At 45.5% G+C, this 72,089-nt stretch overlaps 1 protein-coding gene across 1 annotated transcript; it reads right to left on the bottom strand.

Annotated features, from left to right (window-relative positions):
• Positions 1-36,984: 36,984 nt before the first annotated feature.
• Positions 36,985-42,529, bottom strand: neurod2 (neuronal differentiation 2). The gene is given in 2 exon segments (NM_001079018.1): positions 36,985-39,826; positions 42,433-42,529. A coding segment is annotated over 1 exon segment (1,062 nt). The 5' UTR covers positions 39,822-39,826; positions 42,433-42,529; the 3' UTR covers positions 36,985-38,759.
• Between the last annotated feature and the right edge of the window lie 29,560 nt (positions 42,530-72,089).

Genomic DNA, 72,089 nt, shown 5'->3' with positions numbered 1-72,089 from the left:
CTGTGTGCAATTAGTATTTTTCTGGCATTGTGATGCAGACAGAGTGAGAGGAACAGATGCTGAATCCTCACCGTGTTCCGTGTAACCTAGAGACAGCCTGCTGGGCATGCTCCCTCCCTTACCCCTCCCTGAACTAAACCCCCACCCAGCCCCATACCTCGAAGGGAGAAGCCCCCCACACAAACTCAATGAAATATGTTCTCCAGTCTTAGGAACATTAAATAATATGCACAGTAGCGTATGGATATATCTTCCTACACACAGAATAGCCCCAATACTTCTCTCATCTTGTTATTCCCTGTTAATGCTGATTTTACTTCTATATAATCCTTTCCTTGCATTATTATACCCCCTACCCAGAACCCTCTGCTTAGGGTAACCTTTCTCTATAACACTACATGATGCTCCTAATACCTGATATGGCTGGGGGCACTATCATATAGCAAGACTCCACGACAGTCCAGACCCCCCTGTCCCCCAGGACCACAATGGGTCGGCTGTATGGCAGCCACACTGCTATTGCCTATATCTCCTCTTATTGCCCCATATAACCCTCATGCCCATGTATATTATAAAACAATGTGTTATTGTTCCTCATCTCTCTGTCCACCTCCTCTCTGCTCTCTATACCCCCTCTCTCTGCTCTCTATACCCCCTCTCTCTGCTCTCTATACCCCCTCTCCCTGCTCTCTATACCCCCTCTCTCCTCTCTATACACCTCTTTATATCTGTATATATACCTCCTGTCATCTGTCTAATCTGTCTATAGCCCCCTCTCTCTTTTTTCTATCCTCCTCCTTATATCTCTCAATACACCTCCTCTATCTCTCTATACACCTCATCTTATCTCTATATACACCCTATCTCTCTATACACCTCATCTTATCTCTATATACACCCTATCTCTCTATACACCTCATTTTATCTCTATATACACCCTATCTCTCTATACACCTCATCTTATCTCTATATACACCCTATCTCTCTATACACCTCATTTTATCTCTATATACACCCTATCTCTCTATACACCTCATCTTATCTCTATATACACCCTATCTCTCTATACACCTCATTTTATCTCTATATACACCCTATCTCTCTATACACCTCATCTTATCTCTATATACACCCTATCTCTCTATACACCTCATTTTATCTCTATATACACCCTATCTCTCTATACACCTCATCTTATCTCTATATACACCCTATCTCTCTATACACCTCATTTTATCTCTATATACACCCTATCTCTCTATACACCTCATTTTATCTCTATATACACCCTATCTCTCTATACACCTCATCTTATCTCTATATACACCCTATCTCTCTATACACCTCATCTTATCTCTATATACACCCTATCTCTCCATACACCTCATCTTATCTCTATATACACCCTATCTCTCCATACACCTCATCTTATCTCTATATACACCCTATCTCTCCATACACCTCATCTTATCTCTATATACACCCTATCTCTCTATACACCTCCCTTACTTCCTACTTCCTCCACTTCCTTTCATTCCTTTATACATTTGCTCACATTTCTCATACTTAGTACAAACTATAAGCCTCAAGACCATTTTCTTGTCTCTGCATTTCTGAGGGTAATTATACCCTATGATACATTGGTTTTGTGTTCCCATTTCTTACTGGGAATACACAGTTTGTACCAGGCCCAGGTTTATTGTGTACATGGCACCAGAGCTGCTCCCCTCAGTATTGTTGTTGTTCTTTTTCCCCCTGATTCTGTCTCACATTCTCTCTCTTCATAACCTTCTTTGACTTAGTTTTATTGCGTGTGGCACCCCCATGGCACCCAGTCTCTCACTTGCCCCTTTATGTTCCCCCATACCCCTCTATCTGTTTTCTGTCTTTATTCGCGCTCTCTCTCTCAGCAAGTTTTTATGTGATTGCAAGCACTGCATGGTAATTAGTGCTAAACTCATTTGCACAACTACAGTTAATTGGCTACAGCAATTAATTAATGTGTTGAAAATTTGGCACCAGAAGAAAAAAAAAAAAAAGTTCGAAATGAAACAAAGGGAAAGGGCTACTGGGCAATTATTGCAAGTCTGGGGCAGTTGAGCCAAATGGCTGTTTATTACTTGGGGATGCAGGCAAGGGTAACCTAACCCCTGCACTTTATTGTCCAGTGCTGATATATACATGAACCCAAGGGGGGGAATTCATTCTCAGAGACTTGTTTGGCTTTTGTTGCCCATAACAGATATGGTTATACAGCAGGGTGTTTCTTACAGAGAATACAGTGTTCCATGATGCACTCATCTGAATGTAATGCACCTATAGAGCCCATAAAATAAACACAGCATACAAATGAATATAACTGTAAGAGGCTGCCCTGCCCAGAAGAGCTTGCAATCAAGCGTGAACTGTCGCACACTTCTCCTAAGGAAGCTGCCACATGGGGTGTTTCATGCAATTTCCAGCTCGGGGGGCTACATATGCTCTGGATTGCCCTTCCATTCACTTCAATGGTAATCGCCTGGTCCCTGTGTGATGCACTGCACATCCAAGCACATCCAATCCCCAACCAGTGCCTCAGGGGCAACATGTTGCGCCCCAACCCCTTGGGTGTTGCTCTCAGTGCCCCCAAACCAGGGAGTTAGTATGGATTCCTGACTTGGGGGCAAGTTTTGGTTGAATAAAAACAAGATTTCCTACCAAATAAAGTCCCCTGTAAGCTGATAGGGTGCATAGAGGCTACCCAATTGCCAATAGAGGCTATTTAATAGCCAATCTGGCACCTCCATTAACTTTTATGGTGCTTGTGTTACTCTCCAAGTCTTTAACTTTAACTGTCCCTCACAAGTAAGAAAGGTTGGGGACCCCTGCCTTAAAGGGATGCACCAAATTCACTATTTCAGGTTTCAGCCGAACCCCTAATCCTTCTTAAAGCATTCAGCCAAATACCGAACCGAATCCGAATCCTAGTTTACATACGAAACGGGAGGGTTAAAGAGCTTGCACGGTGCGGATTCGGTTCAGCCAGGAGCATGAATTCGGTAGAATCCGAATCCTGCTGAAAAAGCCCGAATCTTGGCCAAATCCGAATCGAATCCTGGATTCAGTGCATCCCTACTGCCTGACCCTCGAGTGCACCATGTGGGTTCACCGTGGAAAACTGAAAGAGATTATGGTGTCATTGTTTTCTATAGGCCATGCCATGCTGACCAAATGGCAACTAAGAGCAACCTACCCCTGATGAGCTGGGCACAGGGGTATCTAGGTGTGTTATACTAAACAAACCACCCTACACTTTTGTCCGGAAAATTCATTATCAGTGTAAAAATGCTCAGCAAAATTTAATTGCAGTGAATGTTCACTATCAGGTTGCACATGGATGTTCACTATCAGGTTGCACATGGATGTTCACTATCAGGTTGCACATGGATGTTCACTCTCAGGTTGCACATGGATGTTCACTCTCAGGTTGCACATGGATGTTCACTCTCAGGTTGCACATGGATGTTCACTCTCAGGTTGCACATGGATGTTCACTATCAGGTTGCACATGGATGTTCACTATCAGGTTGCACATGGATGTTCACTCTCAGGTTGCACATGGATGTTCGCTATCAGGTTGCACATGGATGTTCGCTATCAGGTTGCACATGGATGTTCACTCTCAGGTTGCACATGGATGTTCACTCTCAGGTTGCACATGGGTGTTCACTCTCAGGTTGCACATGGATGTTCATTCTCAGGTTGCACATGGATGTTCGCTATCAGGTTGCACATGGATGTTCGCTATCAGGTTGCACATGGATGTTCACTCTCAGGTTGCACATGGATGTTCACTCTCAGGTTGCACATGGATGTTCACTCTCAGGTTGCACATGGATGTTCACTCTCAGGTTGCACATGGGTGTTCACTATCAGGTTGCACATGGATCTTCACTCTCAGGTTGCTCATGGATGTTCACTCTCAGGTTGCACATGGATGTTCACTCTCAGCTTGCACATGGATGTTCACTATCAGGTTGCACATGGATGTTCACTCTCAGGTTGCACATGGATGTTCACTATCAGGTTGCAAATGGATGTTCACTATCAGGTTGCAAATGGATGTTCACTCTCAGGTTGCACATGGATGTTCACTATCAGGTTGCACATGGATGTTCGCTCTCAGGTTGCACATGGATGTTCACTCTCAGGTTGCACATGGATGTTCGCTATCAGATTGCACATGGATGTTCACTCTCAGGTTGCACATGGATGTTCACTCTCAGGTTGCACATAGATGTTCGCTATCAGATTGCACATAGATGTTCACTCTCAGGTTGCACATAGATGTTCACTCTCAGGTTGCACATGGATGTTCACTCTCAGGTTGCACAAGGATGTTCACTCTCAGGTTGCACATGGATGTTCACTCTCAGGTTGCACGTGGATGTTCACTCTCAGGTTGCACGTGGATGTTCACTATCAGTCACTTCTTTATTTAGTGTTCTGTGGTTACTGTCTAATGAAGGCGGTTCATCCCCAAGCTACAGGATAAGATACTCAGCATTATTATACAGCATGGCGTATTCACAATCAGTGCCTAGATACTCAGCAGTGTTATAGAGTGCGGCATGGCCTATATTGCTAGCAGGGCCCTTGGTGGCTATATATACATATATGGGCAGATACTCCGTAGCACTGCACAGCACGGCCGGTCTAGCGGTTGAAGCATGTTACTAACTCTGCAGAACGCCCTTGGAAGACGAATGCATTTTCAGCAGAATAATTAAGTTAATTAACAAATTCGCATGCATATTCATCGCCTATTAATGTGTTCTCAGCTCAGCTTGACGAACGTTTTGGTTATAACCAGCTCATTAACATACTGAAATCTGCAGCTACCCAAAGAAATACAGAGTGGGGGGGGGGGGCCACGCAGAACACACACACTCACACCGCACATGTATGTTCACGTGTTCGGGGGGGCACCTACACACAATAGGTCCCAATGTTTGACTTTATTAGTCCAAAAATGTCTTTATTATGTGTGAATTGTTACTGTATCTCTCCGTGTCTCCCTCCTTCCCTCCATCTCTCCCATATTGCCCTCTTGGGGAAATGCTTGGAATCCATGCCAACTTTCCTCTCTCGGCAGCTCTTCACTTCTGTCTCTTTCCCCCCTTCCTTTCTCATTCCTGTCATTTCTGCTCTTTTTTATTCTTCCTTAATGTCCATCACTCCCTTTTCTCCCTGTCTAAAAATTTATTTGGTGCATTTTTCTTCTTTTTTTTTTTGTTTATCTATTCATGCCCAACTGTTTCACCCTCCTCCTTCCCCTTCGGTGTCACTTTCTTTTTTTTTTTTTCTCTCACTCAACCTTCTGTCTCATTCCCTCATTCTCCTCTCCCTCCTCTCTTTCTCTCTGCCCTGCCAACCTGCATTCACACAAATATGCCATTTTCAGGGGCTCTCTGAGGAGCGATCTTTAAAGCAGTAAGGTGTGACGGGGCAGCGCCAGGTTGGCACGGCCTGGCTTCAGGGGGGGGGGGAGAGAAGAGAAAGGGGTCCAGGCAGAGAGCACAGTCATGTGGTGCATCAATGAAAGGGGGAGAGGAGCAGAAAGGGGGAGGAGAGAGGGAGAGAGGGAGAGACTTAGCAGATGTCACCCTAATTCCTCTAACTCTCTGTTTGTGGTCATATTAGAAAAACAGATTACGTTCTGGCTGGGTTTTCATTTAATCCTGACACATGGTAATACTCTGTGTCTTCATCCGCAGTACTTTGCGCAGGCAGGTGAGGAGCGGGCAGTCACATTCCTGCGCAGAGAGGGCACTGCCCGCGCCCTGTCAGGGACCCTCAATCGACGACGCGTGCGTGCCCCCCTTATCGGTGCCACTCTTGTAGCTTGCCAAGCCAGGGAGGCCTGACAGTGGGAGGCCTCAATCAGTCAGAATGACTGAAATATTTTAAAGGGAAAATGAATCCTGTTTATATGTGTAGTTATTACTGGGTTTATTTTTGCCCCGAAAAATGTGAATGAAGGGGGAATTCAGGTTTAAGAATCAAAATGTGTTAAAGAGCCCCATACAACTCAGGAACCCCTAATATACCTATCACTGTAATCTTCCAGGGTCGGACTGGGGGGTGCAGGGCCCACCAGGGCTCCCGTCCCAGGGGCCCCATAACCCTTCAAGGGGCCCCTGCCCTGGCCCCCACCCCCTCGGGGCTCCTGCTGCCCCCAAGTGCACCTGCTTTAGTCTTACCTTAGGCATGGCGGAGGAGGGAGATCTTCGGCGGGGGGGGGGCATTACAAGGATCGAGTCTGGGCCTGCAGGGCCCACTGGGTTTTTTCCCGGTGCCCTGCCAGCCCAGTGAGACCCTGGTTACTTTAAACAGTAGGAATAAATACCATTTTTATATGCTGAAATCCAGCTGCAAAACTGTTCTTCTCTTTCTGCATCATTTGTAATCCTGGCAGGGGAGGAGGGACTAAAACACTGATGTTACAGATTGTAACAACTTCCCCACAGCTTACAGACAGCATGCAGGAACTACATAACCCACAATGCATTGCACTGGGATGTTCCTTTCCTTATTGACATCACGTGTGCAGCAGGGAATTGTGGGATTGGGAGGGGACAGGCTGAGGGACAGGCGCTACTGTTACAGTTTATTTGAGTCACAAAGTAGCCAGCCAGATCAGCAGGGGAACAGGGGGCGGGGCTTAGGGAACAGGGGGCGGGGCTTAGGGAACTGCTCCAAACCAGATTATTACATTATCATGAAAAGGCTGCACATTTTTAATTGATGTATATTGCAAAGTTGCTTGAAATTATGTTTACTTTTCAAAAAGCTTAAGTTGTGTCAACTTCCCCTTTAAAACACATGGCTCTGAGTGATTCTGCATGAAGATCCTTATCTATAGGTTTATTCTCATTTAATAATCCATGGGCTAAGGTGCAATGAGATTCCAGCCACAGACACCAATAAAACAGTGCCCTCCAGTGGCCAGATTATTGTACCAAACAGTACAGAATCCATAAGTGATCAGTATTAGGGATAATCTGACCAGCAAAATATAGGGTTTATGTAAAACATACTTGTCTAGTAATCCATAGCAACCAATCAGAAGGTAGAAACTGATTGAACAGCAGCTGTTGTTTGAAAACTAACGTCTGATTGGTTGCTGTGGGTTACTACATGTGGGCAAGCAGATCTTTTTATTAAAGACTAGGTGCAATAGTCTGAAAAGTAAAGCCCTGCTGCTTTACAAGTTAGCGGAATTGATTGTACTTTAATGGAGGAATCCAGTTCCTGGTGCTCAGGGTCAGACTGGGCGGCAGGGCACTGGGAAAAAACCCAGGGGGCCCTGGCCCAGACCCGATCTCCTCCCGACATGAGGTAAAAGTGAAGTATGCATCCTCAGGGGAGAGGGTAGGGTGGGCAGTGTGGGCCCTTGTGGGGTGTTGGGGCCAGTAGGCTTGTGTTTAGCATGTATGTCACCTATTGATTACCACCGAGTAAATAATGTATATAATGCTGCTCTTTATTTGAAAACCTAATGAAGTCTGCACCTGGGGAAAGGTGGGGTTTGTTTATACAGAGGGCTTCTCATTTCATGGAACTTTACTTTCAGTTTTTGGATTCGTACTCTTTAGTGTAGGAAATAACAAAATCCATAAGCTGGTTCTTAAGTTATGTTCAGAACCAGCTTTCTTTGTTGCACTCATGCTAATGGGGGGGGGGGTATATTGGCCCCTTGAAACATAACAGTGATTGGTTGCATTATTTCAGGGGCAGCAAAAGGATGAATGAACCTCTTTGATTTGTAGCCATGTGAGGCAGAGCTGTGTATCTCAGGCCCCCTTTTAAGGTATTGGCATAATACCTACATGGGTAAATCATTGGGGGTAGAATGTAAAGTGTAAAAAAGCAAACCATTATGGTTTTTGCACCCTACTCCACTGTCAGTACCTGAGGGCTGGAGTGTGAGGACCTGGATGAATACAGTACTGTCTGCATTTGGCAGTACTATATATATATATATATATACAGAAATGTATAGAAGCTGCACACCATAAAGGTGATAATACCTGGGTGCCTGTGCAGAAAAAACGATTAAACAGGCATAGGGGTGACGGCGCACGCAGGATTTACTCACAGAGTTGAAGAATTTTGCAAAGTAATAATTAGAGGTTTATTTTGACCAAAAATAAAGCTCTAATTATTACTTTGCAAAATTCACCCCTATGCCTGCCTATATATATATATATATATATTAGGGTCAGGCTGGGGGGAGGCATGTAGGCACCTACCCTACCCCCCCCCCTTAATTTGTGCAAGTTGGGGAGCACAGACAGAAAGAAGGACACTCGGCACAAGCTTCTAGATGTCTATCAGGGAGGCCATGGATTTGGCCCCATAAAGTTGGCTGTCAGTGTCTGCCCATTCCCTTGAAAAGCAATGAGCTGTAGTTACAATAATTTCTCTAGTGTTGCCAACCCATTGCCCAGACAGGGTGCAGCCAACATTAGCCGGCATTGGTACCTACCCCTTCCAGGTTGGACGATGGCCTCCCCTCCTGATTGGGGATATGGATTATCGATTATCCATATGTGATTACTGACTGCTGTCTGATAACATAACTGTAGAGTGTAAGCTCTTTTGTGCAGGACTTGTATCGGTTATTGGTTGCTTTATATGTTACTCTGTATGTCCAATGTATGTAACCCACTTATTGTACAGCGCTGCGGGATATGTTGGCGCTTTATAAATAAATGTTAATAATGAAAATAATAATAACAGTCTGTCAAAGCTTCTGCCAGAGGGGCCCCTGCGGGTTAATAGCACCTATTGGTACAAGTGGTACAAAGCTGCTGCTACGCATATGGGTGTCAGTGGGGAGGTACCTTGGGGGCAATGGGGTTCCTATCTCTTGTTGTTATCACCAGCTGCGCCAGAAGTTACCCATGAACGCAAGGGGTCTTTGTGATTACCACCAGCTTTATAAGGACTGATGTATAGGGCCACAGCTGATAAACATATCACTATACATATGTACTTGTGCCAGTACATTTATAGACAGTCACACACACACATATATAGATACAGACAGGAGACGGATGAACCTAACTACAAGAACCCAAGTGGCTCATAAGCAAATTTGCCTTTGGTCTTCATTTTTTATTATTTGCAGTTTTTGAATTCTTTAGCTTTTCGTTCAGCAGCTCTCCAGTTTGGAACTTCAGCTGCCAACAGGTTGCTAAGGTCCAAGAAACATGTTTCTCCAGCAGAATCCTGCAAAAGCACAAACAGATTTTTCTATATTTAATTTTGAAATGTCACATGGGGCTAGCTCTATTCTTCATTTCTCAGGGTGCCACAGCCATGTGACCTGTGCTCTTTAGTCACACTTTACTGCTGTGCTGCAAGTTGGAGTGATATCCCCCCCTCCCCCCCAGCAGCCGATCAGCAGAACAATGGGAAGGGAGCAAGATAGCAGCTCCCAGTAGGTATCAGAATAGCACTCAATAGTAAGAAATCCAAGTCTGGCTTGGGACTCCTCCAGTTACATGGGAGTAGGAGAAACAATAGGTTAGCTGAAAGCAGTTCTAATGTGTAGCGCTGGCTGAAAGCTCAGACTCAGGCACAATGCACTGAGATGGCACCTACACACCAATATTACAGCTACAAATACATTTGTTGGTTCAAGAATAAAAGTTTAAATGGCAGAGGGAATTATTTGCTTTGTAAACAGTGTAATTTAGAAATAACCTAAATGAAAAGATAAGTAATATTAAGTAAAAATAACAATACAATTGTAGCCTCACAGAGCAATAGTTTATTTAGTTGCTGGGGTCAGTGACCCCTCATTTGAAAGATGAAAAGATTCTAAGAGGAAGGCAAATAATTCAAAAACTGTACAAAATAAAAAATGAAGACCAATTGAAGAGTTGCTAAGATTAGGCCATTCTATGAGATAATACAATAACCATACTGTAAAATGAGGGATCTGCCATCTCTGCAGGTTGCTTCTGCCAAGAGTTATCCCAGATGAAAGGTGCTAGTGGGCCCCCTATCCTGGTGGGCCCTGGGCAAATGCCCCTTTTGCCCATTTATTAAAACGGCCCTGGGTAGGGAAGGTCAACACTTAGGTTGTAACAGGTTGTAGTGGGATGAAAAGAAAGAAATGTTGGGGTACAGGCCAGTCTATGGAGAGGAAAGATTTTAGGGAGCAAACCTATGAGAAGAGGTACAGATTATGGGCTTCAGCAAGGCTGCTGAGAAGAAGGAATTTCTGGGGTGCAGGCTAGGTTGAAGAGCACAAAAAGCTACTGGGTGCAGGTTGGGGAGAAGAGAGATTCTGGAGTGCAGGGTCAGGCTGTGAGTGGAGAATGATTTTGGGGTGCAGGGAAGGCTCAGAAGAACAGAAAGTACCGGCATACAGACTAGATGGGAAAGAGAGAAAGGCTAGAGGGCAGGACCAGTTGGTAAGAAGGGGGAGATTTTGGCTCAGTAATGAAATGAGAGATTCTTTAGTACAGGAGTTGATGGGGAACAGAAAGTGGTTTTGGGGTGCAGTTAAACTGTGATTATCAGAGAGTTCCTGCGCTGCAGGTTAGCAGAGGTTTGCAGTCTAACCTATGGAGTACTGGGGAGGCAGATTTGGGGCTGCAGGATAGAAAAAATGTAAAATAGATATTTTGGGTACTGGCTAACCTGTGGAAATGATGGATATTGGGGTACAGGTAAGGCAGGGTTTATTGGGAGGAATGTGCAAGCCAGGCTGGTCGGCTCGTTTGTATCTTTGCAACATACCTTGGGGAGCTTTTCTTACAAATGTAAATTTGCGCTTTTATTAAACTTGCCAAAAAATTTGTGTTAGCTAATGGCTTCTTAATTCTGTCTGAAGCGAGCGGGGGAAATGATGCTATTTATCTTCTATTGGTTTAAAATCACATCTGACAAGTAATCGATCATGGAAGGAACATTAACTCTTTGGATCAGACCCAAATCTGTCTCGCTCTCCGCTGCGTCCCCCCCAATCCGGTAGCTCCTCTCTCACCACATTTGGCACCTGTCCCACGGCCCCACTCCCCTCTTTCATTGGCTTTTGTTTGCAAATACAGGAGGTGCCGCGTATCCCACGGCTCAGCATTCTCTGCCTGTTTCTCTGCCTGCACTTCAGGGATCTCTGGGTGCATCGCTGTGTGTGTTATTATACACGTGTGTCACTGGGTGTATATGTGTAACCGTTACTATACATATGTATACTAATATATGTGTCTAAGTTTATCATTATACACATGTGTTAGTGATGTACAGATCGAGAAAACTCGGCCCACACCCAACCCTAACCCACCCGCTCCCAACCTGAACCCACCCACACCCAACCTGAACCCACCCACACCCAACCCTAAAGGTGCCCATACACGGGCCCATTCTAACTGCCGATATCAGTCCCTTACACCGATTTGGCAGCTTATTAGCCCGTGTATGGGCACTACCGACGGACCGATATCTGGCCTGAAATCGGCCAGATATCGAATGGCAGGTCAAAAAATCTAATTGGCTCTTTGATGCAGTCCCTGAACCGACTTTGCCTATACCTGTCGTTATAATTCGATCGTTTGGCCCCAGGGCCAAGTGATCAAATTAGCCTGGATTCTCTCGATATCGCCCACCCGTAGGTGGGGGATATTGGGAGAAGATCCACTCGCTTGGCAACATCGTCAAGAGAGCGGATCTGAAGGTGTATGGGCACCTTAACCCACCCGCTCCCAACCTGAACCATACCCGACCTGGCGTCTACTGTCTATGTATAGACTTGCACCCGCCCTGCCGATAACGTCACAAAAGGGGTGGGTGCACCTATAAATTCGGAAGCCGGCAGTGTAAGGTCGTGGGCGGGGAGGGCAGGCGGAAGAGCTCAACCCAAACCCACCTGCGACCCGCACATGGTGCACCAAATAAAATTGTTCAAAACTTTGTGTTGTGCAATATTTGGTGTTGGGCCCAAATAATCGTCCTGATAATTTTTGGATCATGGGGATCGTTCATTTAGTCCAGGGGTGGGCAAACTTTTAGGCTCAGGGGCCACATTGACTTTTAAAATTTGACAGACGGGCCAGGCCAGCGCCATCTCCGCTTGTCAGTCCCCTAGGTTTTGGGTCACTGCGCTTACATGCCAAGTCTCGCGTGATGAGACATGCGGAGTCAGGATTTTCTGAAAGACAGAAGATTGCGGACTGCGGTCTCTGTTAGGAAAAGCAAGACACACCAATCCTTGGAGGGCCGGATTAAAAAGACCAACGGGACGGACGTGGCCCGTGGGCCGTAGGTTGCCCACCCCTGATTTAGTCGGACAGGTTAGAAAATTTTGGTGGGATAAGGATAAAATCATTTATTGTGTATCTGCCGATATCCTTGGGGACCTACAATGGGACTCACTTTCGTACCATTGGTGCTGCCAACTATTTCATGTTCATCCTCCCATTGGTTATTTGTAGGGCTTTATCCTACAGTTTCTGTCTGAATGTGAGTTTCAGATCGTTGCATTTAAACGTACGATCCATATCGGAAAAAGACTAAAATCTGAACATGTATGGCCGGCTTAACAGCGTGTATGTATGCTCATACGTGTGCCTTGGTGTATCATTATACGATAGTTGTATCACTGTATATATATAAGCGCTCTCATATGTGTGTGACTGTATGTATATGTATATTTTCCCAATGGAGAGTACCCATAGGCAGATTACAGTGGGGGGATTAAATTGGCCAGTACGGGCCCAGATCTAATCTTTTGGCAGTTGCCCAAACAACCAGATGCACTTGACTTAATTTATAAGCACCACTGCAGCCATTGGCTTAATGCATTTACCAACCTGTCGAATGCGAACCTTCATGGTCCCAATCATATTGTGACTGGAGATTGGTTTCTGACAATGTCTGCCAGATTAGCAGGGGGGTTGTCTGCCGTCGGGCGAGTGCCCACCGTGCCTTGGTGCCAATTCTCATAGAGACGGATGTAAGGAAGATATAAACCATATAGGTAACCAATGCATAATTACAGGTATGGGACCTATTAATCAGAATGCTTGGGAAATGGTATGGATAACCATAGCTTAAGTCTTCTAAAAAAACAATTAAACATGAAATAAACCCAATAGGATTGTTCTGCCCCCAATATGGGGTAATTATATCTTAGTTGGGATCAAGTACAGGTACTGTTTTATTATTACAGAGAAAAGGGAATCATTTAACCATGAAATAAACCCAATAGGGCTGTTCTGCCCCCAATAAGGGGTAATTATATCTTAGTTGGGATCAAGTACAGGTACTGTTTTATTATTACAGAGAAAAGGGAATCATTTAACCATGAAATAAACCCAATAGGGCTGTTCTGCCCCCAATAAGGGGTAATTATATCTTAGTTGGGATCAAGTACAGGTACTGTTTTATTATTACAGAGAAAAGGGAATCATTTAACCATGAAATAAACCCAATAGGGCTGTTCTGCCCCCAATAAGGGGTAATTATATCTTAGTTGGGATCAAGTACAGGTACTGTTTTATTATTACAGAGAAAAGGGAATCATTTAACCATTAAATAAACCCAATAGGATTGTTCTGCCCCCAATATGGGGTAATTATATCTTAGTTGGGATCAAGTACAGGTACTGTTTTATTATTACAGAGAAAAGGGAATCATTTAACCATGAAATAAACCCAATAGGGCTGTTCTGCCCCCAATAAGGGGTAATTATATCTTAGTTGGGATCAAGTACAGGTACTGTTTTATTATTACAGAGAAAATGGAATCATTTAACCATTAAATAAACCCAATAGGGCTGTTCTGCCCCCAATAAGGGGTAATTATAGTTACATAGTTACATAGGGTTGAAAAAAGACCAGTGTCCAAGTTCAACCCATCCAAGTAAACCCAGCACACCTAACCCACACCTACCAATCTATACACTCACATACATAAACTATAAATACAACCAGTAATACTAACTGTAGATATTAGTATCACAATAGCCTTGGGTATTCTGATTGTTCAAGAACTCATCCAGGCCCCTCTTAAAGGCATTAACAGAATCTGCCATTACCCCATCACTAGGAAGGGCATTCCCCAACCTCACTGCCCTCACCGTGAGGAACCCCCTACGCTGCTTCAAATGGAAGCTCTGTTCCTCTAATCTATAGGGGTGACCTCTGGTGCGTTGATTGTTTTTATGGGAAAAAAGAACATCCCCCAACTGCCTATAATCCCCTCTAATGTACTTGTACAGAGTAATCATGTCCCCTCGCAAGCGCCTCTTTTCTAGAGAAAACAACCTCAACCTCGACAGTCTCACCTCATAGTTTAAATCTTCCATCCCCTTAACCAGTTTAGTTGCACTCTCTGCACTCTCTCCAGCTCATTAATATCCTTCTTAAGTACTGGAGCCCAAAACTGCCCCCCATACTCAGGGTGAGGCCTTACCAGGGACCTATAAAGGGGCAAAATTATGTTCTCATCCCTTGAGTCAATGCCCTTTTTTATACAAGACAGCACTTTATTTGCTTTAGTAGCCACAGAATGACACTGCCTGGAATTAGACAACTTGTTATCAACAAAAACCCCCAGATCCTTCTCCATTAAGGAAACCCCCAACACACTACCATTCAGTAGATTATATCTTAGTTGGGATCAAGTACAGGTACTGTTTTATTATTACAGAGAAAAGGGAATCATTTAACCATGAAATAAACCCAATAGGGCTGTTCTGCCCCCAATAAGGGGTAATTATATCTTAGTTGGGATCAAGTACAGGTACTGTTTTATTATTACAGAGAAAAGGGAATCATTTAACCATGAAATAAACCCAATAGGGCTGTTCTGCCCCAATAAGGGGTAATTATATCTTAGTTGGGATCAAGTACAGATACTGTTTTATTATTACAGAGAAAAGGGAATCATTTAACCATGAAATAAACCCAATAGGGCTGTTCTGCCCCCAATAAGGGGTAATTATATCTTAGTTGGGATCAAGTACAGATACTGTTTTATTATTACAGAGAAAAGGGAATCATTTAACCATGAAATAAACCCAATAGGGCTGTTCTGCCCCCAATAAGGGGTAATTATATCTTAGTTGGGATCAAGTACAGGTACTGTTTTATTATTACAGAGAAAAGGGAATCATTTAACCATGAAATAAAACCCAAAAGGGCTGTTCTGCCCCCAATAAGGGGTAATTATATCTTAGTTGGGATCAAGTACAGGTACTGTTTTATTATTACAGAGAAAAGGGAATCATTTAACCATGAAATAAACCCAAAAGGGCTGTTCTGCCCCCAATAAGGGGTAATTATATCTTAGTTGGGATCAAGTACAGGTACTGTTTTATTATTACAGAGAAAAGGGAATCATTTAACCATGAAATAAACCCAAAAGGGCTGTTCTGCCCCCAATAAGGGGTAATTATATCTTAGTTGGGATCAAGTACAGATACTGTTTTATTATTACAGAGAAAAGGGAATCATTTAACCATGAAATAAACCCAATAGGACTGTTCTGCCCCCAATAAGGGGTAATTATATCTTAGTTGGGATCAAGTACAGGTACTGTTTTATTATTACAGAGAAAAGGGAATCATTTAACCATGAAATAAACCCAAAAGGGCTGTTCTGCCCCCAATAAGGGGTAATTATATCTTAGTTGGGATCAAGTACAGGTACTGTTTTATTATTACAGAGAAAAGGGAATCATTTAACCATGAAATAAACCCAATAGGGCTGTTCTGCCCCCAATAAGGGGTAATTATATCTTAGTTGGGATCAAGTACAGATACTGTTTTATTATTACAGAGAAAAGGGAATCATTTAACCATGAAATAAACCCAAAAGGGCTGTTCTGCCCCCAATAAGGGGTAATTATATCTTAGTTGGGATCAAGTACAGGTACTGTTTTATTATTACAGAGAAAAGGGAATCATTTAACCATGAAATAAACCCAATAGGGCTGTTCTGCCCCCAATAAGGGGTAATTATATCTTAGTTGGGATCAAGTACAGGTACTGTTTTATTATTACAAAGAAAAAGGAAATCATTTTTAAAATGTCAGGAGGAGTTCATTACACTGGGGGTTTATCTAGGAAGAGGATCAAGTGACTCCTTCCTGTACGTACTCTTAGTTGTTGTCTTGTTTAGTACAGGAAATGATGAAAAAAAAACATATTTCTTGACTGAAAAGGGCAAAAAGTGTGTTGGACTGGGGTGGTCCTACTTTAATGTTAACACCCCCCTCTCCCGCACACCGTGCACACACTTGTGGTCATGATGGGGGTGGAAAAGCGTCGGCCCCACATTTGCTGGGGGTGCGGGCCCAGTCCCTGGTGCTAATCAGTGAGCCTATGCACTAGCACTTGTTCCTGGCAACTTCACTTGTTCAATTTTTAGCACCCATGTTTGTAAATCAGTCAGTAGAATTAGCACTGCTAAAGCCGTGCATGGCATCTGCCCATCTGTACTCTCCACACAGCAAGCTGGGAATGTAGGTGACACAACAGTGAGAAGGATTTAGTGTGAGGCTGGCATGGTAGTGAACTCTGCCTGGTACTGATCTCTGCCAGGTACTGTCTTGCTGGTACTATCTCTGCTGGTACTACCTGCCTGTACTGATCTCTGCCTGGTATGGAACTCTGCCTGTACTGATCTCTGCCATGGTACTGATCTCTGCCTGGTACTGATCTCTGCCTGGTACTGATCTCTGCCTGGTACTGATCTCTGCCATGGTACTGATCTCTGCCTGGTACTGATCTCTGCCTGGTACTGATCTCTGCCTGTACTGGATCTTGCCATGGTAACTGAGGATCTCTGCCTGGGTACTGATCTGCCTGCGTACTGATACTCTGCCTGGGTACTGAATCTCTGCCATGGTACTGATCTCTGCCTGGTACTGATCTGATCCTGCCTGGTACTTGATCTCTGCATGGATACTGATCTCTGGCCCTGGTACTGATCTCTGCCTGGTACTGATCTCTGCCATGGTACTGATCTCTGCCTGGTACTGATCTCTGCCTGGTACTGATCTCTGCCTGGTACTGATCTCTGCCTGGTACTGAATCTCTGCCTGTACGATCTCTGCCTGGTACTGCGGATCTCTGCCATGGTACTGATCTCTGCCATGTACTGATCTCTGCCATGGTACTGATCTCTGCCATGGTACTGATCTGTGCCTGGTACTGATCTGTGCCTGGTACTTATCTCTGCCATGGTACTGATCTCTGCCATGGTACTGATCTGTGCCTGGTACTGATCTGTGCCTGGTACTGATCTGTGCCTGGTACTGATCTCTGCCTGGTACTGATCTCTGCCTGGTACTGATCTCTGCCTGGTACTGATCTCTGCCTGGTACTGATCTCTGCCTGGTACTGATCTGTGCCTGGTACTGATCTCTGCCATGGTACTGATCTGTGCCTGGTACTGATCTCTGCCTGGTACTTATCTCTGCCTGGTACTGTGTGTTTATATGCAGGATTTTGTGCTGTTCCAGGCATAGTATCTCTCAGTATATCCGGGCCAAGCACTCATGTAAAGGGCAAATTGCTATCTCTGTAGCTGGGATGCTGTGTGCCAGTATATCTAGGTTATATGCCTGCACCTGGATATCTGGGATGCCCGTTATTTGTAAGGAGGCCCCTGTATGCTTGGAGCCCAAGGGCAAGCTGAGTGTGGGAATGCTGGGGGCAAAGCATCATCTGTGTGCACCTGGGCCCCCCTCCGACTGCATAATGAGTGCACGATTTAGTGCTCATGCGTAACTAGGCCCCCTGTCTCCATGCCCAGGGCACAAGCTAGAATGGGCCTATACCTGGGAATGCCATGCAGCACACCAGGCCTCTGTCGGTGCCCGTCTGAGCGCAGTTAGCAGGATCCCTTCTCATCACTGTCAGAGCTCAATCAAAGCAGATGGTTTACAGCTGTGCACGGCAGCATGGGGAACAGGCCCTCTCCGTGCCACTGGGGAGGGGGGCGCCGGGTAGAGCAGGGGGGAGAGAGCTAGACAGAAGGGATAGCAGGAGGGAGACAGGCAAAGGGGAAAGATGTGCAAGAGATGCAGAGGAGAAAGCCAAGGGTATAGGCGAGGGGGAGATCTTGGGGGGACACAGACAAGAAGAGTGTAAGTTAGGGAACATGGGGGAGCAAGGGAGGCAGGTAGACAGGAGGGTATAGGGAGACAGGGGGAGAGTTGGAGGAATGAGACAGGTTAATGGAAATTCAAGGGAAGGGGGTAGAATGGAAGTGATGGAGCGGGGCCGCAATCAGGCAGTTTAGAGGCAGTCAGGCAGTATAGGGGCAGTATAGAGGCAGTCAGGCAGTATAGGGGCAGTATAGAGGCAGTCAGGCAGTATAGAGGCAGTCGGGCAGTATAGGGGCAGTATAGAGGCAGTCAGGCATATAAGGGGCAGTATAGAGGCAGTCAGGCAGTATAGAGGCAGTCGGTGCAGTATAGGGGCAGTTAGAGGCAGTCGGGCAGTATAGGGCAGTATAGAGGCAGTCGGCAAGTATAGGGGTCAGTAAATAGAGGCAGTCCAGGCAGTATAGAGGCAGTCGGGCAGTATAGGGGTCAGTATAGAGCCGTCAGGCAGTATAAGGGGGCAGCTATAGAGCAGTCAGGCTAGTATAGGGGCGTCGGCAGTATAGGGCAGTATAGGGCAGTCGGGCAAGTATAGAAGGCAGTCGGGCCGTAATAGGGGCAGTATAGAGGGGCGAGTCAGGCAGTAATAGGGGCAGATATAAGAGGCAGAGTCAGAGCAGATATAGGGGCAGTATAGAGGCAGTCAGTGCAGTATAACCGAAGGCAGGTTCAGCGAAGCAGTATAGAGAGGCAGTCAGGCAGTATAGAGGCAGTCAGGCAGTATAGAGGCAGTCAGGCAGTATAGGGGCAGTTCAGAGGCAGTCAGGCAGTATAGAGGCAGCCGGGCAGTATAGAGGCAGCCAGGCAGTATAGAGGCAGCCAGGCAGTATAGGGGCAGTGAAGAGGCAGTCAGGCAGTATAGGGGAGACAAGTATAGAGGCAGTCAGGCAGTATAGAGGCAGCCGGGCAGTATAGACGGCAGCCAGGCAGTATAGAGGCAGTCAGGCAGTATAGGGGGCGTACAGAGGCAGTCAGGCAGTTAGGGCAGTATAGAGGCAGTCAGGCAGTATAGGGGCAGGTATAAAGGCAGCCGGGCGCACAGTATAGAGGCAGTCAGGCAGTATAGGGGCAGTATCAGAGGCAGTCAGGCAGTATAGGGCAGTTTAGAGGCAGCCGGGCAGTAAGAGGCAGCCAGGCAGTATAGGGGCAGTCAGGCAGTATAGGTGGCAGTATAGAGGCAGTCAGGCAGTATAGAGGCAGCCGGGCAGTATAGAGGCAGCCAGGCAGTATAGAGGCAGTCAGGCAGTATAGGGGCAGTACAGAGGCAGTCAGGCAGTATAGGGGCAGTATAGAGGCAGTCAGGCAGTATAGAGGCAGCCGGGCAGTATAGAGGCAGTCAGGCAGTATAGAGGCAGTCAGGCAGTATAGAGGCAGTCAGGAAGTATAGGGGCAGTACAGAGGCAGTCAGGCAGTATAGGGGCAGTATAAGAGGCAGTCAGGCAGTATAGAGGCAGCCGGCAGTATAAGAGCACAGTCAGGCAGTATAGGGCAGTTCAGAGGCAGTCAAGCAGTATAGGGGCAGTACAGAGGCAGTCAGGCAGTATAGGGGCATACAGAGGCAGTCAGGCAGTAAGAGTGGCAGTATAGAGGCAGTCAGGCAGTATAGGTGGGCCAGTACAGAGGCAGTCAGGCAGTATAGGGGCAGTATAGAGGCAGTCAGGCAGTATAGGGGCAGTATAGAAGGCAGTCAGGCAGTATAGGGGCAGTATAGAGGCAGTCAGGCAGTATGGGGCAGTACAGAGGCAGTCGGGCAGTATAGAGGCAGTCAGGCAGTAAAGAGGCAGTCAGGCAGTATAGGGGCAGTATAGAGGCAGTCAGGCAGTATAGGGGCAGTATAGAGGCAGTCAGGCAGTATAGGGGCAGTACAGAGGCAGTCGGGCAGTATAGAGGCAGTCAGGCAGTATAGAGGCAGTCAGGCAGTATAGGGGCAGTACAGAGGCAGTCAGGCAGTATAGAGGCAGTCAGGCAGTATAGGGGCAGTACAGAGGCAGTCAGGCAGTATAGGGGCAGTATAGAGGCAGTCAGGCAGTATAGGGGCAGTACAGAGGCAGTCAGGCAGTATAGGGGCAGTATAGAGGCAGTCAGGCAGTATAGGCGAGGGAGCAGTATAGAGGGCAGTCAGGCAGTATAGGGGCAGTACAGAGGCAGTCGGGCAGTATAGAGGCAGTCAGGCAGTATAGAGGCAGTCAGGCAGTATAGGGGCAGTATAGAGGCAGTCAGGCAGTATAGGGGCAGTATAGAGGCAGTCAGGCAGTATAGGGGCAGTACAGGGGCAGTCAGGCAGTATAGAGGCAGTCGGGCAGTATAGAGGCAGTATAGATGCTGGGGGATGAGCAGGGGTGCAACCTCAGGAGGCAGTTGGATGGGAGGGCATGGGGGGGAGAGGGGATAAGCACAATGTTATGGGGGTCTCTGGCTTTGTGCTGTGTGTATGTGCATTAACATACCTTTTCCATCAGTGTTGTGTGTGTTTGTGGGCATCTATATGATGCATAGAGTTATCCCTTACCTATTGCCCAGGTATGGCGTCAGTTTATGCCGGCTATAGTATGTATATTACTTCTTGCCTATAAAATGAATTGCCCTGATTGTTAAGCATCAATCTTGACTTCAATTGGCCCAGCCGAGACCGCTGTTGTTGCCACCAATCAGTGCATCTGGCCAACTCGTGCCCTTACCTTTGCCCACAGTCACAATGGTTCCTGGAGCACCAGATGGAAGCCTGAAGCACCAAAGGGCACCAGGGGCACCAAGATTGCCACCCACCTGGAGGTTTCTTTAAATCTTTGTGATTTCCTGCTGAACCATCCATATAAGAGACTGGTCATGTAGCATAAATACAAAATACTGCCCCCCCCCCACCACCACAATCTTTATAGCTGCCATTCCCCAAAGCCATTGGAGGAAATCACCTGTGTGGAACTGGACGTCGGTCAGGAACTCACTGGGCCCTTTTGGTTTCTGTTCCCCCAACCTACTAACAGGGCTACTCTGGCATTTGCCTGAACCCACAGATTGCCAGTCCGGGCCTGTATCTATCCTTCTGTGCTTCATAGTGGAGAATTATTATCAAGTCCAGACTGGGATTCAAAATAGGCCCTGGCATTCCCAGTACCCAGAGGCACAAACAGCCCTCCAGCCCAATAAATAGTGACTGTCTGTGGCACCTTACAGCCCCCCTGGCATTCCCAGTACCCAGAGGCACAAACAGCCCCCCCAGCCCAATAAATAGTGACTGTCTGTGGCACCTTACAGCCCCCCTGGCATTCCCAGTACCCAGAGGTACAAACAGCACCCCCCCAGCCCAATAAATAGTGACTGTCTGTGGCACCTTACAGCCCCCCTGGCATTCCCAGTACCCAGAGGCACAAACAGCCCTCCAGCCCAATAAATAGTGACTGTCTGTAGCACCTTACAGCCCCCCTGGCATTCCCAGTACCCAGAGGCACAAACAGCCCCCCCAGCCCAATAAATAGTGACTGTCTGTGGCACCTTACAGCCCCCCTGGCATTCCCAGTACCCAGAGGCACAAACAGCCCCCCAGCCCAATAAATAGTGACTGTCTGTGGCACCTTACAGCCCCCCTGGCATTCCCAGTACCCAAAGGTACAAACAGCCCCCCAGCCCAATAAATAGTGACTGTCTGTGGCACCTTACAGCCCCCCTGGCATTCCCAGTACCCAGAGGCACAAACAGCCCCCCCAGCCCAATAAATAGTGACTGTCTGTGGCACCTTACAGCCCCCCTGGCATTCCCAGTACCCAGAGGCACAAACAGCCCCCCAGCCCAATAAATAGTGACTGTCTATGGCACCTTACAGCCCCCCTGGCATTCCCAGTACCCAGAGGCACAAACAGCCCCCCAGCCCAATAAATAGTGACTGTCTGTGGCACCTTACAGTCCCCCTGGCATTCCCAGTACCCAGAGGCCCAAACAGCCCCCCAGCCCAATAAATAGTGACTGTCTATGGCACCTTACAGCCCCCCTGGCATTCCCAGTACCCAGAGGCCCAAACAGCCCCCCCAGCCCAATAAATAGTGACTGTCTATGGCACCTTACAGCCCCCCTGGCATTCCCAGTACCCAGAGGCACAAACAGCCCCCCAGCCCAATAAATAGTGACTGCCTATGGCACCTTACAGCCCCCCTGGCATTCCCAGTACCCAGAGGCACAAACAGCCCCCCCAGCCCAATAAATAGTGACTGTCTATGGCACCTTACAGCAGCCCCCCTGGCATTAGCCAGAGGCCCACAGATTGCCAGTCCGGGCCTGTTAGAGTTACTCAGTACTTGTTTTCAGAACATTTTAGCCTTCAGTGGGCTCTTATTGTTCTGTAGGCACATAGGAGGCAGTATGGCCCTACTTGCGCCTGCTTTAGCCATATTCCCCCCGTACCATCCCAGGGCCCTTTACAATGGCTCCGGCGCACATCCCATTACTACACAAGCCGGTTTCAGGACCTCGCCGCACTTAAGTTGAATTCCTTTGTGTTCTAAAAGCAAAGCCACTGTCACTATACGGAGCTTCATGTCAACTGTCTCCTCCCACATTAATAAAATATACGGCATCTCTGGCCCCCATCGGCAGCCGAGCTCTCCCTTTCATTGCCCACACTGGCACCATCACTCTTGTCTAAACCTTCCTGAGAGATCCTGCCAAGCGCTGAATGCTTATTCAAGATTTTAGTGGCTTTAACGAGAGCGCTATTTCCTATACACTGAACAGATGTCGTGGAATTTTACATGCACAAAGTGGACTCCTCCTTGCTTTCAGATCTCCCCCCCCCCCCATTCCAGCCCCCACCGCTTCCAGACTGGCACAGGGTACGGTGTGGCAATAAAGTCCCTCTGGATGAAAGCCTCAGATTCTTGGCTGCAGGAGGTGGCAGTTTGGCTGAGAAAATTCACAGGCAGCCAGTGCAAAATTACAGTCAGAATATGTCTCTATATACAGTTAGGGAGGGGGCGAGGGAAGCTTTGGGCGCTTTGCTGGTATCTATGCTGTGTTTGCCCAAATCTACTTATGGGCCCTTACTAACGAGCACCTATATACATATATACCCTTACACTTGTGCTCAGTCATGTAAGCAGAGACATATGCCCATACATACATGCCCATATATACTTATTAACGTAATACTGCATACATATACATACACCGGGGCTGCCCCCCCACCCAAGCTGTGAGCTGCTCTGCAATAAATATATATTTATATGATATATTACATGTGATATATTTTTACAGAGACGTGCAGTGCTCAGGGGAATAATTGTTACTTTAAAACAGTGGCATTGATGTACAAACTGAATGTAGGGCCCCAGACACTGGTAAATTGACTCATTCTACCAATATAGTTTACAATTGCTCATTAATTAGGGCCTTACTGCTCCCCCCCCCCCCACTACTGGGCCCCCTACACTACTGGGCCCCCTACACTACTGCCCCCCTACACTACTGGGCCCCCTACACTACTGGGCCCCCTACACTACTGCCCCCCTACACTACTGGGCCCCCTACACTACTGCCCCCCCCCACTACTGGGCCCCCCTACACTACTGCCCCCCTACACTACTGGGCCCCCTACACTACTGCCCCCCCCCCCACTACTGGGCCCCCTACACTACTGCCCCCCCCCCCCACTACTGGGCCCCCTACACTACTGCCCCCCTACACTACTGGGCCCCCTACACTACTGCCCCCCCCCACTACTGGGCCCCCTACACTACTGCCCCCCTACACTACTGGGCCCCCTACACTACTGCCCCCTACACTACTGCCCCCCTACAATACTGCCCCCCTACAATACTGCCCCCCACTACTGGGCCCCCTACACTACTGCCCCCCTACAATACTGCCCCCCCACTACTGGGCCCCCTATACTACTGCCCCCCCCCACTACTGGGCCCCCTACACTACTGCCCCCCTACACTACTGCCCCCCACCCACTACTGGGCCCCCTACACTACTGCCCCCCCCCCCCTACAACTGCAGGACCTGCTTCCTCTGTAGTTACTCCCCTGACTTAAAGGGGACCTGTCACCCTAACAAATTATTCCAAATCCTTTTGTATCATGTTAGTTGAGCCAAATAAACTTTACTTACACTATAAAAATTATTTAATTTTTGTTCCCCTTCAGCCTTGGAATTTACAGTCACAGCCAGCAGGCCGACGCCATTTTGTGTGCACTGTTATTAAGGCAAAGCTTTGTATCCCCCCAAAATCTTGCATTTGCCATGTAGGTGATGTATAGGAAGTGCTGAATGGAAAGTTAAAGTAATTGTAATTAAAAATCTGAGCTGTCAATTATATATTGCTTGCCCCGCCTCTATGCCTGAGCGGCTTGGCAGGTCATGGGGATGTGAGTGTATAGTGTGGGTGCCCAATAGGGGATGTGAGTGTATAGTGTGGGTGCCCAATAGGGGATGTGAGTGTATAGTGTGGGTGCCCAATAGGGGATGTGAGTGTATAGTGTGGGTGCCCAATAGGGGATGTGAGTGTATAGTGTGGGTGCCCAATAGGGGATGTGAGTGTATAGTGTGGATGCCCAATAGGGGATGTGAGTGTATAGTGTGGGTGCCCAATAGGGGATGTGAGTGTATAGTGTGGGTGCCCAATAGGGGATGTGAGTGTATAGTGTGGGTGCCCAATAGGGGATGTGAGTGTATAGTGTGGATGCCCAATAGGGGATGTGAGTGTATAGTGTGGGTGCCCAATAGGGGATGTGAGTGTATAGTGTGGGTGCCCAATAGGGGATGTGAGTGTATAGTGTGGGTGCCCAATAGGGGATGTGAGTGTATAGTGTGGGTGCCCAATAGGGGATGTGAGTGTATAGTGTGGGTGCCCAATAGGGGATGTGAGTGTATAGTGTGGGTGCCCAATAGGGGATGAGAGTGTATAGTGTGGGTGCCTGTTGGGGGTATCCTGCTGTGTGGGTGCCTTTCTGTGTGTCCTTTTGCCTTAGTGGTCTCACCAGTCACTCACACACATATATTTCCCTTTGTCCCCATCCTTCCGTCTGTCCCTTCCCTGCTCCCTCTGGCTCACTGCCCGGCCCTTACATATTATGGCTGCTTCCCACTTGCCTACATGTTATTGGGCTTCCTCAGCCTCACTTTGTCTGCCTTGTCTTTCTATGGGCAAGGCTCTGCCCGCAGCTCCCATCTACTGGCCGAAAGCTTGGGTGGTGTGGGAAATGTTAGATAGATAGTGTATCTATCTATCTATCTATCTATCTGCAGATAGTCAGTCTGTCTATCTATCTATCTGTAGATTTTGTAGATAACTATTTATCTATCTGTTTATCTACAGAAAGATAGATAGATACACTATCTACTGATAGATAGTTTTCTACAAAATCTACAGATAGATAGATAGATAGATAGATATACTATCGACAGATAGATAGACACGAGACAAATAGATAGATAGTTATCTACAAGATGAACAGATAGATAGATAGATAGATAGATACACTATCTACAGATAGTCAGTCAGTCTATCTATCTATCATCTATCTATCTATCATCTATCTATCTGTCTATCTATCTATCATCTATCTATCATCTATCTATCTGTTGATCTTGTAGATAACTGTCTATCTATTTGTCTCGTGTCTATCTATCTGTTGATAGTGTATCTATCTACCAATCTATTTATCTATATCTTTCGTGTCTATTTTTCCGTAGATAGTGTATCTATCTATTTATCTATCGACAGATAGATGAGACAGATAAATAGATATAATATCTACAGAAAGATAGATAGATAGAATAGATAATAGTAAGGAAAGAGAACCCATGAGTGCCAGACAGAGGTATCACACTCCCGTTCCTATTCTATCCCCTTCGCCCTTTCCATGGGATCTGATGGCCGGCAGTGTGATGCTGTAGGAAAGCGCTGCCAGTCTGGATGTGCAGGGCACCGTGAGTGCCAGGCTACCAGACTCTGTCGGAGAGGGTACCAGGAATGTGTAAACATGAGTGCCAGCTCTTCTGGCAGGCCTCGGCCCTGGTTGTCATTCTGTGCACAGATGTCCCTCCATGTTAACTCCCTTCATATGAGCCTAGTTATCAGGCTGCCCACCCATTGGTGCCCTGATCAGCAGTCTGTACTGTGCAACTCTATGGTTACTGGGGAAGAAGATCTGGTTGCACACATGTATTGGAAATGTGCATCGGTCTTATGTTTTCTCCTATATTCATGGGCTCCCATCAGCCACTGCTTCCGATATTCCCCACAGCACCATAATATACAGTACATTGTCCTAGCTGTGCAGTCATACAGGGGCACCCATGTACATATACACCCAGCCCTACAGCCATACAGGGGCACCCATGTACATATACACCCAGCCCTGCAGTCATACAGGGACACCCATGTACATATACACCCAGCCCTGCAGTCATACAGGGGCACCCATGTACATATACACCCGGCCCTGCAGTCATACAGGGACACCCATGTACATATACACCCAGCCCTGCAGTCATACAGGGGCACCCATGTACATATACACCCGGCCCTGCAGTCATACAGGGACACCCATGTACATATACACCCAGCCCTGCAGTCATACAGGGACACCCATGTACATATACACCCAGCCCTACAGCCATACAGGGGCACCCATGTACATATACACCCGGCCCTGCAGTCATACAGGGACACCCATGTACATATACACCCGGCCCTGCAGCCATACAGGGACACCCATGTACATATACACCCAGCCCTGCAGTCATACAGGGACACCCATGTACATATACACCCGGCCCTGCAGCCATACAGGGACACCCATGTACATATACACCCAGCCCTGCAGTCATACAGGGACACCCATGTACATATACACCCAGCCCTACAGCCATACAGGGGCACCCATGTACATATACACCCAGCCCTGCAGCCATACAGGGACACCCATGTACATATACACCCAGCCCTGCAGTCATACAGGGACACCCATGTACATATACACCCAGCCCTACAGCCATACAGGGGCACCCATGTACATATACACCCAGCCCTGCAGTCATACAGGGACACCCATGTACATATACACCCAGCCCTGCAGTCATACAGGGGCACCCATGTACATATACACCCGGCCCTGCAGTCATACAGGGACACCCATGTACATATACACCCAGCCCTGCAGCCATACAGGGACACCCATGTACATATACACCCGGCCCTGCAGTCATACAGGGACACCCATGTACATATACACCCAGCCCTGCAGCCATACAGGGGCACCCATGTACATATACACCCAGCCCTGCAGTCATACAGGGACACCCATGTACATATACACCCAGCCCTGCAGCCATACAGGGGCACCCATGTACATATACACCCAGCCCTGCAGCCATACAGGGACACCCATGTACATATACACCCAGCCCTGCAGCCATACAGGGGCACCCATGTACATATACACCCAGCCCTGCAGTCATACAGGGACACCCATGTACATATACACCCAGCCCTGCAGCCATACTCATTTGTATCTGTACACAATACACAAAAGCACCACAAAAGTACAGAAATACAGGAGATACAGCCCTATCCGCGGTGCCTGTTGATGTGAATGATTTGAAACCAGTTCTGTATTATAATAAATAACCCCCCCCCCCTTCTTTAAAATATAAGGAGCTCCATTTTATGACCTGTATAAAAGCTCTTCTACTTTTATATGGCAATATAATGGCTCAGTTACTGCTAATAAGCTCATAGGGGGATTCTGTATATAATGCAGGGAGCCCAGGCATGTATGTAATTGAGGCAGGATTCAAACATGTCAGGTTTCTCTGGGCTCCATAACTGTCACAAAGCTGCCATAAAACATGTGCATTCCGGTATATAATGGGCATGGGTGCCAGGGGGCTGTGCCTGTGGGTGGGGGCATCAATACATGTGTGGGACAGTGACAGGTACTAGTGATGAGCGAATTTGTACTGTTTCTCTTCGCCAAAAAATTTGCGAATCTTTCAAAAGATTTGCGAAACGGCAAAAATGTCGCACAGCAAAAAAATTGTCGCCCGCAGCTATTCTTTTGTTGCCCATGGCTATTCTTTTGTCACGTGGCTATTCTTTTGTTGTTTGGCTATTCTTTTGTCACGTGGCTATTCTTTTGTCACCCGCGGCTATTCTTTTGTTGCCCATGGCTATTCTTTTGTCGCGTGGCTATTCTTTTGTTGTTTGGCTATTCTTTTGTCACGTGGCTATTCTTTTGTCACCCGCGGCTATTCTTTTGTTGCCCACGGCTATTCTTTTGTCACGTGGCTATTCACGTGGCTATTCTTTTGTCGCCCGCGGCTATTCTTTTGTCGCCCGCGACTATTCCTTTTTTGCCCGCGGCTATTCTTTTGTCACATGGCTATTCTTTTGTTGCTCACGGCTATTCTTTTGTCACATGGCTATTCTTTTGTCGCCCACGGCTATTCTTTTGTCGCCGCGGCTATTCTTTTGTCGCCTGAGGCTATTCTTTTGTCGCCTGCAGCTATTCTTTTGTCGCATTGCTTTTCTTTTGTCGCGCAGCTATTCTTTTTGGACATGTGGCGAATTTTTCTGTGGCAAATTTTTGCATCCATTTCGCGAAACGCGGAAATTCGCCGCAAATCCATTCCTGTCGAAACATTTTGCCCATCACTAGTCAGGTTTCTCTGGGCTCTATAACTGTCACAAAGCTGCCATAAAACATGTGCATTCCAGTATATAATGGGCATGGGTGCCAGGGGGCTGTGGGTGGGTGGGGGGCATCAATAGGGATTAGTAAAGCAAGGAAACCTATATATAAATGCATAAAACCTTACTTGTAGATTGTAAGCTCTTTTGGGCAGGGCTCTCTTCACCTTTATATGTTGTTTATATGTTACTCTGTATGTCCAGTGTATGTAACCCACTTATTGTACAGCGCTGCGGAATATGTTGGCGCTTTATAAATAAATGTTAATAATAATAATAATAATAATAATGTGTGGGACAGTGACAGGTACCAGACCCCCAGCCCAGAGCTATTCCAGCCAGGACTGTACATGGGTGATGGATCTGCCTGCCGCCTTACAGCCCCAGCCTCATTGTCAGCCTTTTTATGGGATCTGCAATTCTGGCAAAAATCTGTCTTTAATTTAGCTTCCCATATAAAAAATCTCAGTGTGTGATAATGAGCAGATGTCATGGAATTTAAATTGTAATCCCTCTCCTCCCTGATCTGCCCCTCTCAGCTCTAACTGGGCACTGCCATCAAGGTACCATGGCTCTGAGACTGGCATTCGATCTACCGGGCACCCCACTCGGCCAGTCTGCCTGGGCATTTACAAAATAAAAAATAAAATAAAAATAAAAAAATAAAAATGCGTGTTTAAATATAAATATTGGTAATGATATATATGTATGTATATATGTACATACGCACGCAATCACAAGGGCGCAGTATTCCCTCTTCTAACATTCGGATTTCAATAAATATATAATATTGTGATATGTTTCAAAACTCGACAAAATTGTTTTTCCAATTTCGCTTTCAAATCTTTATAAACCGCATTTTATTACAAAAAAAACTGTGTAGAATTAATTTGTTTTTTCTCCATTCGGAGAAAGAGTTTCGGCGCATTGGAAAATATATCGGTAATTAATTAAACGTTTGTATTTGTACATCTAGACCGCAAGGGATGTTTAAAACGACTAATTCGTTTCAGAATATTATTTTTTTTTTAAATAAAAATTACTGTACATATTCAATTCGCTGCACTGTATAATTTTAAATCCCCCCACATGAAAGAATTATATCCGAATATTGTCACTTTAGAACGAATTTTCTTTCCCTGCCGGCTGGCTATGTGTTCGCCCGTTTGCTTTTATTCGTAAATTGCGCCTTTATCCATTAAATATCTTCGATTTCAAGTTACATACATATCATTTAAAATTCGTACACGTATAGAGACAGAGAGAAAAGAAAATGTGTGTTTGTTCGTCTGTTGAAAAAATTAAAAAAAACAAAATCAGCGGTTGCTTATTTATGTTATTATATTAATTTTACGCAATATTTGGTGACAAAAATCTTCCTCTTCATGTAAAGCCTTAATGTCAAACCCTCCAGTGCCCAGTGCTCCCAGTCCCAATTGCTCTGTATATAACAGCTATGGGCACAGATGTCTGCAGTACAGACAGGCCCCTCCTAGCAGTGCCCCTTGGCATGCACTTGGCACCGGGTACAGCCTGGCATCTCCCCCACCCCCGCTGGGAGGCCACTCTGCACAGACACAAGAGCTTAGTACAGCCTCATATGCCCTCACACAGTGCCAGTCGCCATTTAGCTACACCGCATATTCACTACTATATAGAAATATATATACTGTATATTGTACTATTGTAGATATGTATATACATAAATATATAAGTCGGTGCTGATTTGGCTGAGTATACAAAGGAAAGTAACTACACAACTAATCGGGTTCCTGCCCCTGATCCAAAATTTGCGATTGGCATCTGAGACGCAGCGGCAAAGTTGGGCAAAGATGACCCAGACGATTCTTGTTTGCTGAATGAATCCCTGACATAATGAATCTGTGGCCTTTATAATAAATCATTTCCAGGGATATAATGGACTTTAATATGTTTTAATGTATTTGCTGGGGTAATAATTGTGTAATTGTGTCACTGCGATAGAATAGGAATATATGTAAGTGCAGATTATGGAACAAAATTATTTACCGCTACAATTCCTTGTCACTATGCTGTCCTTCTGCCCTCTCTGCCTACACTGTATGTGTCTGTCTGTCTGTACATATATATATATACATGAAAAAGCTAATACATATACAGGTACAAGCACAGACACACAGACATATACACAGACACACGCATATGTAGTCACATAAATGTTTGTTTATACATACCCATACCCAATGCAAGTATACACATATACAGTCGTACACGTACAAGCACAGAAGAACTTTAAATACACACAAACACACACACAACTCAAGGACACACCTAAAAGTATACAAACTAATATATATATATATCTATATGTGCAGGAATATGTGCACACCCATAATACATAATACAGCTATACACACACACACACAGCTATACACACACACACACACACACACAGCTATACATATACACACACACACACACAGCTATACACACACAGCTATACATACACACACACAGCTATACATACACACACACACACACACAGCTATACATATACACACACACACAGCTATACACACACAGCTATACATACACACACACAGCTATACATACACACACACACACACAGCTATACATACACACACACAGCTATACATACACACACACACACACAGCTATACATACACACACACAGCTATACATACACACACACACACACAGCTATACATACACACACACAGCTATACATACACACACACACACACACAGCTATACATACACACACACAGCTATACATACACACACACACACACACACAGTTATACATATACACACACACACACACAGTTATACATATACACACACACACACACACACACAGTTATACATATACATACACACACACACACACACACACAGCTATACATACACACACACACACACACACAGTTATACATATACACACACACACACACACACAGTTATACATATACACACACACACACACACAGTTATACATATACACACACACACACACACACACACACAGTTATACATATACACACACACACACACACACACACATATATACATATACACACACACAGCTATACATACACACACACACACAGTTATACACACACACACACAGCTATACATACACACACACACAGCTATACATATACACACACACACACACACACACACAGCTATACATACACACACACACACACACACACACAGTTATACATATACACACACACACACACACACAGTTATACATATATACACACACACACACACAGTTATACATATATATACACACACACACACACACACAGTTATACATATACACACACACACACACACACACAGTTATACATATACACACACACACACACACAGTTATACATATACACACACACACACACACACACAGTTATACATATACACACACACACACACACACACAGTTATACATATACACACACACACACACACACAGTTATACATATACACACACACACACACACACACAGTTATACATATACACACACACAGCTATACATATACACACACACACAGTTATACATATACACACACACACACACACACAGTGCTGGGTTTCTATGTCAGTGCTCAGCCTATAGAGAGAGAGGAACACACAGCCCCATCTGAATGGGTTAATCCGCCAAGGAAATGGCTGGCACAGAGCCCCTACGGGCAGTCAGAAGTGCCCAACTACAGTCTCCTCTACCCACAGGGGATACATATGTGCCCTCTCTTCCTGCCAACTTCCTGCCCTCAGCTCCCCCGCTGCCCCTGTCACTACCCCCTCCCCCCTGGGCTACACAGTATGCCCCTTACCCACCTCTGCCCAGTGCCACCTAGCCCTGCTTTCCCTTACAACTCATTAGTCCTGGTTAAGTAGCTTAGCCCTCTCCCTAACTAACCAGCTGTGCTGTACCAGTAACCAGGCGCTGCTGGCCTTTGTTTTCCCTCTATAAATCATGTAAGTGGCAGCTCCGGTGATAAACAGGGCGCTAATATCAAAAGTGACATTTATATCCTGCCCCTTACATTGCGCAATCCCTTTCACTTGTACCGAGTTGCTTTATTCACAGCAAATAACAAATGGGGTAAATGCTGCCGCACTGCCCTGCTTAGTCTGGAGCACCTACCTGTAGCAAATCGGGAGTAGGTAACCAGGAGCAGTTGCCTGTTGTAAATAGGATCCCTTTATCCTAGTAGGGCCGCAGGCAGGGAGGGGCTCTGAGTAAATCTGGAGCTGTTGCCTTTAGTATCTCAATAGCATTCAATTACCTGTAGTAAATCAGGAGCTGTTAGCGCTAATAAATCAGGAGCGATTCCCTCCAGCAAATCAGAAGCAGCGACACTTTCAGTAAATACAGTAAGTACTTGTTGGCCTTACTATAGCTGTACAGTGTAGCATCAGTTGCCTGTATAATAAATCAGTAGCTTTTAGTGTATCAGAAGCTGATTTCTAAATCAGGAGTTATTGGTTGGCTCGTCTCTAGTATCTTGAACCTAGCGAATCAGTATCTATCACCTCTAGTAATAATAATTCTAGTCAACCAGGCGCTAACTCTGCTGAACCAGGAGTTGTTATATAGTAAATGAGGTATTAGTATTAGTTAAATACGCGCTATTATCATCACATATGTTGACGTCTTCTGTTTTATTAGATATAACTGCGCCTTATTTATCAAAGGCATGGGTTATTGTTAATACCACATGGGTTAAGGTTTCAAATTTATTGGAGGGGTCATCTACTAATGTACAAAATGGAACTACTGATTTATTGAACTCTGTACTTATTAAAGGGTCTGGAGAGAGAAAGGATGGATTTACTATTGCTTTACTGGAGAAACTAATACAATACGGTTCTCTAAACGGTGAGATATATCTCGCTTATACAGTAAGAATCGCCATACAGGGCTGTCAGCATTAGTCTGGACTGGACAACTAGCTTCTGCGACTTCAGTGTCCTTGTTCATTTAATTATAACAGTTGAGACTAAACAGAAACTGCGGGATGTACAATGATAACTGCGCCTTGATTTGTATAAAATGAAAGGGAAAAAGGAGTAAGGACGCTCCACACTTGGGCAATGTACCCTTACTACATGGAGAATGTATCATTACTACATGGAGAATGTATCATTACTACATGGAGAATGTACCCTTACTACATGGAGAATGTATCATTACTACATGGAGAATGTACCCTTACTACATGGAGAATGTTCCCTTACTACATGGAGAATGTTCCCTTACTACATTGGGAATGTTCCCTTACTACATTGGGAATGTTCCCTTACTACATTGGGAATGTTCCCTTACTACATTGGGAATGTTCCCTTACTACATTGGGAATGTTCCCTTACTACATGGAGAATGTTCCCTTACTACATTGGGAATGTTCCCTTACTACATGGAGAATGTTCCCTTACTACATTGGGAATGTACCCTTACTACATGGAGAATGTATCATTACTACATGGAGAATGTATCATTACTACATGGAGAATGTACCCTTACTACATGGAGAATGTTCCCTTACTACATGGAGAATGTTCCCTTACTACATTGGGAATGTTCCCTTACTACATTGGGAATGTACCCTTACTACATGGAGAATGTATCATTACTACATGGAGAATGTATCATTACTACATGGAGAATGTTCCCTTACTACATTGGGAATGTACCCTTACTACATGGAGAATGTTCCCTTACTACATGGAGAATGTATCATTACTAAATGGAGAATGTATCATTACTAAATGGAGAATGTTTCATTACTACATGGAGAATGTATCATTACTACATGGAGAATGTACCCTTACTACATGGAGAATGTACCCTTACTACATGGAGAATGTTCCCTTACTACATGGAGAATGTTCCCTTACTAAATGGAGAATGTATCATTACTACATGGAGAATGTATCATTACTACATGGAGAATGTACCCTTACTACATGGAGAATGTTCCCTTACTACATGGAGAATGTTCCCTTACTAAATGGAGAATGTATCATTACTACATGGAGAATGTATCATTACTAAATGGAGAATATATCATTACTAAATGGAGAATGTACCATTACTTTTGAATGTGGTTAAGTCAGACGCATTGTTGCTTACTGCGGAATGCGGAGATATTATGGGTGGGAATGAGTGACCCCTGTGCGCATTATTAGTGCAATATTAGTGCATTCCGCACCGCAGTAACTCCCATTCCGCCATGGGGCTCAGCGCCACCTGATCTCATTCATACATACCCCTGTGTAATAGCGCACAGACGGCCCAGCAGCACTGAGAATGATCCCTTTCCAACTTACTGTCCTGCCCTCCATGCCCCTAATGCCATATATATATATACTTTTTCCCTACGAACTGTTTGCCCCATTTCCCTGCCGCTATCTGTTTATTCTCTTTGGTCACAAGAACACAAGTTGCTCCAGTTAGCTGCGCACGAATCGCAAGTAGAAGAAGTGATGTAGTTTGGCCTTTCCAGCGATCCCTCCGCCCAGTCTGTGGCCGCAGCGGAGCTGTCCATAAGCGCAGTGCTGAAGCAGCTCCTTCCATTGGTCCCTTTCCCGACCCCTACACAATCCATTACGTGTATCCACATATATTTAGCTTTACTGACCAGACATAAAACCTCTGCAATCCTTCCCCCCCCCCCCCCCCCCCCCCCCCCCAATATTTCTGAAGCCCAGTGAAGTTTCTTTAGTATTGGTTTAGGGTTTAGTATTGGTATTGAGATGAAATTGCAACCCCCCCCCCCCAACTCTTTTATAATGTAACCTTCCAGCTGTTGTTGAAATGCCATTTCCAGCACCCCAGCAGGGTGGATTCTGGGACTTGTAGTCCAACTGTAGTTGAATTGAATACCTTGTTATAAAACATAAGGGACACTTAGTAGAAACTACATCCCATTGTTACTCTGAATTTCCCACTTACTACTGTGAGCCCTGGGGGGGGGGTCCCCTGTCCCCCGTCCCCCCTGTCCCAAAGGACAACTCTCTGGGGAATTCCTGCACAGGGGTATGTGTTTCTAAAACTCTCTGAGTCGATATTGGTTCAAAAAGTCGAATTTACGGGACCCGTTAAATACCCATTCCCCGATAAATGAATTCAAATAATTAACTTTTCATTGTTTACCTTAATAATTATATTATCTAAAGCCCCCCAATTACTGCCATTACACGTTTCATTCAGTCCAAAATTTTCCTTCAACGTCACAAGAATTATTTCGTCATTATTATTTTTTTTTATTTTTATTTTTTCGGAATTAAAACGGACACACAAAACACGACACTTCTAGTGCCCCACGCACTATTCACCTTTTTTTTTGTTTTCTACAAGCTTAAAATCAGTTATATTTTTTGTTGACATTTATCAGAGCCTTCGTAAAAAAAAAAATGAAAGTTGAGATTTAACCCCCCCCCCCCCACTTTGTTTGCAACAATATTTCTTCTCGCAACGTAGGGTTTTCGTTTAAATAGGTTTAAAAACGGTGATTGAAATAAACGAGATTACAAAAATAAAACGACATACACAATATAAATAAAATACATGTTTTTGAATGCGCACACGAAAAAAGAAATCGTTCGGAATCAACCAAAATACTGCATTTAGTTTTCCATATCGGTCGATTCAGAACAGGTGACACGATTTGTGTGTTTTTTTTGCATATTTATCGTTCCCCCCATCGCCTCTCCATGCACTTTTAATAAATAAATGACATGGCATAAAAATAATGAACAATCTGAGAATGTTAAAAACAGCTTCATGACACACAGATTTTTTTTTTTCGTTTTCTTTTTCGTTATTTTTTTTATCTCGATTGGTATTTTTTTTTCAAACCAATATTTATCACCGTTCGCTATAAGTTGTCGATGCGGGAGACTGAAATGTTTGCCAAGTGTCCCTTGAACCCCGGAGGTCTCTGAAAGCTTCACCCAACCGATACAACTACAAACTAAATAAACGACAGAAATTGCATTCGATTTCATCGGGATGAGACGAAAGCCGCTCAGACACCTCAAGGGTTAAACCAACATTGCACATTGTTACTCTTGGTCCCTATATAGGATGTATATAAATTATATTTGATCATTTTTTTTTGCATAGTTTTTCTATTACAATTTATTGCTTTATGCTCTCAATGTAACGGGAATTGAACTCCTGTCGCACACTGGCATACAAAGGGTGGCACAGTCGTTTCGTTTGGTACTATTGTCGCTTATACAACTCAGATTTGTTGTATTAATTTATTTGTAAACCAAAGACCAACAGCGACAGTGTTGCAGTCTGCTCTGCTTATTGACAACTGTTGGAACCTACTAACTATGCTTGGCCTATTGGTAGCAAGTGCGACAGTCGCACATTTTCACAGCTCAATTCCGACTGGGCAATGCGCAAGTATAGTGTATAGGGTGTTTAAAGATGGCGAAGGCGCAATCCTAGTACTAAATGATTGCTCCAGTTTTTATAGAAAGGGGGGAAAAGTCAGAATAATTTGATTATTTGTGTATTTAGGGACAGCCGCCTTAATCGCTATAATTGGTTGGTGAGAGCAGGGTATCAAGGGGCAGAGTATTGGGGTCTCTAATTGTGTATACATAGGGGGTATAAGTAAATTAATCCAGATATGTTGTACCTGTGCTACCCCATAACCAGTAGGGGAAAGTAATGGGGGCACCTAGAGCAACAAACCGCCCAGACGGGGCTTATTTGTAGAATAGTAGTTTAATAAGTTCCCAGTGGTCATTGGTCACCTAAACCAGCTATTGGTCGCTGAAGAGAAGAGTAAACCAGTGCAATAATTGGGTGTAAGCCAGTAGCGCCATCTAACACGACTCTTGGTTGTAAGCAATTGCATCTCTTGTCTGTTGCGACAGATGGTTCACCAAATGCACCTCGGCTCTAGGGCAGACAGGACAGACGTGTTACACTATGCGCCTCTTGTCTAGGGCACAAAGGGCAAATGGGTCATTGGGTGCAAATCAGCTCTAAGATATAAAGGGCAACTAGCCAACCTGAGCTCTGGGGCAAGTGGGTCACCCAATGCTCTAGGGCAGAATGGGCAAATCGGTTACCCAATGCTCTAGGGCAGAATGGGCAAATCGGTTACCCAATGCTCTAGGGCAGAATGGGCAAATCGGTTACCCAATGCTCTAGGGCAGAATGGGCAAATCGGTCACCCAATGCTCTAGGGCAAAATGGGCAAATCAGTCACCCAATGCTCTAGGGCAGAATGGGCAAATCGGTTACCCAATGTGCTCTAGGGCAGAAAGGGCAAATCGGTTACCCAATGTGCTCTAGGGCAGAATGGGCAAATCGGTTACCCAATGTGCTCTAGGGCAGAAAGGGCAAATCAGTCACCCAATGTGCTCTAGGGCAGAATGGGCAAATCGGTCACCCAATGCTCTAGGGCAGAATGGGCAAATCGGTCACCCAATGCTCTTGGGCTTTTAGGGCAGCATTTACCCAATAGGACTAATGGTGACCAAATGCACCTCGGCTCTAGGGCAGACAGGACAGACGTGTTACACTATGCGCCTCTTGTCTAGGGCAGAAAGGGCAAATGGGTCATTGGGTGCAAATCAGCTCTAAGACATAAAGGGCAACCAGCGAACCTGGGCTCTGGGGGCAAATCGGTCACCCAATGCTCTTGGGCTTTTAGGGCAGAAATCAGCATTTACCCAATAGGACTAATGGTCACCAAATGCACCACATCTCTAGGGCAACAAGGTGCCTGCAGGACTGTATCTTTACGGCAATTGTGATGGCTCTGCCCACCAGGCTCTGCCCAGCCACCATTGCAGAATCCTTGGCACAAATTGCACAGTCACACACACACACAGATATGTCAAAGAAGGGGACGTGGGTCAGTTATGGAAAAATGCATTGAGTTCCTCGTACATTGGGGCCCGGTCGTGATGTACGTGCATGTCGTAAGGCAACAGGTTCTCAGAGTGCACCCCACTGCGCATCCCAGAGGAGCTGAAGAGCAGGCCATGGCCGGAGGACCTGGAGGCCTGCAGGGCTGAATAGTGCATAGAGTAGTGATAATTCTTATCTTGGTCTGGGGACGAGTCCTGCTTGAGGGAGAAGTTGCCATTAATGCACAGTGGTGGGCTCAGCGGGGCGTCATACTCTGAGCTATTGTAGTCCGGAGACGTGTTGCCGTAAATGGAATCGTAATAGCCGTGGGTTCTGAGAGCATGGGAGCTGGCCATGGTGCTGGACTGGCACTGGGAGCCTGAGAGTCGGGGGCACTGGTAGGGGTAGGGGTGCATGGCAAAGGAAGAGTTGGGGCCGTGGTACCTCCCCGACTCCTGACCTTGCTCAGTGAGGAAATTCCTAGAGTTGAGTTGCAAACAGCCGGCCACAAGGTTGGTGGTGGGCTGCGACAATCCCTTACACAGGGTCTGCACATAGGCGACCAAGTCGGGCCTCTTGCCGGAGCGGAGGATCTCCGACAGGGCCCAGATGTAGTTCTTGGCGAGCCTGAGAGTCTCTATCTTGGAGAGTTTCTGGGTTTTGGAGTAACAAGGAACGACCTTCCTGAGGTTGTCAAGCGCGGAGTTCAGGTCGTGCATTCGGTTCCGCTCCCTGGCGTTGGCTTTCTGCCTCCGAACCTTAGACCTCTCGATTCGGGCTTTGGTCATCTTTCTCTTTTTGGGTCCCCGTTTTTTGGGCCTCTCACCATCCAGTTCCTCCGTCCCTTCTTCCTCCTCCTCCTCCTCTTCCTCCTCTTCCCCCATCATGTCACCGTCCTCCTTACTTTCACTCAGAGACCCTTCTGTTTTGCCATCCTGCAGAGACTTCTCCTCTTCCTCATCCTTATCGCTCATATCATCATCATCATCATCGCAATCCTCTGCCCAACTGGCGAATTTCTGCACCTCAGGGATCAGACTGGGCTCACTGAACAGCCGGGTCAACATGATTGCTGCGAATACAGGGAGCGAAACGTCAGGCACAGCCTTCACCAACACCAGTCAGTGTGCCCAGCAACCAGGCACAGAGATAGATAGATAGATAGATAGATGGATGGATGGATGGATGGATGGATGGATGGATGGATGGATGGATGGATGGATGGATGGATGGATGGATAGATAGATAGTAAGATAAATGATAGATAGATGGATGGATGGATAGATAGATAGATAGATAGTAAGATAAATGATAGATAGATAGATAGATAGATAGATGGATAAATAGATAGATAGATGATAGATAGATGATAAATAGATAGATAGATAGATAGATAGATAGAAGATAGATAAACAGATAGATAGATACATAGATGATAAATAGATAATGGATAAATAGATAGATAGATGGATAAATAGATACATAGATGATAGATAGATGATAAATAGATAGATAGATAGATAGATAGATAGAAGATAGATAAACAGATAGATAGATACATAGATGATAAATAGATAATGGATAAATAGATAGATAGATAGATAAATAAATAGATGATGGAATTATAGATACATAGATGATTTATAGAGAGATAGATAGATGATGGATAAATAGATAGATAGATACATAAATAGCTACATAGATGATAGATAGATAGATAGATAGATAGATAGATAGATAGATAGATACACAGACTGCACAGGTACATTATTAACTCTGGTGGTCAACGTTTTGGTCGTGTTGGAGGTCCCTGACTTCTTCAAGCAGGACCATAACCTTGACAGCAGAATAAACAGTTATTTGTTAACTCGCATATCATTCATCCGAATTGTAAATTTTGGTATCTATCATCTATCTATCTATCATCTATCTATCTATCATCTATCTATCTATCATCTATCTATCTATCAATCTATCTATCTATCTATCAATCTATCTATCTATCATTCATCTATCTATCTAATCTATCTCTATCTATCTATCTATAAATACACACACATAAGTATAGGTGCAATTGCACATGTAATAATACATTTATACTGTGGCATGTTAAAAAGCATTTAATAAAATACAGAAAAGTTTCTACAATATATACAGCAGAATTTAATCTATCTATTTATCTATCTATCAATCATCTATCTATTTTAATAAAAGGCGAAGGGATGGATAATCAGAACGCTTACAGTATGTGTATATCACCGAGCAGGGGACCGTACAACAACAAACACACAGGGCTAATTAATACGCAAGATCGCTAGATTTATCGCACTATTAACGGGCACAGTGCGAAGGGAGAAGAACTAGAGACAGGGCTGCCCGAATCCTAAACATTAACCCCCCCCCCCCCCCCCCCCGCCAATTCACAAGATTCTTCCGGCATCTGATTAGAATTAATTGGCTTTCAATTTAGCCATCACTGCACCAAATTAAAGGCTGTCAAATAATGTTGATAGATCCAATTATTATTTCATTATAGGATCCCAATTTGCCTGCCCCTGCGGTTTGTATAAGGGAATGGGAACTGTGTAACATGTACAGGCAGAGGGTGGGCACCCACAGAGGCCAGCACCCAATAACAGCCAGACACAGCTGGGGCACACTGGGGGGGGGGAATAGGCACACACCGGGGGCCACAGTCTGGCCTCATATATACACACAGAATTACAATGAGACTATGGCTTCACATGTATGGATTCACTGAGAGAAGAAATAAAGAAATTATAAAAGAAAAATATCTAGATAAATGGAAATAGATAGATAAATAGATATAGATTCGAGATCGCTAGAAATAAGAAAACGATGATGACAGAAGAATGTATAACAGAGATATAGAAAAACAAAGACAGATAAAACACATGACAGCTAGACAGCAGGTTAAGTAAATAGATATATCCATACATAGATAGAAATTAAGCAAACAATAGATATAAATAAATGGGCGAATAGATTCCACGCCAATAAGGATTCGATCGCGGTCATTTATCCGACTCCCATACTAATTAGTAATTACGTTAAAATACATATTTGGCAGCCATAGAATATACCGCAATCCAGAACAGGTTATCGGGGTTTTTAGGGTAAAGTGAATCTCACCGGTTTATTGTATATTTATATATATCGATTATATCAATCATCATCGATATATCTCCGTTCGGACATATCTTCTCTATATAATATATGAATGATACAGGCAAGCTTAATATATATATAATGATAGATATAGATACACATATATATATAAATATAGTATAGCTTTCTATATGGTCTGCCTATAGATAGATCTATCCAATATATGTCGGGCATCCTTCCTGTAGCGGTCGGACAGACAGACAGACAGAGACGGGTTGCCATTGTATTCTCCTCTCTCCCGTCTCTGTTCAGGCAGATCCAGCAGCACCCCGATCCTACACGATCCCCCCCATACAGAGCAATGGGATCAGCTGCAAGGTTAGGGCTCATTCTGATGAAAGAAGATCCGTCCTGGGATGAGACGCTCAGTAGGGCATTTAGCGCAGAAATGAATAAAAAATAGGGGTGGTTGGGGGGCATCCCGGGCACAGGGGTCTGCGCTTCCCCCCTCACTCCAAGTTGGAGAGGCTCCTTCTGAACCCAACTTACCTCCAGAGCTAGGCGATGGGCAAATTTATGACATGGTTCATAGCATCTTCTGGGAGTAGAACATTCTCCTTGAGGTTCTCAAGCTCCTTCAGAGTGCAATCCAAAAGGAGGAGAGGGTGGCATGTCTACCGAGTCAGGGTACCAGCTCTGATGCCAGGCCATATGGTTGGCACGTCATCCGCAGCAGCGATCACACGGGAGAATCTGATTGACGGGCGGTTGGATTGAGGGAGATTTGGCTCCCTGGGGGGGAGGACTTACCATCTGTCACTCTTCTAAAAAAATGCAAGAAGAAGAAGAAGGAAAAAAAAAAAACTAGGAGAGAAGCATGGATCGTACCAATCTCCAGATCTGTGGGCACACTGCAAAGTGAGAGGGATAGGGGAGGGGGCAGCCAGTGGTACCTACCTACCAACAGCAACTGGGGCAACCCACCCTGCCAATGATGGGGAAAGGAAAAGAATGGGATTTAAGAATATGCCCAGATCAGGGGGCACACTGCAAAGTCTGAGGGAGAGGGATAGGGGAGGGGGCAGCCAGTGGTACCTACCTACCAACAGCAACTGGGGCAACCCACCCTGCCAATGATGGGGAAAGGAAAAGAATGGGATTTAAGAATATGCCCAGATCAGGGGGCACACTGCAAAGTCTGAGGGAGAGGGATAGGGGAGGGGGCAGCCAGTGGTACCTACCTACCAACAGCAACTGGGGCAACCCACCCTGCCAATGATGGGGAAAGGAAAAGAATGGGATTTAAGCATAGTTATAAAGGAATATGCCCAGATCAGGGGGCACACTGCAAAGTCTGAGTGAGAGGGATAGGGGAGGGGGCAGCCAGTGGTACCTACCTACCTCCAGCAACTGGGGCAACCCACCCTGCCAATGAAGGGGAAAGGAAAAGAATGGTTATTTAAGAATATGCCCAGATCAGGGGGCACACTGCAATATCTGAGGGATAGGGGAGGGGGCAGCCAGTGGTACCTACCTACCTCCAGCAACTGGGGCAGCCCACCCTGCCAATGAGGGGGATAAGAAAAGAATGGGATTTAAGCATAGTTATAAAGGAATATGCCCAGATCAGGGGGCACACTGCAAAGTGAGAGGGATAGGGTAGGGGGCAGCCAGTGGTACCTACCTACCTCCAGTAACTGGGGCAACCCACCCTGCCAATGAGGGGGAAAGGAAAAGAATGGTTATAAAGGGATATGCCCAGATCAGGGGGCACACTGCAAAGTCTGAGGGATAGGGGAGGGGGCAGCCAGTGGTACCTACCTACCTCCAGTAACTGGGGCAACCCACCCTGCCAATGAGGGGGAAAGAAAAAGAATTGGATTTAAGCATAGTTATAAAGGAATATGCCCAGATCAGGGGGCACATATATACAGCCACAATGGGGGCGTTTAAACAAATCATGGTGGGCTTATACATTGCCACAGGGGGCTAATAGCAGAGGCCACACTGGGTACAATGTCACTGCTGTCCATCACTCCCACATCCTCTTACATACACATATAAACTCACATAGCAGATACCCTTACAGGGGGCAACGTCGGCTATGCACTCCCATTCACTCCTATCCAAGTGCTGCCATGGTCACTGGAACATAAATATCCATCTCTACATATATGTGGGAATGTGTATGGTCACACAAAGAACCTGTCAGTGCTACACTAGGAAACCAGTGATAGTAAAATAGGCAAAAATAAAAATAAGTACCCAGCATAGCCCATTGATATGATAGAGGTGTATGCCTGATTATTCTGCCCCCATTGTGGCATCGCAGGCCCAGTTGGCATGGTGTGGGGGAATGAATCAGGTGCTGGTGTGTATGGGGGGGGGGGGGGTGTTGTTTCACAGAGCCCCAGTGTGATCACCACAAAGAGTGGAGATTTCTGCTGTTCCCCATCACAGAGATGTGAGATAGGTATGAGAAAAAAGGAGCTTGGAGGGTTGCCAAAAACCTGCTACTATAAAATCACCCCCACCCCTCACCCACATCACACGCTCCCCCCTCCCACACATTCACATAGATCTCTCACACACACTGATCACACACATACCCTTACACCAGCACTATTCTGCGCCTTACACACTCACACACCCTGCCCCGCACACACACACTATCAAAATCAAAATGGGAGTTTAGAGATTAATACATAAAAAAACTCACCCACGTTCTATTCGTTCCTATGGGATTTTGTTAGAACCGTATTTATCAAATGGCGAGTTCTAACTTTCACCCATTGATAAATAGGCTTCTAAAAATCCCATAGGGATGAATAGAACGTGGGTGAGTCTTTTTATGTATTAAGCTAACCCTGCCCCGAGGCTATTCTGTGTAACATATCAGTAACATGCAAGTTACATTTTCAGTTTCATGTTATTATTATTAACATTTATTTATAAAGCGCCAACATATTCCGCAGCGCTGTACAATAAGTGGGTTACATACATTGGACATACAGAGTAACAAATAAAGCAATCAGTAACCGATACAAGGGGTGAAGAGAGCCCTGCCCAAAAGAGCTTACAATCTACAAATAGCCATATATTTAAGGCCATTTTCACCGTAGCAACAGAACCAATACCTAAAGCGCATAAAAAGTTGCATTATCAGCAATAATCAGCCTAGCTCTCTCCATATAGAGCTTATATACACGATTATCTATTTCATATGGAACGTTTGTATCATTATTCACACCGGCACCTACATCAGCTCCCCCCTTGGCAATTAGATTGCATGCTCTATGGACAAAAGACATATTGTGCCTGAATACCAGACAGTGTAGTTTGCAATATAAGAACAAATCAATAATTCTAATGGCCCAAGGTGGTAACAATGAGCAAAATCTATGCTAGCCCACCACTAGCCATTCACAATACAAGGTTTTCAGGTTTATTTTTGCTTTTTACATAGGGAGTTACAGGCCAGCCTAGAATGGTGAATGGCGGCAGTTTTGGAGCGATGAAATGACTGCATATACGCCAACTGCTTCAGCTGGCCCTGGGCCAATCCGTCTATCAGTGGCCCCATGTGTGGCCGGCTTTAGGGGGAGCGAGCTGGATGCTGGGTTGCACCGGAAGCAGAAAGTAGATACAGTAATGTCAGTGGCCATAATACGGGCTCTTTTAGTCACTGTGGGCACAGGGGTAGGTGCAAATATGGGCACTAATTTAATTCTGTAAATACATATATATATATATATATATATATATACAAATGTGTATACAGAAAGCATTTATACCATGCAACTGTAACATTTAGTTATAACTTTGTAGCACATAGTGGTAGGTACCCTTTGCCATCTGTACCTGGCTGCTGTTTATTCTGCACCAACACCCACTGTCACCCACCGACACCCAGACCCATCCCACATGTACTGACAGGCTGGTGTATCATTTGCACCAAGTAATACAGGCATGGGATCCCTTATCCGGAAACCCATTATCCAGAAAGTTCCGAAATACGGAAAGGCCATCTCCCATAGACTCCATTATAAGCAAATAATTCTGATTTTTATAAATGATTCCCTTTTCTCTGTAATAATAAAACAGTACCTTGTACTTGATCCCAACTAAGATATAATTACCCCTTATTGGGGCAGAACAGCCCTATTGGGTTTATTTAATGGTTAAATGATTCCCTTTTCTCTGTAATAATAAAACAGTACCTGTACTTGATCCCAACTAAGATATAATTACCCCTTATTGGGGCAGAACAGCCCTATTGGGTTTATTTCATGGTTAAATGATTCCCTTTTCTCTGTAATAATAAAACAGTACCTGTACTTGATCCCAACTAAGATATAATTACCCCTTATTGGGGGCAGAACAGCCCTATTGGGTTTATTTCATGGTTAAATGATTCCCTTTTCTCTGTAATAATAAAACAGTACCTGTACTTGATCCCAACTAAGATATAATTACCCCTTATTGGGGGCAGAACAGCCCTATTGGGTTTATTTCATGGTTAAATGATTCCCTTTTCTCTGTAATAATAAAACAGTACCTGTACTTGATCCCAACTAAGATATAATTACCCCTTATTGGGGGCAGAACAGTCTTATTGGGTTTATTCAATATTTAAATGATTTTAGCAGACTTAAGGTATGGAGATCCCTTAGCAAAGATCCCTTATCTGGAGAACCCCAGGTCCCGAGCATTCTGGATAACAGGTCCCATACCTGTACCTACAATAAGACAGCAGAATATTCTTTTTGTGGGTACCTTAGCAATTATACCTATTTTGAACCCCAATCCAGGCCTTTGGTACCTTAGTAGTGAATCACCCTTTGCCTTGTGGCAGTTGTAGAGATGAAATTGGATTTGGCAGATGCCAGGAGAATACTACCTGCCTGCATTAATGACTCTGTAGGGGTGAGGGGGGAATAATAGCCAAGGACTACTTGTTTGGGCCTGGACTACATTGTACAATAGCATTCTTGGCAATTATGTGCCAAGTGAGGTCCCTACAGAATGGGTTTGCTGAGATGGGAGAGAGAGAACTTGACTGGGCTGCACAGAACCTTCATCTCAGCCCAACTGGCACCTGTGGGATATTGGAACCTCAACTGGGAGGCAGGCCTGATCCCCAACATCAGTGCCCAACCTCACTAATAATACTCTTGAGGCTGAATAGAATAAAGTTCTATGTTTAATGTTCCGGAGTCTAGCAGAAAGCCTTCCCAGAGCGCAGTTACGTAGATTAGAATGTAAGCTCTGTGGGACAGGAATCTCCTGCCTCTTGTCTCGTAACACTTAGAATTTAATCTATACATTGTGTACAGTTAGTATTCTATTATTGTTCCCTGTTTGAATGCCCAGCCCCATGTACACTAGTAGTGGTATATAAATAAATATACACCTATGTAATTATCATTTCTATTGTATTTTATTGACCGCCCTATCAAACCCACATTAACTGTTTACACGCTGGGAGCTCCCATGCTTCCTAGCCATCAGTTCTGTACATTATAAGCAACGTGTCGGGACAATATCGCTGCAACAGATCCGGCATTGAATATTTTGGAATATTTTGGAAAGAGATGCAGTCCTTGTACTCAAGTAAAAATCTTTTCCCTCCTGCACTACCATCCAGCCTTCTCTTACCTCCCATCCCGCAAACCAAACGTTGACACACTCAAGGCTGTATTTATATATATATATCACTATTCTCCAATAAACTATTGAATTTTGTGATAAGTCCTGGGTGGAGCAGTCCATCTTTTGATCGATTATATATATATATATATATATATATATATATAGGCGCTGGAGGGCCTGTGCATAGGGTGGCAGCCTTAAGGTCCCCATACACGAACCGATTGGACCGATTCGGCAGCTTATCGGCCCGTGTAGGGGCAGAAACGAGCGGCCTGGCCGACCGATATCTGGCCTGAAATTGGGCAGATATCGATCGGCAGGTTAGAAAATTCAGTCGGATCGGGGACCTCATTGGCTTGTTGATGCGGTCCCCAAACTGACTACCCCATTTACGGCATTGGGCCAAACGATCAAATTAATTTTTTTTTATCTACTCGCTCCCCGATATCACCCACCTGTAGGGTAGGCTCGGTCGCGATCTCGCCAAGCAAGTGGATCTCAACGTGTATGGGGCCCTTTTAGGTGGGTGCCTATATAATTAATAATGAAAAAAAAAATAGAAACCCTCCACAGCCATGTCCATATGTAACTGGCCCAATCCAGCGGCGGAGCTGAGCCCGGTGACTAGGGCAGCTCCTATATACAGTGCTGGACATGCTGTTACATACAGTATTTATCCAGGTCTAGTAACGATAAAACGAAAAGATGAGTCCAAACACGCCGGACAGCAGGATAGACACTTTAAAAAATCAGCTTTATTTGTTCCATTAAAAACATCACGCCTGACGCGTTTCGTGCGCAAGCGCACTTAATCATAGGCAGAAGGCAGGTAAGTTACATCACAATTAAATCGCTATGCTAATGAAGCGCATTATATTTAAATCACATTATATTAATGATGCACTTCACGTTTAAATAACTTTAATAACACATATATCAAAAGAACATTACCAAATAAAAATAACAAACAGGTCTAGTAACCCACTAATATTTGCCGACCAGTAAATGCTGCATGCTGATTGGCTGCTACTAGTAGTTTACTTTGCGCTTACCTGGAATGTAAGGTTCAGTTTATATATGGGATCTCTCCTCTGAAATATCTGCTCCAGGGGTACCAATATATCAGCTTTAATATCTCTATAATTGGATAGTGACAGGTCTGCACTGGGAGACAAAATAGGCCCTGGCATTGCAAGTACCCAGTTTCAGCCAGGGTCGGACTGGGGGGTGAAGGGCCCACTGGGGCTCCTGTCCCAGGGGCCCTGCAGGTGCCCACAGCCAGGCACGTCCCCTAACCCCCCTCGCAGGGCCCCCCACCCAACGTCCTCCTCCGAGTGCGTAAATTTGACGCGTCAGGGGAGGAGGGGAGGGGGAGCACCGGCAAGGGTCGGACTGGGCCGCCGGGGCCCACTGGAATTTTTCCCGGTGTCCGGCGGCCCAGTCCGACCTTGGTTTCAGCCGCAGAACCTTGGTCAAACTGGGCCAGTGGGACACTGGGAAAAAACCTGATCCCCACCTGCCGCTCCTTGCTGCCCCACAAGTAGAGGGAGAAGGGCCTGGCAGTGGGTAAGCAGGCAGTTGGGGCCCCTGAAGGGGTATGGGGGTGGTCCCTGGTGTAGCAGACTCGCTAGGCCTCTCACACCCCAGTCTGACCCTGTGCAAAACCCTCTGCCCACCAAACCATTTGGCCTTTTATGCCCATGTTAAAGAAAGAAAAGTGGGAGAGGCAGGAGATTAGGACAAGGAATCAGAGAAATGCAATAATAAAGGAATGTAAAGGAAAAACAGAAGGTGAGAGAAGGTTTTCTTGTGGGATCCCAGTCTGACGCGGCAGAGTTGTGAGTGTTAAAGTAATTTCATTGAAATAGGTTAATGCTTTCACTTAAACATTCAATTACCACAATATCCCATAGGGAGGGACAACGATATTTCACACTGTGCGCCACTTGCCTGTGCCACTCATACCCCTCTGGACTCCCTGTTACAGCCCACGGACCATAAAGGGGACTCGTAGGGCACTGGAGGAGAACAAGGCAGAACCTAGTGGTGAGGGGAACGAGGGAACACAGAAATACAGTATATGCAATTCAGAAAAAGCCTATAAAAGCCAAATGCTTTGGATGATTGCACTAGGCCTATAGGTGTTGGATTCTGCCACTAAACTGGATACTACAAATGAGCTGACCCAATGGCGGCTGAGGGTCCACAGCGGGTCCAGATGGATGAGCAGTTTGAATATTTGCACAATAGAATGTGTACCTGGGGGCAATCGGTAACATTTAGCATTGCGGCACAATAACTTGTAGGTGTCCCTCGTATTATGGAGCTGATATATAGAACTGCTTTCATTGGGATTTAAAGAAAACACACACAGGGTCGGGCTGGTGTGCCAAGGTGCCAGAGGGTCTCCAGGTGGGCCCCAGCCTAAAGGTGGTAGATTTCAGCTGCCGATTGGGGTCCTTCAAACTGATTTGGCAGCTTATCTGCCCGTGTATGGGCACCCCGATGGGCCTACCCGACTGATATCTGCCCTAAAGTTGGGCAGATTTCAATCAGATTTAATTTTTCCGTCAGACCATGATGGCTCATTCATGCTGTCCTTGGTTCTACAGCCTATATACCCACTGTTTAAATTCGATCTTTTGGCCTTAGGGCCAAACTATTAAATTAGCCTGATATTGCCCAACATAGGTGGGCACATCAGGAGAAGATTTGCTCACTTGGCAAAGTATGGGCACCTTTAGTCTAGACAATACCCCTCAGCCCTTTCTTTTTTTTCCACCATAGGTCTACATGACACCTTACTATTTTCTACTTTTATTGCCGTGAGAATAATGTCAGCTTCTTTGGCGGGCCCTAGGAGGCCCAGTCTGATGCTGGTTAAGCAGTGTGATTGCTATTGTCTATACCAGCAGTCTAAGCACCCACTATTCTATGCAGGTGGTCAGTTGAAACCCTATAGGTGGCCCGGCAAAACCCAAAGAAGTATCAGCATGGAAATCACCCACTCACTGTGTCAACTTCCAGATGGAAACAGGGCCTGTAGGTTTGATATGGGCTAAGAAGATCCTAACCAAATAATAGACCTCAGGGAATTAAATCTAAGAATCTCAATCACCTCTGGTATAAAGTATTGCTTGGCTTGTAGTGCCCCCATAGAGAATCTTCTAGAGATACAATGGTTTGGTATTGAGCCAGGGATAATAATATGGATTCTGCTGGACTTTCACTTCCATCCCAGTTCACACTCAGTACAAGTGAATAGGGATACACAATTTAGGATTAGGATTCAGTTCAGTATTCGGCCAAATTTTTTACAGGGGTTTGGCCGAATCTGAAAATAGTGGATTGGGTGCATCCCTAACATACAATGGGGGTGCATTTCATACGGTGGAGATGCTTTGGGGCTTCTGACACACCAACTGCCTCTCTGACCTTGGGCACATTGCTGTAGGGATCTCCATGTTGTGGTGGGCACATTGCTGTAGGGATCTCCATGTTGTGGCCCTTCACCGATCCCAGTAAGGGGGCTCTAGACCCAGGTTGGGCTTTGGCATTCTGCATTGTTTCCTTCTTGTATCCCACCTAGCTGCCTCTCTGACCTTGGGCACATTACTGTAGGGATCTCCATGTTGTGGTGGGCACATTGCTGTAGGGATCTCCATGTTGTGGTGGGCACATTGCTGTAGGGATCTCCATGTTGTGGTGGGCACATTGCTGTAGGGATCTCCATGTTGTGGTGGGCACATTGCTGTAGGGATCTCCATGTTGTGGCCCTTCACCGATCCCAGTAAGGGGGCTCTAGACCCAGGTTGGGCTTTGGCATTCTGCATTGTTTCCTTCTTGTATCCCACCTAGCTCCCTTCCCTCTCCTTCCCTCTCTCTCCCTTTGTTCCATTCTATCCTATTAACATCTCTCCCATCTGTTTAAATTCCCATTACACATTCTTCTTGCTAAGATCAATCCTTATAGTTCCCCAGCACCTGATCAGATGATGACTCCCTGCCTTTGCCACCTCGGTAACTCACATGCCCCCATTATCGGAGATGCCACCCCTCATCCTTGGTGGGCAGCAGCAGCGGCAGCAGCAGGGCATTATTTCTGCTACTCTCACACACATTTGTCTGCCAGCCAAATCCCTGGGCACCGCAATCTGCGCAGTGCTGATCACACATGCTGCCTCCCTAGCACACATTTCCCCTTCCCTACATCTCAATTTATCCTGCCATTGGAAAGGAAAGGGCTCGGGGGCATCTTCAGGCTCTTGGTACAATCCATAGGGTCAGGCAGGAGTAACAGCTGAACTTAACCTATATCTATAGTTATGGATGCGAACTGTGCCGTGGGCAGCAATACCGCCATCATTCCCTCTCTAATTAATTAATATACAATGTATTAATACACTTATTGCACCTGTGAAAATATCCACATTACAGTGTACAGACAAGAGAAAGGAAGGCTGGCCATACTGAGTCTGGAACATGGAGGCACGGGTTCAATTCCCACGTCGGCTTCTCCCGACCTCGAGCAAATTCATTCGCCACTCTGTGCCTCGGGCATGAATTCTGATTGTTGGCTTTGCAAGAAACCAGGCAGAATAATCTATCCATTGTATCCATTATACAGAAACTGCTACATAATATAATATTACAATATACAATTGGTGCCTTTTCTACAACCAAGGGTGGGACTATTGTACGGTAGAGTAGAAATGGCATTGGCACAGGGACTACGGCATAACTATCTGGGGGTAAAGGGGGCATTATAAACAGTCTAAAAGGCATATTATATTGTTTAATAGTTACTATATATTAGTAGTATAACCCTCCATCTGTTGTTGTTGAACTTTCAGCCCACCGAACACCGTAGGCAGTCGGGGGATACTGGGAGTTGTAGTTCAGCAACTGGAGATGGATAACCCTCTCCTCTGCAGATGGAGCCCCATCTTTTTCCTGCATTACCAGGGGCCCCCTTGCTATTCTGGCCCCTGGACAAGGGCCCCCAGTAAAGGCTGATCTCATTTGTCTGTATTGTTACAAGTCTCCATATGTCTGATCATTATGGTACAGAGCGCAGGAACGCCCTGGTGCATTCTAAAGGAGAAATAATTGGTAGAAGCCGCACTATGGTATGGGGCTACCGCAGATGTTCGCTTTAACCATTTCTGTTCTCTGTGTACCTTTGTGTGTGACTAATAAGTATCCCAGTGTGGAGGCAAGTGCAGGATGAAAGCACCCCCCCAGATACACACGCATGATGCCCTTACCTGCCCCCCAACAGCTGCATACCATATAAATAATGGATGATTATAGGAATAATATATACAAACCTGTATCCTACTTATAAGTAGGCTTCCCACTTACTTTCCCTAGAAATATTAATTAAGAGATAGCTGCAAGGATAGCGCCTGGAGCTGCCATACTGTTTGATGTTAGAGCCACTGGGTAAATCCAACTGGAAGACTGTAGCGAAACAGTGACACCTAGTGGTCGTGTAGCCATGAAAAATGGCTGGAATCTCGCTTACCTGTAAAGATACACGGCCTTTGTTGTATACAGCAAGAATTGAAATATGAATTCATTGCTAGTTAGGCATAAGATATAGGCAAAGGGGCCCCTGGAGGGGTGGCCCCTGGGATTGCAGCCCCGGTGGGTCCCACACACCCCAGTCCATCCATGTTACTTTAGTAAACACAGTAAATATCCTTCTGTTTCAATTATCCACTGTGATTTGGAAATAAAGAAACCCACCCAAACTGTATTTATTTAGTCCCGTAATTCTTATGGGAACTGGATTCCCAGAGACAATTTCTTGTGGGATCTCTGTTCCCTTTCCATGTACTTCCACCTCTGCAGTAAGTGTACATTATACTGATCAATTATGGATTGGGAAGACAACAACATTACGTAGCTTTTCTTGTGGAATATAATGTCATTGTCTGAGGAGATGCTGCATGCAAGGGCTTTCTACCCTGTATCATGACATAACTCAGGTATGGGATCTGTTATTCAGAAAGCCCCGACTTAGGGGAAGGCCATCTTCCATAGACTCCATTTTAATATAATAATTCAGATTTTAAAAATGATTCCATTTTCTCTGTAATAATAAAACAGTACCTGTACTTGATCCCAACTAAGATATAATTACCCCTTATTGGGGCAGAACAGCCCTATTGGGTTTATTTAATGGTTAAATGATTCCCTTTTCTCTGTAATAATAAAACAGTACCTGTACTTGATCCCAACTAAGATATAATTACCCCTTATTGGGGCAGAACAGCCCTATTGGGTTTATTTCATGGTTAAATGATTCCCTTTTCTCTGTAATAATAAAACAGTACCTGTACTTGATCCCAACTAAGATATAATTACCCCTTATTGGGGCAGAACAGCCCTATTGGGTTTATTTCATGGTTAAATGATTCCCTTTTCTCTGTAATAATAAAACAGTACCTGTACTTGATCCCAACTAAGATATAATTACCCCTTATTGGGGCAGAACAACCCTATTGGGTTTATTTAATGGTTAAATGATTCCCTTTTCTCTGTAATAATAAAACAGTACCTGTACTTGATCCCAACTAAGATATAATTACCCCTTATTGGGGGCAGAACAGCCCTATTGGGTTTATTTAATGGTTAAATGATTCCCTTTTCTCTGTAATAATAAAACAGTACCTGTACTTGATCCCAACTAAGATATAATTACCCCTTATTGGGGCAGAACAGCCCTATTGGGTTTATTTAATGGTTAAATGATTCCCTTTTCTCTGTAATAATAAAACAGTACCTGTACTTGATCCCAACTAAGATATAATTACCCCTTATTGGGGGCAGAACAGCCCTATTGGGTTTATTTCATGGTTAAATGATTCCCTTTTCTCTGTAATAATAAAACAGTACCTGTACTTGATCCCAACTAAGATATAATTACCCCTTATTGGGGCAGAACAGCCCTATTGGGTTTATTTCATGGTTAAATGATTCCCTTTTCTCTGTAATAATAAAACAATACCTGTACTTGATCCCAACTAAGATATAATTACCTCTTATTGGGGCAGAACAATCCTATTGGGTTTATTTCATGTTTAAAATTGGGGTGGATAGTGGGCAGGCCAGGGGCTAAAGTATTAGGATGAGCCCTGGTCTTGGCAGGTGTTTGCCGGCTATGGCCAGTAAGATATGGCCAGTTGGCAATGCTAGGGAAGCATAACAGTGGGTAAAGCCAAAACAGATGAATAGAAGAAAGACAAAGAAAAACGATATTGAGTGGACAAGGAATCCATTAATGGAACGCTGGATATAAATGAGAATGGAAAACTATAAAGTATGGAAGGCAAGGGAAAACAGTTAAGGCCAGAGGTGCCCCGAGGTGGCGTTTTCATTAGACACAATAAGCACATTCCCATTAGACACACAGTTCTGAGTTGCCTGTAGATAACCATTAATGAAGGAATTTTACAATATTTTCTCAAGCACTGGAGAGCTTTTCATTTTCTGCTGGATTGCCATTATCTTGTCTTCTTATCAGGACTTATTGTGCAGGACTAACCAACCAGGATCAGCCATTGGGGGTTATGTAATAAAACACACTAAGTTTGCCCCGGTGCGGTAACCCCTAGCAACCAATCAGCAGGTAGCATTTACTGGTCACCTGTTTAGAAACAAACATCTTATTGGTTGGTATGGGTTAGTGAACCTGGGCAAACTTAGTGCCCTTTTTACCTATAGGGGATGACTGTGACATCTAAGGGTCTAACGGGCAAAATTGATGGGTTGTGGTTGAAAGATATGTCGTTGGAATGTGCTTCTATAATCCTGCCCTCTGGATTTTGGGGTCCCAGGTTCAGTTCTAGCCCAGGGCACAATCTGCAAGGAGTTTGTATGTTCTGGATACTATGTTCTGTGGGTTTCCATTTTCCTCCCATATCCCAAAAACATACAGGCAGGTTAATTGGTGAAAAGGAATAAAGGCTCAGTGGGTAAAATAACCACTGCCAGTGTATTTTATACAAGTAAAGTGCTAGATATAAATACAGAAACTTTCCCTTTAATGCCGGAAATGAACAGGATCCTCTGAGTGATTCACAGATGCCAATTCCGTGACTTCTACATGTGCCGCACCAACTGCGCAACATGTTATTTGCAGGATTCTCCATCACACGACCTTTGTACTGAACCATTAACTCATTCCATTCCATCGTTAGAGGGCTAATGGCTGGATACATGTTCCCTTTTACATTCTTTTCATATTAAACTAGTGGTTACATAGAGAGTGCCTTACGGAGTGTGTGCCATAGGTATGTATAGGGTTAAATCCCCCTGTAGTTTTGCCCCATAAAGGAATATTGTCCCGGGATCCTTATAGCTCTGAAGCGTCCCTGTTTGGGCACGGCTGCCCTGCTCTGTCTGTATAGGAAGGGACTGGGATTACCATGGAGTAAGGGCTGGGGATGGAGGGGGCACAACCTCAAATGTTCCCATATTTAGCCTTCCATTGTACATTGGTCAATCCCCCCCTTTTTTTGTATGTCTGAAGCAAGTTTAACCAGCTCAGTCGCACTTCCATTATAAATTCTTTTAATTACTCTCCATCAGGGGGTGTTTGGGGCCCACTGGGGCTGCTACCTGGAGGCCCCCCACCCCAATCACATCATCAACCCCCCCTCCTCCCACCACATACGACACTTCCACCTTCGTCCATGATGGGGGACAAAGCGCCGGCATCTGCAGTTGATGGAGGAAGCAGACTTGGTCAGCAAGACCACAGGGCCTACAAGGGCCATTGGACCCACCAGGATTTTTCCCAGTGCCCCACTGGCCCAGTACAACACTGTTCTCCATAACTCTTATTGCATTAGGATCAAACCCCTTATCGAGCCCATAATAATGGTGTTGGGGGCCAAGATATATCATTTCAGGGTTATGGCACACACAGTGCCAAGCATAGGGCTACCACCTTTTTGCACAGTTAAGGTTGAGTCTGCAAGGGGGTGGGGCTGTGATGTAAATGGGGAGGGTCATGATGCGCCAGGTTGGATTTGTGAAGTCAAGAGCTTAATCCAGAGGGAATTTGGCAAGTAGGGCAGATGTTTACCAGCAAGAACCTTGTCAGTAAATTGATAGCACCAGTCCGGCCTTGGCAGGTAGCCACCCAAGCATGGCATCCACCTGTCAGGGCTCACATAGGGCAGATTTTGGCTCAAAAATGTGAACCTTCACGTTGGATTGGAGCCAATAGTCCGTTCTCTGCCGCCATTTTTCTCTGGTGGACAAAATGCCAAGTTAGTTTCCACCACTGCCTGTTCCTGTATGTACAGAATTCAGCCTTGTCTTCATAAACACAGCATTGGGGGATGAATTCTAGGCTGCAAAACTCTCACAGGGCTAATATTTCCCCTACAGACGCATCATTTCCAACACTCGGTTAGTGGACCCCACAGAAAAATGATCCAGCTTGTGCCCCCCTTCTAATAGTTCAACAACAACACAAAGCTGGGCAGCAAATCTCACGATCATTTTGCCTATGAGTCCTAGGTAAGGAAGCCCTACTGGTTCAGTCTGGGTTCCATACAATTTCAGACGGACCCTGAGACAAGAGGCTTTGCTGGCCTGCTCAAATGCAAGTACAACTGTAAATCTCTGCTGCACCTACAAGACGTTACACTGTATGGAATGGCAGCCTTTCTAACAACACAAGCTCTCACTGCCAACTTAACTCATTCTGTCTGAGTGTCAGTTTTCCACCATATTTTGAACCAAACGGTGGCCAAATCCCAACTCCTGGCGCTGCTCCAACCACATGATCAGAGGCTGAATGCTATTATAATAAGAACAGGAAGATATCAGTCAACATGGGACATAAAAATCAGTTCTGTGTCTGACACCAGGTCACTTGTCCGACATACTTGGTCACCAGAGAGAGGAGGGCGCCGGGCTGGATGTGCCACTATTTGCCATGTAGGCGCAGTATGTTTTGGATTAACAAGAGCTGCTTGGCATCACTCGCACAAAGCCCACCGGGGATCAGAACAAGTGCACAACTCCCCCGTCTCCCGGGCAGATGGTCACAGTTCAGTTCTATTTCATGGGAGAATTCTGTGTTCTGTGCCTGGAAAACTGAGAGAGAGAGTGACACATACAGACTGCCCGAGAATAACAGAAAGAGACTGACACACACCGACTGACTGACTGAGAGAGACACACAAAGACTGACAGGGAATAAAAAGACTGACTGGAGATAAGATAGAGACTGACGCACAGAGAGAGACTGGCACAGACAGGGAATGAGCGTCACACAAAGAGACAGATAAAAGAGAATTAGAGAGAGAATATGTGAATGACAGATAATGTGAGAGACACACCAAAGGAATAAGGGGGGCATTAACTAATGTTCCAATTTTATTTTTTTACCCTTCATATTTTTTTGCGTAAAATATAATTTTTTTTCACCATTTAATATGCGTCAAAACTGCGACAAATCCAAAAGTCAAATTGTAGATTGTGATGTAGAAGTCAATGGCCGCTGCCCTTTATCAATCCGCTAATGTTTCTTTGCACCGGGATTTTTAACTGTTTTTTTATCATTTATCCGACAAAATGAAAAAGTCAAGTTTTTGCCTTTTTTCCATGTTTTTGGACATGCTTTCTTTACAGGGCTGTTTTAATAAATCACTCGGCATTGGTAGTTTTAGAGAAAATGTTTATGTGTGGTTTTTAAAACCTCTAAAACCATGAGCATGTTGATAAATGGGCTTCTAAGGGTCACACAAAAAAATGATAAATATACGGAATAAGAGACAGATACAAAAGAATAAAAAAGTAAATATGAGACACATAATGTAAGAGACAGTATGAGAGGAGGGGAGAGACTATAAGAAACTATAAAGGGCAGAAGAGATTTAAAAGAATGATACAGGGAGAGGTAATAAGAGAATGAGGCAGACTGACACCAGTGTGAGAGAGAGACAAGTCTGGGAGAGAGAGAGACAAGTCTGGGAGAGAGAGAGACAAGTCTGGGAGAGAGAGACAAGTCTGGGAGAGAGAGACAAGTCTGGGAGAGAGAGACAAGTCTGGGAGAGAGAGAGACAAGTCTGGGAGAGAGAGACAAGTCTGGGAGAGAGAGAGACAAGTCTGGGAGAGAGAGACAAGTCTGGGAGAGAGAGACAAGTCTGGGAGAGAGAGACAAGTCTGGGAGAGAGAGAGACAAGTCTGGGAGAGAGAGACAAGTCTGGGAGAGAGAGACAAGTCTGGGAGAGAGAGACAAGTCTGGGAGAGAGAGACAAGTCTGGGAGAGAGAGACAAGTCTGGGAGAGAGAGACAAGTCTGGGAGAGAGAGACAAGTCTGGGAGAGAGAGAGACAAGTCTGGGAGAGAGAGACAAGTCTGGGAGAGAGAGACAAGTCTGGGAGAGAGAGACAAGTCTGGGAGAGAGAGACAAGTCTGGGAGAGAGAGACAAGTCTGGGAGAGAGAGACAAGTCTGGGAGAGAGAGACAAGTCTGGGAGAGAGAGACAAGTCTGGAGAGAGAGACAAGTCTGGGAGAGAGAGAGACAAGTCTGGGAGAGAGAGACAAGTCTGGGAGAGAGAGACAAGTCTGGGAGAGAGAGACAAGTCTGGGAGAGAGAGACAAGTCTGGGAGAGAGAGAGACAAGTCTGGGAGAGAGAGGGACAAGTCTGGGAGAGAGAGAGACAAGTCTGGGAGAGAGAGACAAGTCTGGGAGAGAGAGACAAGTCTGGGAGAGAGAGACAAGTCTGGGAGAGAGAGACAAGTCTGGGAGAGAGAGAGACAAGTCTGGGAGAGAGAGACAAAAGCAGAATAGGAAAAAAGGACAGAGAAGGAGAGAGGATAAGGGTCCCTTTGCATGTTGCGCCTACACGTGCAACTGTCTCTCACCTAGTGAATCGCACACTAACACCACTTTGTTGCCGTGCATATCACACTCACAATCAGTATAGAAAACACCACTGCAACTTGCTGTAAGGTGCCATAGGCAGTCACTATTTATTGGGCTGGGGGGGCTGTTTGTGCCTCTGGGTACTGGGAATGCCAGGGGGGCTGTAAGGTGCCACAGACAGTCACTATTTATTGGGCTGGGGGGGGGCTGTTTGTGCCTCTGGGTACTGGGAATGCCAGGGGGGCTGTAAGGTGCCACAGACAGTCACTATTTATTGGGCTGGGGGGGGGCTGTTTGTGCCTCTGGGTACTGGGAATGCCAGGGGGGCTGTAAGGTGCCACAGACAGTCACTATTTATTGGGCTGGGGGGGGGGGGCTGTTTGTGCCTCTGTGTACTGGGAATGCCAGGGGGGCTGTAAGGTGCCACAGACAGTCACTATTTATTGGGCTGGGGGGCTGTTTGTGCCTCTGGGTACTGGGAATGCCAGGGGGCTGTAAGGTGCCACAGACAGTCACTATTTATTGGGCTGGGGGGGGGGCTGTTTGTGCCTCTGGGTACTGGGAATGCCAGGGGGGCTGTAAGGTGCCACAGACAGTCACTATTTATTGGGCTGGGGGGGGGGCTGTTTGTGCCTCTGGGTACTGGGAATGCCAGGGGGGCTGTAAGGTGCCACAGACAGTCACTATTTATTGGGCTGGGGGGGGGCTGTTTGTGCCTCTGGGTACTGGGAATGCCAGGGGGCTGTAAGGTGCCACAGACAGTCACTATTTATTGGGCTGGGGGGGGGCTGTTTGTGCCTCTGGGTACTGGGAATGCCAGGGGGGCTGTAAGGTGCCACAGACAGTCACTATTTATTGGGCTGGGGGGGGGGGGGCTGTTTGTGCCTCTGTGTACTGGGAATGCCAGGGGGGCTGTAAGGTGCCACAGACAGTCACTATTTATTGGGCTGGGGGGCTGTTTGTGCCTCTGGGTACTGGGAATGCCAGGGGGGCTGTAAGGTGCCATAGACACTCACTATTTATTGGGCTGGGGGGGCTGTTTGTGCCTCTGGGTACTGGGAATGCCAGGGGGGCTGTAAGGTGCCACAGACAGTCACTATTTATTGGGCTGGGGGGGGGCTGTTTGTGCCTCTGGGTACTGGGAATGCCAGGGGGGCTGTAAGGTGCCACAGACAGTCACTATTTATTGGGCTGGGGGGGCTGTTTGTGCCTCTGGGTACTGGGAATGCCAGGGGGGCTGTAAGGTGCCACAGACAGTCACTATTTATTGGGCTGCTGGGGGGCTGTTTGTGCCTCTGGGTACCCAGGGCCTATTTTGTATCCCAGTCCAGTCCTGGACCCTCACTTGACACCTCCCAGTGGCCATAGACACAAACTTCACACCAGAACAGCACCAATTATAGTTTCTATAAAACACCCTTTATTGGCAATCAGGGGCACATTACAGCAGTCTGTGTAGAAATGCCTGGGCACTAAATGCCCCTTTACCAACACAGACTAGTTGTATTCCTACACTGGTAAACCATGCGAATGTTTAGCCACACGCGATATTTCAAGGTGCCATCATTAAGAAGCGCCAGGCTAAGCAGAACTTTGCATCCCATCTAATGGCCTGATGCTTCCTCCTCTACCCCTCACCTGGGGCTTCCCCCCCCGCCCACCCTCCCAGCGAATCAGCCCTATCCCCTGCCCAACGCTTCCCCCAATCATTCGCCACCGCTCCCAGCTCTCCATTGGATGGCGACCCTCGCTGTCCCACCACCCTTCCTCTCCATTTAGATGCTTCCATTAATAATGAACTTGCAATCTTACCCTCCACATCAACCCTTCATTCTTTTCTTCGGGATTGTACCCCCTTCCCTCTGTGCCCTATGCAGCTGCCTATCCTGCCTGCCCCTAGTTTCTGCCCTGGAATTTTAGGAAAAAAATACTGCATTGTATGTATGTATGTATGTATGTATGTATGTATATATGTATATCTTTATTTATAAAGAGCTACTTATGTACGCAGCGCTGTACAGTAGAATACATTAATACAAACAGGGGGTTATTAAGATAATAATAGATAAATACAAAGTATAACAATATACACAGATAGATACAAGATAAATATAGTTGCAACAAGTTAAGGGTCAAAGACACAAGAGGATGGAGGTCACATTGTGGGTAAAAACCATGACAATTTGCAGACTCCAAACTAGGGGTACTGGCACCCAAGGCCACCCCTTTGCCCACTGCCTCCACCAGCTCCACCGGCTGCCACTGTTGATATATTTTCGGAGGGAGGTAATCCATTCACCCCCAGTTGCGCTCAAGGCACATTACTATGCTGCCCACCACTAGTTATGGTTATAGTGATTGGCATATGTTGTTTAAGCTAGTACTTTGCACTTGCATTAGTAAATTGGTTGGCAAAGACTGGCAAAGCTGAGTGCCAAATTTAATTTGGGCCCCCTGAAAAAAAAGTGCTAAATAAATCCTGGCTTCTAAAGTTTGGAAAGTAGAAAGTTACAGAGTTTGTATTGAGACAGAAAAGAAAGCGTAATAAAGGGAAGAGAAAGAAAGAACCTATAGGTGGAGAAGAGCTAGAAATACAAAATGGTGACAGTAAAAACACACCCCTAAAAAAGATAGAAATGTCTCTTATAATCCTGATAGGACATGGCAAAGGCACCAAACTGGAACTGGAATGCCAACTGGGAACCACGTCCATTGTCGTCTCCACCATCCATTACAGACTGGCGAGTCCCAATACAAATTTGGTTTAGAGACCCTTCCGTATTATTCCCAGTACCTATGTAACTACCTGTAAATCACCACCAACATCTCTATAGACCTTGGTTTCAAATGATAGGTGATTATTATTTCTGTGATGTAGGTTACATTATATGTGCCCATGTGGTCCTGGGTTCTATTGCAACCCATTTAGTGAACCCCCAACCCCATCTAGTTACCCCCCAGAGACCGATAAGTCAACATAGCCGGACAGATAACTAAAACAACTTGCTAGGGGGCCCCCCACATATTCTGAAGTTCATACAGTTCAACCAGTTCCAAAAATACATTTTCCCAAGACGTTATGGGGGGACATTAGGGTCTCCTCAAAACATAATGCCAGGTAAAGCCAAGCAGGCATTCTGCCATGTTCCATGATAATATGGGTGCAGGGAGCTCTGTATAACTGAAGTTTACAAATGAGATTTTATAGTAGAGGAACCTATTCTTTATTATAAAATAATGCCACCACTGATATCTTTATACTGTTTCCCGATACAGAGACGTCGCAGTATCCATACATATAGCAGAAAGCAATGGTAAAGGAAAGTATTGGCAATCAGGGGATTTCCTCCATCTTTATAAGAGAATAGTAAATGGTTTCTGTGTCCTTAGGGAACCACAATGAAAGTGCTGGTATTTTAGGAAAAATTGAAGTTGATGGGTGGAAATCCAGTCAGCTGATATATCACTAGGAGAAGAGTTCTAGGCTGCCTGTGTCAGACAAAGGGCCCAAAAATAAGGCAATGGAAAGAATGGAGAGCGATCAAGGGCACAGAGTGAGTCCTGAGGGTAATCTGGGTTTTCTTGTTTTTGAGTCTGGGTTTTGGGTAAGCAATGAGGCTGTGTGTAGGGTTAGAAGGGGTTAAAGTGAATTTGCAATTAATGTAGGTCCCTGATTGGGAAGCAGCATGCTCCTTCTCATTACACATAGCTTAGTTTCAAAAGGGGAGTAAGATGAATAACAATAAGACTTCACTCCACAAAACCTGGAGCGGTGCCATGGAGAGGGCATGATAAATGCAGGGAGATTCTGGTGCAGGGAACAGAGGGAGAGATGGGGCGGGAGATAGACTGGGATCTCGGAAGGAAACGGGGAACAGCCCATCGGAGTACAACACAGAGGTGGGGAGAGAAAGCAGTAATGTAGTATGGCTGGAGAAGGGAGGCAAATAATAGAGGCAATTGGGATACACAAACAGGAGGCAGGAAGGCAGGGAAAGATGTGAGATAGCTACAGGGAGATATAGAGATATGGCTAGCGAGGTGGGGCAACTGTGTGAGGTGGCACAGGCTATGCTGGGCAGAAAGGGACCTGCAGTGTGTAATGAGGATGAAGAAAGATGGAAAGGATCCAACTGAAAAAGGAAAAATGGAGATGGGTATGAGGAAGGAAAGATATGGGTGGGGTGTAGAAATGGGGCAAGTATGTAGGAAGAGGTGAAATGGAGAAGGTGGCACATAAGCGGCAGAACAGAGGAAGGATGAAAGTTTGGGAGGGATATTTACAGGGGAAGGGATATGTGGGGTGATTGTCAATAGGTGGATATGCAGTTGGCGGAGACTGTTATGGGGTAAGATGGAAGAATGAGAGCCTTTGTGTTAAATGGGCAGGAAGTTAGAATGATGGTGTTAGATGGAATAGTAGAGTGTATGGGAGAAAGATACAGACAGAGAGAAGCCATGTATGAGACCAACAAGCCCACTTGGCTTTGTGACTTGAGCAATGGTGATGCAGATTTAGGGTGGGAAGGAAAGAAGAGGAGATGAAAAAGATGAGAGGGTAGTATAGGGGAAAGAGCTGAGGAACTGGGAATGAGGAGGGATGGTGGGAAGTGAAGTTGATGCTTAAGCCTAAAGGTGGGAGGCTATGATGAAGGTGAGACAGAGACCTTGGGAAGAAGGAGACAGAGCATAGGGGAAAAGGTAAATTATGGGAAGAGATGAAAAAAAAGATAAGAAAAATGAATGAAAGTGAGGAGAGAGAACAAAATAGAAGGGGACAGAGGGAGGTACAAGACTAATGAAAATAATGGAATAGACATATGGTGGAAAACAGCAGGGCTAAAGAGAGGGAGAAACAGGAGAGAACATCAGGGGAGAACCCACATTATCCCCATTGCTGCACTTACATCCAATTCTCCAAACCTTTCCTATAGTTATATCTAATACAGAGTGGGGGGGGGGGGGGTAGGGGTCCCAAGTTACCCTACGGCGGGGCAAATGGGGAAACACATGGAGGTGAGAAAACAGGAGTGTTAAGAAAAGACTCAAAGAAAGAAAGAAAGAGTCAGAGATTAGTGGCCCTGGGCACCGCAAATGTCTGAGGGAACAAATCTGTGAACAATTTTTGGAAAGCTGTTGGATGCTGGGAGTTGCAGATCAATAACAAAGGGCCACAGGTCTGACCTACCATATTTATGTACTATCTATAATAGTAACTATAGATATCTTTCCCTTGGGGGCCGGGATAGTGCCCTCGGTGCTACACCTATATAAAGCAACAAGAGAGAATACAAGGGATACTAAAAAAAAATAGTGCTATAAAAAAAGTTGGGTGTTTAGTAGCTCCTCCCCTCTCAGGGTCACCCAACCATTCCCTTTGCACCCTCTAGGGCGAAGGGGGGGGGGTCTGGGGTGGTCTCAGCCTGTGCCGAACTCCATTTGCACACACTTTTCCAGTCCGCTTCACAACATCTGACAGCTCCAAACTTCTCATTTTCGGAGTAATCACTCGGCTGCACTAATTGCACATGCAAATATGCAAATTTGTATTAATTAATTACTATACTAATTAGTTCTGTGGTATTTGCGAGTAATAAATCACTGCTCGCTGGCTGTGTTGCTGGAGCAGACCCGGCCCATTTACACTCCGCATAAAAATTTAATAGTTGCTCTGGATGTTGTGGGACATGAAAGGCCGTCCGGGTAACCCCTTCACTGCCACAGGCCCAGCTGCCAACTCTGGAGAGGGCTCCGACGGGGGGATCGGCGGTGAAGGAGTTAACCCAGAGTTGGCAAAGGTCCCTAAAAGTAAGGCGGAGACGAGCAAATGAATGCAGCCCCCTCCTGTAGCCAGAGAGAAAGAGGTGGAGGGGGGAAGAAGAAAAAGAGGGACAGCGTGGGGAAATGAAGGAGGGAATAAGGACATAGAGAGGTGACACATACTAAGTGCAAGCTCTGCAGTCTAATTATTTTTATTACATAGATTTGACATAAATGTAGAAGATAACCAACCGCTGTTTGGAGAACATAATGTCCTTTGCCCGCCCCATATTCTCTTTCCTTCTTCTGCAAGGTTTCTCCTGGGGATCCCAGGTCCAGGCAGGCGTCACCCCTACCCTTCATGGGAATTATGGGTACAGTCACGCCACCAACTCATTTATCTATCTTTGTGCTTACTGTATTCTGGGCAAAGTTTTCTTCAAGCAGAACCAGAAAGTTTGCCCACCATGAGAAAGCTGTTTGGACCCTCTAAAGCCTGGGAGATGTTTGGGGCCCATTTGGTTTTGTGACTAATGATAACTATAGCTTCCAAGGCCAATGGGTTCTGCTACATCTGAACCCGCTGTACAACCCTATTAGCTGCCTGACAGTTAGAGAACCTGTTTCAAAAGTTTCCCAAGACTGAACTTACTTTCAATTACTGCAGGGAACTAGTGATGGGCGAAATGTTTCGCCAGGCATGGATATCCGCGTTTCGCCATTGGCGGATTGTTTCGCGAAACGGATGAAAAAATTTGCCGCGCATCCAAAAATTGTTGCCCGTGTCAAAAGAATAGTCACGCATCAAAAAAGAATAATCGCGGGCGTCATAAAAATAGCTGCGGGCGACATAAGAATAGCCGCGGGTGACATAAGAATAGCCGCGGGCGACATAAGAATAGCCGCGGGCGACATAAGAATAGCCGCGGGTGACAAAAGAATAGCTGCAGGCAGGGGCAGATCCGACTTTTTTGTACCTTTTTTTCAGCAATTTTTTTCAGTAATTTGCGCAACTTTCCATACTATGCATCAAAAATTACGTGACGAAATCGTATTACTGCACCGAGTAGGAAAGTTTTTTTTACCTCAGATTTCATCCTAAACAACCTTCAGTCTGGGCTTTGAGGTGTATCTAGGAGAGCAAATTGGCATTCTCCCCGAATCGTACAATAAATGGCCTTCAGGACAAGCCCCCCCGCCATTGCTACAATCACCCCAGATGGGCCAGCATGAAGGATTGGGAACCACTCATCCAGGGCAACATTATTCAAGTCATTCTATCTAACATCCTATTCTCTTGGTTGCCTCTCATATACAGGTAACACCCTAAATGGGGCAAATTTTTAAATTTGGCAGCCGGCATACCTCTAAGGCAGTTATCCCCAACCCCTTGGGTGTTGCTCCCAGTGGCCTCAAAGCAGGTGCTTATTTTTGAATTCCTGGCTTGGGGCAAGTTTTGGTTGCATAAACCCAGTATAATACCAAACAGAACCTCCTGTAGGCTGCCAGTCCAACATAGCCTACCAAATAACCAATAATAGCTCTTATTTTGCACCTCTGGAACTTTTCTCATGCTTGTGTTGCTCCCCAACACTTTTTCCATTTGAATGTTGCTCGCAGGTATAAAAGGTTGGGGATCCCTGCTCTAAGGTGTTCTGCTTATTAAGGTGCTCTGTGTGGTTCCAGGTTGACCGGTGCACATTTCACTATGGTGTGGCGCACGTGCCGTGCAAACTCCTACCATGGCTCCCCTGAGCAAAAACATCTTCAGCTGCCTTAGCTATGTTCAATTGACCAGCCATGGAACAGGGTCAGAATCTGATCCCTACTGCTATTCTGTCCAAGGTGCTGTGCCATGACTGGCTGCTTTCAACCTCTTACAAATGAACCATTCTTCATACTGCCTCACCGGCACACTGATAAGTTGCTGCCAGCTGGATTCCCAAGCTGCCATTTGCTCTTGGGTATGACACCGTGGAATGCCTCTAATGAAAGTGTGGCCAATATCCCCACTATGATTAAACACCATGGAAAATGCACCCATCTGATGCTAGCCTAACGGTTCACTACAATTTGAATTATGCCATGTAACTGGTTTCCCAATTAAAGAACTGTAGGGAGAACCAAATGGCCCTTCATCACCTGGAAGTCCATATGCCATTGCCACCATGGGTTAATGTATTTGTAGATACACACAGAAGGGAAGGGTGACTTTGGAGGAGCTATTAATAGCCACAGTTGCCAGTAGCCATTAATTATACAATTATAAATGGCAGTTCCTCTGCCTCTGGTGAGGCTAGGTTTCCCTACACCAACTTATTCTCCTGTGGATACGCATGTTTTCATCTTTTGTATTTTATCTTCGTACACTTACAGATATATCTCAGCCACCACTTTACTGTACCAAACTCTCCATGTGCAGCTCAAACCAAAACCTTTAGCTTATTCTGGACCGTGGCTCTGAGGGACTACAGAATCTTGGCAGTTGGTTCCACAGACCGCCATCTTGTGCAATCTGTGCAAATAACTGTAGATAGGATCTGTGCAGGTGGTTCAACAAGTCTCTGGTCTCTGTCTAGAAGAATTGTAGATTTGCACAGATCTGTGCGGTTTTATTTTATCCCAGACAACCATCACAAGGATCTGCACACCTACACAGGATCTCTACAGTTAGTTATCCAAGGCCCCCATCCTGAGGATCTGCACACCTACACAGGATCTCTACAGTTAGATATCCAAGGCCCCCATCCTCAGGATCTGCACACCTACACAGGATCTCTGCAGTTAGATATCCAAGGCCCCCATCCCGAGGATCTGCTCACCTACACAGGATCTCTGCAGTTAGATATCCAAGGCCCCCATCCTGAGGTTCTGCTCACCTACACAGGATCTCTGCAGTTGGTTATCCAAGGCCCCCATCCTGAGGATCTGCACACCTACACAGGATCTCTGCAGTTAGTTATCCAAGGCCACCATCCTGAGGTTCTGCTCACCTACACAGGATCTCTACAGTTAGTTATCCAAGGCCCCCATCCTGAGGTTCTGCTCACCTACACAGGATCTCTGCAGTTGGTTATCCAAGGCCCCCATCCTGAGGATCTGCACACCTACACAGGATCTCTGCAGTTGGTTATCCAAGGCCCCCATCCTGAGGATATGCACACCTACACAGGATCTCTGCAGTTAGTTATCCAAGGCCCCATCCTGAGGATCTGCACACCTACACAGGATCTCTGCAGTTAGTTATCCAAGGCCCCCATCCTGAGGATCTGCTCACCTACACAGGATCTCTGCAGTTGGTTATCCAAGGCCCCCATCCTGAGGATCTGCTCACCTACACAGGATCTCTGCAGTTGGTTATCCAAGGCCCCCATCCTGAGGATATGCACACCTACACAGGATCTCTGCAGTTAGTTATCCAAGGCCACCATCCTGAGGATCTGCTCACCTACACAGGATCTCTGCAGTTGGTTATCCAAGGCCACCATCCTGAGGATCTGCTCACCTAAACAGGATCTCTGCAGTTAGTTATCCAAGGCCAACATTCTGAGGATCTGCTCACCTACACAGGATCTCTGCAGTTGGTTATCCAAGGCCCCCATCCTGAGGATCTGCTCACCTACACAGGATCTCTGCAGTTGGTTATCCAAGGCCCCCATCCTGAGGATCTGCACACCTACACAGGATCTCTGCAGTTGGTTATCCAAGGCCCCCATCCTGAGGATCTGCACACCTACACAGGATCTTTGCAGTTGGTTATCCAAGGCCCCCATCCTGAAGATCTGCACACCTACACAGGATCTCTGCAGTTAGTTATCCAAGGCCACCATCCTGAGGATCTGCTCACCTAGACAGGATCTCTGCAGTTGGTTATCCAAGGCCCCCATCCTGAGGATCTGCTCACCTACATAGGATCTCTGCAGTTGGTTATCCAAGGCCACCATCCTGAGGTTCTGCACACCTACACAGGATCTCTGCAGTTAGTTATCCAAGGCCCCCATCCTGAGGATCTGCTCACCTACACAGGATCTCTGCAGTTAGTTATCCAAGGCCCCCATCCTGAGGATCTGCTCACCTACACAGGATCTCTGCAGTTGGTTATCCAAGGCCCCCATCCTGAGGATCTGCTCACCTACACAGGATCTCTGCAGTTAGTTATCCAAGGCCACCATCCTGAGGTTCTGCACACCTACACAGGATCTCTGTAGTTAGTTATCCAAGGCCCCCATCCTGAGGATCTGCTCACCTACACAGGATCTCTGCAGTTAGTTATCCAAGGCCCCCATCCTGAGGATCTGCTCACCTACACAGGATCTCTGCAGTTAGTTATCCAAGGCCCCCATCCTGAGGATCTGCTCACCTACACAGGATCTCTGCAGTTGGTTATCCAAGGCCCCCATCCTGAGGATCTGCACACCTACACAGGATCTCTGCAGTTGGTTATCCAAGGCCCCCATCCTGAGGATCTGCACACCTACACAGGATCTCTGCAGTTGGTTATCCAAGGCCCCCATCCTGAGGATCTGCTCACCTACACAGGATCTCTGCAGTTAGTTATCCAAGGCCACCATCCTGAGGTTCTGCTCACCTACACAGGATCTCTGCAGTTGGTTATCCAAGGCCCCCATCCTGAGGTTGAAGTGGCAATCTATTTAAAGGAAAACTAAACCCCAGTATGAATAATTAACTAACAGATAGTTTATATCATATTAAGTGACCTGTTAAAGATTCTTATATGTATAATATATATCAGTAAATATTGCCCTTTTACTTCTTTTACCTTGAGCCGCCATTTTGTGCTGGTCTGTGTGCTCCCTCAGAGATCAGCTGACAGGAAGTGATGCAGCTCTAACTGTAACAGGAAGTAGTGTGGGAGTAAAAGGCAGAATTCTGCCCATTCATTGGCTGATGGGGCCTAACATGTATGTGTGCCTTGGTTTGTTTGTGGGCACTGTGAATCCTATGATCCCAGGGGGCGGCCCTTAGTACTTAAAATGGCAGTTTTCTATTTAGGATTACCCAATGGCACATACTACTAAAATGTATATTTTTATAAAAATGGTGTATTTAGATGAAGCAGGGCTTTACAATATATTTTTATAGAGACCTACATTGTCGGGGGGTATAGATTTCCTTTAAATGACACGTGTAAGTGAGTAGGGGGCAATATATCCCTGGCTGTAATAAACCGACTTCTTGATAAGATTTACAGAGCGGAGCCTGACACGTGAAATCAGGCTTTTTTTCTCTTTTTAATGGATAATCCCGGTGCTTTATTTTAACTCCCATTTATCAGCCGAGAGGTTTTAATCAATTCTCTCCCCCAATAAAATGTCCTAATAAAACATTGCCGGCCCAGAAGCCGGCGCGGCCTTCCCCAGATCAATCTGTTCTTTCCCTGGTCCCAGAGTGGCGTCCCCAGCACAGATCCACACCAGTCTCAGCAGCTGTTAGCTATTTATTAACCAGTCATGGTTAAATTGGTTTATAAATTAACAGATGTTTTAACTTTATTCTTTCTTCAGGGAGCCGAAAGCTGCAAACTGGTGGGGAATTGTATCTCTGGCACTGCTGGGGTTGGCAGGGGTGAGAGGTAAGGAACTGCTGAATTCCTTTTTCCCCCTCTATTTCACCCCCCATCCCTACCCAGAACATCCTTGGCATTGCCCCTGCCTGGGGGTGGACTAAAGGGGGATTTATTCATGGCGCAAACACCAATCAGATAACTAGGAATAACAGTACAGGAGAGAAACGGCCTATTGTAAATGTGAATGTTTATTTCATGGTTAAATGATTCCCTTTTCTCTGTAATAATAAAACAGTACCTGTACTTGATCCCAACTAAGATATAATTACCCCTTATTGGGGCAGAACAGCCCTATTGGGTTTATTTCATGGTTAAATGATTCCCTTTTCTCTGTAATAATAAAACAGTACCTGTACTTGATCCCAACTAAGATATAATTACCCCCTATTGGGTTTATTTGATGTTTGAATGATTTTTAGCAGACTTAAGGTATGGAGATCCAAATTACAGAAAGACCCCTTATCCGGAGAACCCCAGTTCCTGAACATTCTGGATAACAGGTCCTATACCTGTACAACAGGAGCCAGGGATCCATGTCCGCCATAGCCTATTGTTATACTTTACATAAAGCTTTTATACCAGTGCTGAGATATAGAGGGGGCTGTATATACTCTAGTATTGTAAATAGAAATGCTTACAATATCAAATTAATAGCACCCAAATGCATAAGTGACTTATTTAGCTGAAAAATAATCTCAGAACATTACTGCCATTTATATAGAATAGTGTAACTTAGAATAGTGTGGGCATGATGGGCTGTAATTTGTTCTGTTGTGGTCGTATAAGCTATTGATGCTGCAGACCACATTGGTTTCTGTTCAGCCATGCAAGTCCTTTTAAATGTCTCATGCTTAGTGTGGCCGACGTGCATATTGGCCTGCCCTTCTGATCTCTCGCTGGGACGGCAGCAAATAAGCAGGGATTTGGCTAATGCTGAACTGTTTCCATGCCACCAACTCGTTACACAGCTTGTAGAACCCCATTCCAAGGCTTAGAATAAAGGGTGGGGGGAATCAGCAGGACTTGGGCTTATTGAGTACAGGGGTAAGAAGTTTGGGACATGCCACCCAAGTGTCACCCACATCCCGTCATACTCAGCCGCACAGCATGAGCTCCAGTTACAGCCAATTAACTACACAGGGTGTCGTTTTTATATATGTCTGGTTTAAAGAGCAATTTGCCAAACCCATGCCAACTAAAGAAATAAACATACGTCATAAGCCAAAAAGACCAGTGGCTCCCATTAAAGGGCAAGGGAGGGCAACTGGGACTGGTGTAGAGAGGCCAGGACATTTTAGAAGAAATTTTGCAT

This window comes from Xenopus tropicalis, chromosome 10 (assembly GCF_000004195.4).
Source record: "Xenopus tropicalis strain Nigerian chromosome 10, UCB_Xtro_10.0, whole genome shotgun sequence".
Classification (NCBI taxonomy): Eukaryota; Metazoa; Chordata; class Amphibia; order Anura; family Pipidae; genus Xenopus; species Xenopus tropicalis.
This window is presented reverse-complemented; position numbering and strand designations above follow the sequence as displayed.